The following is a 72,089-nucleotide window of genomic DNA, read 5'->3' as shown; positions in this document are numbered from 1 at the left end:
GTCCTATGGCCTCTGCAGATGATGGATACTATAGTAGCCCTCAGCAAACAGCACAGCCTGGACCACAAAACATGCTTTCATTAGAATGTGTAGCAACAAGTTTTCAGCCATTTCCTGGACAAAAAAAAATAGCATAGGAAAATGCTGCACCACTGAAATCCATTTGAGGGAAAGGGGGGCTACTAGGGGGCTCTGCAGTCTGCAATGGCACAGAGGTCCCAGTTGTACATCAGGACTGCATTTTGGGGTGAGGCAGACACAAAGTGCATCACGTCATGGTCATCTGCAAACTACCAGATGGATTTAGCAGATTTGTGGCAGCTGTTAGCTATTGCAGGGAGATGTACAGATCTGAAGGCTAAAGGATCAGATAAAAGCATTTAATATGAACTCCTGCAAGACACAGGGCACAGAAACACAAGTCCATAATTTCTGTCTGACCCCAGGCTTGTCTTTTAGAAAGATCTTCAATCTGGATTTGAAGATATCAAAGGATGGAAACTACCATCCCTAAGGACATTAGTAGGTAATCTTAACAAGGGAGTCACCCCATTTTACCTGTCTTCATCTTTCAGGCATTGTATATTATTATGCCTTTGTCCTCCAAATTAAACAGCTCTCTGCTCCCAGAAGTCTCATTCTTAAATAAGTATTTAGAGATGATGATCCAAGTCACCTCTTAACCTTTCCTTTGTTATGCTAAATTAGTTTAAACTTCCTTCATGGCTCCCTCCAGGGAAAGTTTTCCAGCCTCTGAACCTCCTTCTCTCCCAGGGCAGCCCCTGTCAGCCCCTCAGGCCAGCTTCCCCACCAAAGGAGCAGGCTTGATTGAGCAGGAAGCCAAGGCTGATTAAGCAAATCACTCTGGAAGGTAAGGAAACACGCTGTTGGTCACACCCATGGTGTCCAGAGGCTTTCACAAAACTTCCTTGTCCCAGACTGGACATGCTGATTCCTGACCATCATCCCTCCACAACTTCCCTGCCAATGGCACCCTGTCTGCTGCCCCTGCTGCTGCCATCACTCCTGGCTTTCCCAGCACCAAGGGCAGCAGGGGATGCTATGCACAACCAAATCTGCAAAACAATTAATTAGCAGTGACAATTAACCTCTTTCGATTACTTTTATGCCTTCCCAACAAAACTATGGGGTGCTTTTGTTTACTTGCTGTGTGACAACTGCTTGATGGATTTATATGAAGTAAATTAATAAATAGGCCGTACCCATGGCAAGAAATAATTGGAAGGTCTTAATGTCACTGATTAAATTACCCATTCAAAAAGCAAGCATTCTAGCAAAGCTTTTCTCTTGACTCCTATATCCGCACATCAGGAGCTCAGTGCCTGCCAGGCCACCTCTCCCTGCGCCACCGCATCTTTAAGGAGCTTAAAGCCCATCTCTGCCGCAGTGCTTCAAAGCCACGTGGCGGTGGCTGACAGCGAGGGTGACATTTGCCACGCTGACCTTTACCACCACATCATTACCCCTTACATCCTAACACCCGTCCTCTGCCCGCTCCTCCGTGACTGCCCCCAGCCCCGCGCTGCCACTTCCAGCTCCGCAGCGCGGGGGGACTGCTGGGTTCAGCTGGACAGTGCAGGTCACAGCCTTGATGCTCGCTGGTGCCCTCCCGCTCGCCCTGGCCGTGCCGGCCCTGGGGCCGGGGCTGTCCCCGGCGCGGGCGGCCCCAGCGCGGCAGAGCGGGCGGAGCGCGGAGCCCGCTCGGTGCTTGAGCCCCGAGCTCCACCTAGCGGGGCCGGGCCGAGCCCCGGGCAGCGGGACACCGCTGCTGCCGGGCTCTGACAGCCTTCGCTCAGAACTCTCCGCCGCCTGGCTGCCCACGGGGCCTGTGTCTATGCACAGGAGACTAGAGCTAGGCAGAGGGTTCGGGGGTTTAATCTCTAAGACGAGCCCATAATGACAGTCAAGAGAGCCCGTGCTGCCAAAAAAGCGAGCTGGGGGAACTTGGCAAAGGGCTGTCCCCACACACCCGGCCCCAGAAGCAATGGTCTCTAAAGGACCATCCACAAAGACTCACGTACCTTTGGGCAGATGCGCACGATGCACAGCGCAGCCCACAGGGCTTTGCAGGGCAGAGCAGGCATATGGGCTAGTGTGGGAAAGTGTGAGGAGACCAACCCAGAAGACATGATGCCCAGAAGGCCCAGATGCCTTGGGCAGAGCAAGCAAGTCCCAGGGTCAGTTTGGCCAAGGAATCCAATGGGGCAAGGAACGTGCACATATTCCCCTCTTTCCAAGCCCTAGTGCTTCAGTGGCATAAAGCCAGCACTGATACCAGCTGCAGGCTTTCTAAATCGCACTTTTCCTCTATTCTCTCTGGCTCTTACCTCTCCCTCAAAGATTCCGCACTAAAACACTGATGAAAAAGTTCACATGTTGCTTTTACGAGTTCATAAGTTACTTACAATCTGTTGGCTGTACAAGTATAGTTCCCTAGACTTCTTTAGATTTTATTTTCTCTGTAAACTTGGAGAAGGGATGCAGACAGACTCAAGGACCAGGTGACATTTTTAGACACTGCTCTGCTCCTGAAATCGCCCCATTCCCCATGGAGGATTAACATGTCCCTCCCACCACAGAGGGAAGGTTAGATAGTTACTGCTGGCATTATTCTTTGCCCAAAGACCACAGCATCTGGTGTTCCTATGGGGTCCTGAGTGTGCACTTGGCATGGTGTGAGAGGACCTGCTGCCCAAACCTAGTGCCCAGGTGGTGTTCTTAATGCCCATATTCCAGGTGGGAGGAAGGTGGATCAGGCATCCTTCTGATTGGGTCTTGTTCCCCTACCATCTTCAAAAAAAAAAAGGTTCCAACACAGAAAATCATTACATTTGCCTTAAAAATTTAAAGAAAGCAACAACTGTTGGGTTTACTTACTGTCTTCATTTGAGTTAATGGGGCAAGAGTTTAGTTTTTTCCTCTGCAGCACTGAGAGTAGCCACCTTTCTTCTTTTTAAGAAAGAGCAGAGTTTCTCACTGAGGCTTTAGGAAAAATTCAGTCGCTGGAAGAACTGGTAGTAGAGGCGCCTTGCTTCCTGCAGGATGGAGAAGAGCTGCAACCAGCCACTGTGTTTCTCCAGTTCTGTGCTGACATTTTTATTCTGCGTTGCTCCTTATCAGCTCAGGGCCAGCCTGGCCCACAGGCAGCTGATGACATTTCCAGTCATCGGCATTTTTCCAGTTGAGCTGAGATTAAGCCAGTGTCTTCTCATAAGGCCTTGCACATTAAAGAACTGAAAGAGCTCTAACAGCCTCATCGATGACCCAGGATTTCCCACAGTTTCGAGTGCAGTGTGTTTCAGGACCGATGCTACATGCTGCACGTGCACCTGGAAGGGTCCAGGGAGGGCTGATGGCCGAGCCAGCAGGGTGGTCTGCCAGCACACAGACCTCAGGCACTGCAGAGACCTTGACTGGCTGCTTCCACCTGGTGAATCAAATGAGTCCAGACATCACCCACCCACTCTGTGCACTTGTGTCAGGAAAGACAGAATAAATTGTAAATCAGGATCTGCAAAAGTGTCACCAGCAATACTCCAGCCTGCACCCTGGCTGCCCACCTGTTGCAGCAGGGTTGGTTCTCACCTTGTTTTATGGAGGCTGCATCATGAATCCCTCCACCTAAACCCCTCTCCTGGCCCAACCCCATGCCAGCTAAGTCACTCTCACTTGCCTTGCTTTTAAGAGAGTCTGACCCCTTCTACCCTTGTCTGTGTTGTCTGGGGTGTGAATTAAATGTACATTGACCCTCCCTATGAATAGCATCGAGCACTTGATTCCCAAATTTTTTTTGACACTGCAGGGCAGAAGTCCATGTAGAGAATGCCAAATGGTCTTAGTCAGCTTTTTTGCACCTGAAAACATCACCACTTTAAAGTCTTTTAGCTCTGACTTTCCCTGGATGTATCAAGAACTCGACTCAAACACACACAGCCTGTAGAGAAATGCATTTCTCCATATACTGAAGCTTGATTTTATGTGGTCTGGAAACTGCAGTATGGAGGAAAGAGCAAGATGGTTAAGAAATTACAGTCTGTCTTATGGATTCACACACACATACCCAACACACCTGGTTCAGTTCATGCTGAGGAATCCTGTGCCTCCACATTGGCACACTGGCAGGGGAGGCTGTGGCTTACTCACATATTTATCTATGGATTCATAGCTAACAAACTAGGTGATGGTGTTTAGGAAGGCAGAAAAAATGGCCTGTGTGTCTTGGCAGGTGTCCGTAATAACAAACAACAGTAATCATAATAATAACAAAAATTACAATAATCATAAGAAACAGTAATAAAGGACCTTGCATGCTGCCAGCTGGACTGAATTGCCTGTGCAGAGCAGCCCACTAGCTCTCCCCACTCTAAAAGCAAAGATGCCACATTATTAAACGGTTCCTTATCCGGAGAGAGCCAGTGAGTGTGGGCTGCTTCCCCTGGTCTCCTTACCCCCAGCAAATCTTCCACCATCAGTGAACAAATCACTAGCATCATAGGTATTAGCCAGAAATCAAAGCCCTGGCAAGTTATTATTGCCCTGACACTCTTCCCAAGAGGAGGCTAATGCTGAGCTCTTTATCCCTTCTGTGTTCCTGCTTTCCTGACACACTTTGATTTTTTTGCATTTGCAGGTAATTCAGCTCCATTTGATCACAGCTCATTCGCCTGTCTAATGACTTCACATCGTCCATCTGCCCTGTGGAGCAGCCGCCTCCACGGCAGCTCGTTCTGCGTGTCCCACCCTCATGCTCAACCTGGTATTTTCTCAGCAATTTGGCTTTGGAAACATGTTTCCTTCTTATCCAGCACAAGGGCCAAGATGCGAAGCTGTGAATGGCAGCCTTGCACGGCACTGCCCACAGCCAGACCATGGAGGAGATGACAGCCTCAGCCCTTTCTGAGAGGTGAGGAAACCAGGGCAGCAGAAGGAGGGCAGCTGGCATCTCATGGCCAAGCACAGGGCTGCTCTGCTCATGAAACATCGCCAGCTTCAGATGCAGGAGGAACTGCAGGCAGCTCTTCTGCTGTACCTCTAAGAGATGGAGGACAGAGGAGATCAAGGGTCAGTCAGCTGTTCCAGCAACTGAATGTTAGAACTAAAATTAGGATTTGCCATATGTTGTGCTCCAGGTGTCCCTGGGGCTTCTGGCTCCTGGCTGGGCAGCAGAGAGCCAAAGAGATAGGTCAGTGCCATGAGCCTCCGACTTGCCACCCACAAAGCAACCTGGCAGATGAGGTGCCTAAAACATCACTTTGGATTCTAAGAACAACATTTTATTTCCCTGGGAAGGCCCCATAGGTCCTCACCCCAGCATCCCCACAGGTAAGAGCTCGGGGCTGCCACAGGCAGGGCTGCAACAAGCTGCTGCCTTGGCCAGCTCTGCATCCCCCTCCCCACCCCACTGCTAAAGCTCCCCTCTCCTCGCTCCTTGAGGAAGCAGCTATTGTCACTGACTATCTCTGAGCAGCACAAGGGCCAGGGAACAAACTCCACCCATATTCCCCAGCATGAGGTCCCACTGGATAGGCTGTGAGGGTGTTGGAGCTGCCTGAGTTCCTGCTAGCCTGGGAGCATTATAGGAGAGCTCTGCCTGCTGACCAAGCTCCAGGACATGACAGAAAGCCGTGTGTGCTGACAGAGAGCACAGCAATGGCCTTCCTGTGTGCTGCTGGAATGGGGGTTTGGAGCTGTTATGTTTTCTGTATACAGTGAGATCAAAATATGATCTCTCAAAATGACTTGAGATTAGCTGGGAGGAAACAACAGAGAGGGGGAACACAGCACATCCCTGCTCAATTTAACTGCTTGCACGCCACACACACACTGCCCTTCTGCAAAGCCCAGGCCATATAGCCCTGGTGGGTTCCAGAAAATTGCACCCTTGGCTGAAGGCTTCTGGGTCCTCTTTATTAGTGGCCGAGGCTGTGCAGGGATCAGTGAGTGCCAAGCAGGTCCCCTGGACCTAAATCTTATCTTCCAGCTCTGGTACAGGGTCTCTGGTGCAGCATCTCAGCTCAGCTAGGGTACCCCAGTGTGAGGTCCAGGGTGAATCTTGAGTCCTCAGCAACAATCAGGTGTGCCCAAAGGAACCACAAAGAGCTGTCCTCAAAGCCACTGGAGGACAGGGGAAGAGCAGGAGAAGCTGTTTTGGCAGGGATCATCAGCATTGCATGCGCACTGCTGGACATGCTGAGGAGCCATCTCCACTATGCTGTGCACAGCCACACCAGCCTGCCTGCCTGCCAACCAACCGAGCAGCTCTGCAGAGCAAATTCCAGCTGTTTACATGCTTAAGATATGCAGATGCATGAGGCACAGGCCTCAGACACCAAAATACCTCATTGTACTTGCAAATGAAGCAGCTCAGTGCACAGAATTTAAGTGCACAGAATTTGCAGGTGCCATTAATTTTCCCCACAGTTTGGTGTCTGGTGTTAACTGGAGGCAAGAGAGTTGTCAACAGGAGAACACACCTGCGTTTTTGAGACTGCCTTAAAATCAGTGACAAAACAGCTACAAAACCAAGAACCAAACTAAGGCAAACTGGTGAAGCCTGCAGAAGAGCCACCACAGCAGGACAGGGCAGCTGTTGTCACTTGTGGAGCCAGGTAGGCACAGTTGCCGTGTCCCTAAATGAACCATGAGACCCACTTACCTGACAGCCTGTTAATGCTGCAGCTGCTGCCGGCCAGTCTGTTCTCTCTGCTGAAGGAGAGCCCACGTGATGAATACCCAACAGGAACTTTTTCATCACAAAAGTGGGAAAAAATAATCAGCAAGTGATACACTCATCTATACATTCTTTCCCATTGGACTGTCACGGGTAACTGCCAAAAAATGTTCAGAGTGGAAGATGAAAAGCTTAGAGAGGTTCATTACACCAAAAGATGAGATACATGTTCAGAGCAGCAGTTAGGAAGGGAGTAACATCAATATGAATCTGCAGGTCTCCAGCAAATAAATGCATCTTACCCAGCATCCCCAGCAAAGGGCTGGTTAAGGAAGGGGAAACTTTACCATAACACATGAAATTCTTGGTGGGGTATGGTGAAAGGGAAGAGCTGGGAGCTTTTTACTTCCCGAGGGAGGCTGTGGGGAGCCATGTGCTGCCATTCACCTGGGGTTGATGGAAACTGAAAACAAGGAGGATCACTCTGCTTGCAAGTGGGATTTCTGCAGCAAACAGATGACTGACTAGGTCAGGACAGCCTGTAGGAGGGGTGGGACGGATGGCAATCATGACTCTTGTACAGGTGAAGTGAAGCAGTTTTGAAGAAAAAATGGGCTCACTAAGGCCTGGGATTCAAATGCAAAATTCCCATTAAGTATAAATAATCCCTCGTGTTGGTATAGTGTTTTCATCTTAGGAACTGGTCTAGATTTCCATCTGTGCTGCCTCCTCCATAACATGGCATGGCAACACCTCAGTCACATGCTTTCTCTTCAAGATATTCCTGAGAGGTAGGAAGGTGCAATTAGCAACCTACAGCATCAAGAAGCATGTGCAAGAGCACAGGACATTTCTGGTTTACCCATGAGATGACCAGGTGTCTCAGTATGGGGCCACCCTCCTTCAAGATCTGAGCCTCCTAAGACAACCTCAGTGAACACCACAAAGCACTGGGAAAGAGCTGCTGAGTGAACCATCATAGTGAGGGCTGCGCTCTCCGCAAGATAATCTGTGGGTTTTCCCCTGAATAGGTTAAGTGACTCTCAGATTAGAAAGTGCTGAGGAGTGCTCCTTGTAGTTTATCTTTGCTACTGCTTCCTTTAAATCCTGCTCTAGACAATGAATGAGCACAGGGCAGGTAGCTACAAGCTCACCTCTGGAGATCCCGTGGGTCCGCAAAGCAACGCATTACCTTGTCAGAGAGGGGACAGTAAACCAGGTTTATTTTAAAACCTCAAGATCACTGTTGTAAATTGTGTGCTGACACCCAGTCTCCAGTGGCAGACATAAGAAAAGCCCCAAATAAGAGGTCCTCTCTAGGAAGGATAGGATATGATAGATGACAGAGAAGTGTCAAGGAAAAAAAGTGTTTGCAGAGATGCCAGAGCTTTGCCCAGTGAGGTCTGGAGCTGTTGAAATCCAGGTTGTCAGGATAATTGAAGAAAAGCAATTTCCTAAAGAGTAATGAGCTAAAGTGAAGGAAATGTATTTCCTCATCTCTGGAAACAGGATATGCTGAATTATCATGTAGTGGAAGAGCCTAGCGAGACATTTTGACATACGTCACTCAGGCACTGAAGAGCTGCAGCCTCTTTAGGAAATTAAGTAACGAGTGTGAATAGGAATAAAGGAAAGTGGCTGTTTGGAGCAGATGAAAGGACTCCAGATGTGTACATGGCTGTGACTGCTTCATATTGTTTGTGACTTTCAGTCATGAAAACAAAAGAGACAATCCCAATGAAATATGTAAGCCTTCACTTGAATGCTATAAAGACAGAATCAAACCTAATGTTAAAGCACATATACAGAAAGGAAACACAAAAGGAAATGAAAAGTGAAAAAGTATCTCCCCTTGAAAAAAGGAATGAAGATATTCCATCTCCCAGTGCTCTCCTCAGTGCTTATCTCACTTGAGGAGCATCGGTTCTACATGTATGAGTCTGTGCAGACTATACCACATACTTCAGGAAGTAATTTCTGAGTTTGGAACTGAAGGCCCTGTCCTTCTTGTCAGCATCCACAGCACAGAACAGGAAATACTTTGGGTCGATTATTAAAAACTCAGGCAATACTTATATTACAAAAACTTCTTACAAAGGTCTGCTGCTCCTTGCAGAGTCTGGGCAATGAAATGAAACCAGGAATGCAAAACCTAAGATGATGGATCAAGTAGGTCAAGTTCCCCTCTATAGCAAGCTGAAGCACCTTTGCCCAGCCCTTAGCCATCTGCCTGGGTTCTCACTGCTTGCTCCTGCACAGGACCTGACACCACATGCAGCAGTGCCCACACACTTGCTGGGGACCACCCTTCTGACTGAGGTCCCTTCAAACAGCTCTGTCAGATGGCACAGGTGCTGGTCTCGAGGACACAGCTCCATCTGCATGTAGTTTAGACACGGAGGGACAAAGAGGGAGAGCCATGTTGCACTGCCAGCAAAGTTCATTCAGCCTGAATCTCAAGCAAGAGAATACCACAGTCCTGCCTTACCAGCACCTGAATCTACAATGATGGTGCTCTTCCACCGTGGCACACTGGTGTGGGCACAAGCAGGCTGCTTCCACCTGGAGAGCAATTCCGCAGGCACCCATCCACCCTGTAGCTGGGGCAAACAGACCTTTGCAGACAACAGTGTTAAAACCAGCTAATGTTGTCTGACAAGACACTGGATCCCTGCTGACCACTGCATGCTGCAGGTATCCACCCCAGCAAGGCAGTTGGGGTGACTGAAGAGACTGCTGCCCTCCTCTCGCCATTCTTTCATTCTGCACTTCCATCCTGGGAATGGCATTTTTCTCCTGCACAGATCATGACAATAAGATTACTGGAAGTATACCAGGCACTCAGACCACTAGCAAGGAACAATCCCAAGGTAATTAGCAAATTACCTATTTGAAAACAGACGTAGAAAACTTAATTCTTGATTGTTAACAGTCTGGCATCTTTTACATAAAAATAACAGCTAAAAAGCAATTTCACAATGCAGGCCTTGCACAGTAATACTTTACAAAGCCATTTTCCCAGAGTAAACAAAAACCTCTAAGAATGCTTATCTTGGTATAAAACCTGGCAAGAAAAATAAACAATGATTTTCAAAATGAAAAATAAAATAGCATGTGTTGGTTTTACAGCACTGGGAAAGCCATAAAACTTAATATTCCAAGTGCAAGAGGTTGAAGCCATTTGCTGTCATCCAGGTACCCCTTCTATCAAACATCACCTTCCACTGCAAATCAAGTCCCAAACAGCTGGTGGAAAAGCAGGTGACAGAAGGAAAACAAGGCTGAATTGTGAAATATATGAAAGATTTGTTTTTAGGCATTAGAGGTGATCAAAGTAAAAAGAGGATCTTCTTTTATAGTTTTCATGCATTTAAGAATTTTGCACTACAGGCTGCATTTCAATTACAAGACCAGAGAGTAACAACAGATGGGACATGATGTTTAAAAACCCCCAGTTTTCCAGACAGGAAGGCTCATAGCAGGATGGCCAGCCATATAGGACAGGGTGAGCAATGCGGGCTGAGGGGTCTGATAAAAAAGCAAGAACATTAAAAATACCGTCTGTCATAGCTGCACAGGCTGCAAACTGGAGCTTTGGACAAGAGATAAAAGCAGACCAGACAGAGCTGTGAGCAAGAGGGGCAAGAGTTTGGATCCACTTGGGTAGATTAGGGTATAAGACAGCAAAATCTGCAGGGTGTCCACCAGAGACGGTCAGCAGGCAGCACACAAGACAAGTAGGCAGATGTGGAGCAGAGGGTGTACAAGGTGATGGTAAGGCCAGCTGTGCTCCCAGGTGCCACAGAGATGGTGAGGTGCATGGGACAGTGGAGAGCCTGTGAGATGGGGCTTCCCACCTGATGCATGCAGGCACCAGAACTAAAAGATGAGAAAAGCATCTTTTCGTGTCACCCACAGATTCTGAACAGGTTGAGTCACACTGAGTCACTTCCTCTTTTCTGCTCATATCCTCCATCATTTTCTGTACAGTTTAGATTACATTTAGAGGCACTAAAAGATCCATGCATTGTTTGTCTCTCACGGACAGCTTAGACCAGCCCAGTGTGGATTCTGGCATTGGTTAAGAGCACCAGTCATAAAATCCAGGAAGAAGCAGGAAGAGACAGAAGGCTTGTGGATAAATATCCCATGTTACTGGGGTGAAATTAAGGAAAGGAGTGCCTGCAAGTATTCAATTAATTGAGTGAGAGCTAAGCTGCCACCCAGCAGCCTTGTTCTCTGTCACCTGGCAAAGGCAGATAGCATCAGTGCTGCCTGTGGGCAAAGTCTGCCCAGAGCCAGGGACATACTCAGAGACACAGCACGATCTCTTTGAAACACTTTGCTCCCCATAGCACAGGACTGTGTGAAAGTAGCTGACATCACAGCAAACCAGAAACCCACACGAGCAGGACTGGTAGCTTTTAAAGCACTGCTAATGGGAAATGGTGTCTGATAAAGGCATCATATTTTTGGCATGTCATCAGAGAAAACTTGCTACAGGCAGCCAGCTTTGCGGGGCAAGCAAAATATCATAGAAGCTTTACTAAATTTGTCTGAGATTGTTTGTCAGGATTTTCATCTCCACCATCTTTAAAAGGGCTGACTGAGACCTTGACTGATTCTAATTTCATAATTAGGGATATTAGGATTAGCACTGCCAAGCAAGGTCTTGTACCTGGGCAGAGGTGGTATAGATAAAAGAGCTGAGTGAAGAGGATAAGGTTTGACAACGAACAATTCTGAGTTCCAGAAATCTAATTTTGCTTACCAGAATCTCTTCAGCAACAATTTTAGCTGCGGTCTGAGGGGAAAGGAGATGGAGAGGACAAGGCAAAAACATTGTATAGAATGGGCAAAATATTGGGGGGGGAAGGAATAAAAAAAAGAGGAGAAAAAAAACCAAAACAAAAGCTATATTAAACAGTAGGGCCCAAGGGAGAACACAAAAAAAATGGGATTAATAACTGAGGAAACTGTCTGGCTCCACTGAGCAAATGGTGGTTAACAGGAAAATTAAATTCTGCAGGATTAAACAAGACATTAAACTGGTTGGGGAAAAAAAACCCCAAACCAAACAAAACTCCATAATCACGTACTCTCAGGTATAAGTCAAGTCGTTTTACTAAGTTGAGCACTCAGCTGAACTAAAAAAGCTCTTTACCAAAGCAACCATAGTATATTGCTGAGACCTCAAATTATAGAAGACTACACATTTAAGGTGGTATCCTCTGCTGATGCTAATACTTGTCTCTTTATTCAGGCAGCAAGTTTAAATCTCTGCACCAACAGGCAATAGGAACGTGCACAGAAAAAAGCCCTGTGTCTTGGATTTCACCCATCCATATCCTTCTAGGCACTAAAGAATCACCCCTTAAACTTCTCTCCTCATCCCAGTTAGGTTCATCCTGTTTTTCACTAGCAAATGGAAAATAATATCCAACAAGGGCATTATTTTGAAGACCTGCCCAAAACTAGTTGAAAGAGCTTTAATGTCCCTGGATTCAGGCAGCTCTCCTAGCATTGGAAGGGGCCAGCACCACCATGGAGAGAGAAGGGAACTGTAACCAAGTACCACATGTACCATACGGAAATGGCAACAACGGTTACTTTGGGAGATATCTGTGAACAATTTCAGGATCTGGTTCTGCACCAATTCCACTGGCACAACCATGGACCAACTCTGCCAAAGTGGCAGTATTATAACTGAGAATCACAGCTTGAAATCAAATGTTGGCAGATACTGGCCCACATCTGACATTAATTAGCCTCTCTATTCTTGCCGATGCCTTGGCACAAGCTGGGTGAGGCAGAGTTGTTGCTACCCCTTCACCTTCAACTGAAGTTTGGGCCTAATGAATTCCTTCATGAGTGCTGCCACTCTCAACACATGCAAAGCTGTGGTTCAAAAAAGCCACAGTTTGAAGATAAATGCTCCAGCACACTTAAACCCCCCAAAAAACCAGGATTTTTTCCCATCTGTGATGTTCTATTTAGGATGAGCCATATGCTGCTATACTGTAGATGCTCTGAAGGACTAAATAGGTAGGGGAGGGTGCCATATCAAATGCCAGCTGTGCCCCACGTAAGCCTTACTGCCCTCCCTGGAGTCACAGCACAGGTTCACAGCACTACTGGGAAGACCCTCTCCCTTCTCTGTCACCACAGCACTTTCTCTTTGGCTGCAAAGGGCCATCACTACATCCAACACAGTTGTAATGGAGAAGCTAGAAGTGTCTGAGGTCCATGACACCCTCCCAGGAAACATGGGATTGCAGGACACAAGGGAGCTGTGAGAAAGTACTGGTCAATGTGAGAGCATTTTTGGCAACTAGTGCCAGCTGTCTGGCAGGCACCCCTGTAGGGCCCCACAAATCAGATTTGTAGGAGCGCCCTGGGACTGGTTCATTGTAAGAGTTTTTTTTTCACCAAGAATTGCACAGTATGAAAGTAAGCACTTTAAATTTTAAATTTAAACAGGCATGAACCTTGATCTGGTGCACAAGCTGAGCAGAAATATTCAAAGCCCGATTATGTTGCAGGACTCTCCTCCACACTGGTAGTTATGTCAGCCATTGCAAACAAGATGTGAGGAGTGAGCAAGAGATGAGTCTCTTGGTCCTAAGGCCATCTACCAAGGGAGGTACTGGATGCAGACATACAACTTCTGTACTGCTGTTCTCCTAAAGAAGCACAAGAATGTATCTGAATATCAACACTACTTTGCTTTCAAGGACATTTTTAAGACAACTTCAGTATTTTTTCCTAGATTCAGTGGTACTAAGACACTCCACTGGCACCTTCTACAAGTTATAAATTAGCAATAAAACAAGGCAGCCATTCCTGGGCTGAACCTCACACCTGCAAACATGACAATCACCTCTTAGTCCCTTAAGCATCCTGTATCTCTAGTTCAGACCTGACAGCTGCAAAGTAGCAGCCCTGTGCTTGGGGCATAGGCTTCAGGGGTGTGTGCAAGATAGTCCCCATTATTTCCTGCAGATGGGACAATTGCCTGTGACTATACTAGGAAAGAGAGGTGGTCTTCACCTCTGTAGTAAGCCAGCTCCCAAATTTAATAAAGGTTTCTCCTTCCAACTGCTTCACTAAATACAGCAGCAACACTTGCTCTTGTAACAAAATGTTACCTGCTTTTCAAGTACAAACTAAATGAGCTTTCCTGAGAAAATAATTGCCAACTATTAAAAGGCTACTGTTGGAGCTCGACTGTTAAAATACAAAGAAAAATGTACCACATTCTTCCTGAATTGATACTTCAAACAAAACCTATTTTTGTTTTGAAATGTGGCACTAGAACAACGACCGGTTGTTTTTGTTAAGTTTTGGACTGAGAGCCATGCAATCATTTCCTACGAGCAGCGTTTCTTTGCTGTTCATGGAAATACCGTGAAAGAAATCCCAGGTGAACCAGTCGGTCTCTACCTTAGTCAGCAGAGGAGTTTCAACTCATCTCTTGTCAAGTCCATGCTGGGGAATGCCCAGCTTGGGACCAGACCAGACACCTCTGCTTCTGTAAGAGAGTCATTCCCAGGGAAGAGCTCCCATTTTCCTAACTTCTGCCTTCTTAGTCCTCGTTATTACCTCACATTTTCTCCATAAGAATAAATTCCTGCTCTTGCCATTTTGAGTGCTATTTGAGAGGGAGCAGTTTGAAAGATCAGCTTTGTAATATCCATATGCACAGCCAGAATTGCATCTGTAACAGCCCAGAACTGCCTCACACTATTACCCCTAGTGTCCAAATGCCTCAGGCCCATAACCTTGAAAATTTTCCAGAAAGGACAAGCTCAGAGTAGATTTTCTCTAGCTGTATTGTGCTGAACTTAAACAAAAGGAGAGCACAGCAGTGTAAGTATCTCGTCTTTTCTGTCATTACTCTGTCTTGATAAACGTCTGGAAGCAACACTTTCAGTGTACTCCCATCTCCCAGGAACGCAAGGTATTAAAGCACAAACAGTTTCATCTTTGCCATGAAACCTTTGCAGCATGTGTTAGCATGGAAGACTGCATCATTCACTGACACCATTTACCCCTTGGCCTGAATTACAACCAGGCACTGTGCAATGCTGCCCTAATTACGCTGTCTAGAATAGCTGAGCCATGTTCATTAAAAGAGAAGTCAAATTACTGACTCTCTCTCTCATCAATCTCTGCTGGTTGCTATTCCAATGACCCGGTCAGCATTGAGACTGTTTACGAAAAACAGAACCTGAAGATGATTTTACCAAGGACACAACTGCTCCCTTGCAAGTCAACAACCTCAAACACGTTGGAGATGGAGACTAACAACGCAAACACGAGTGGAAGCACATCCCCTCATGTCAGAAAGCAGAGGCAAAGATTTCACAAAATAAATGGTGAGAGGGAGATCCCTCTACTTACTGTGAAGTGTCCAACACGTAGTTCTGTCTCAAGAGAGGATATCCTTCAAGCTACTGTGGAAAAGCCACTCTTGGAGACCGATCCAGGCACTGGAAGGTTAGTGCCAGCCGAGGCAGTCTTGCTTGCACCAGTCACAGCAAGGGGGCACAAATGGCAGCTTTTCCCCACCGTGCAGCGGTGTCTGAACAAGGCAGTGGTGATTCTCAGTGTCTGACCAATCCACATCACATGCATGCCCTGGCCTGGCAATCCTGCCCGAGAACTGACCAGAGCCCCACAGCACCTCAGCAACCATCATTTCTCATCCACATGCTAAACCTCAAAATAATGCCAAACTCCAACTTACCAGTTTCATTGATGAAGCAGATCTATATTTTTTAAATCTCAGAAAACGTAACAACATACATGACAAAATTCTGTTCTATACCCCTTGAATTATACTTCCTCAAACCAGAAAACAAAATGAAGAGGATCTGGTCTCCAGACCAGTGATCCAGAGCTAGAAAGTACTATAATTAGAATTAGGACAGAGACTGAAGACCCCAAGTTGATTGCAAAACTAATTAGCTAATGTTATTACAAAGTAACAGAGAATAAGCAAGAGCAGAATCAGACTCTACAGCAATCTAAGCAAAGGACAGTTTAATAACTGTACTTAGGATATGTTTTAAAGGAAAAAAGAAATCACTTTATGGATTATATTTCATCCTGGGCAATATCCATACATCTTAGACTTAGCAAAATGGCTTGGAGAAGAGGGTTTCATCATAGTAAACACAGCTACTTCACAGCAAGATTTATTAATACATCCAAAAGAAAGAAAGAAAATCATTTTGTCACACTATATACAGATAATACATACAGTGTTTTATACACATATTACATCAGTTTTTACACAAGAAAAATATACATAAAAATGTAAACTTTTGTATACAAAAACCCTTAAACAAATAAAAGAAGGACCAGATAACAAAAGGAGACCAATCTATCATCATTTAATTGATTTTTTTTTTAAATGGTAATACAGTACATTCATTGAGAAGTATGAGGAACATGTGAGCCAACCTTTCCTATTTAAAGGGAAAGTACAAACACGAGCTTTCCTACCCGCCCCTGGAATGCTGTCCGTGAGCCTCCAGCACTAGAAGCAGTAGTGCGAGTTGCCATCACTGCCAGGGACCCCGAAGGAAGGGACCCTTCTTCTTGGGCATCTCCATGCACAACACTCTCCAAAAGCGACACATCCGCAGCAGCCGCCTGGCCTGGGCTTTTTGTGCGTATTAGCTAGACCTCCAGCTAATACCATGAGACGGGCTGCGGCAATGCAAGTTTGTATGTTCCCTTTAAGCAGTCATTAAGTGGATTAGCTTTGCTGGAGTAAGTTGCTTATTTTTCCCAATGTACGGTATGCTGAACACGTGTCAGGGATGAGAGGGGAAAAAGGAAGGGGTGTAAGAGACTGCTAATCCTTGCTACCATGCAGTTACTTCAAAATCAGGTACATTTGCAAGCTACAATTCACTGGTTCAAAATACACTGCCTCACCTTTGCTTTCCCACTGCAACTTGTTTACATTTTAAACTCTAGTGACTGAACAACTGTATGAGGCTCTTTGTTACAAGGCTGTTTCTGATATCAAAGCATGATCAAGCTACCTTTAAAATGACACCAAACACAAACTTCTCGGAGACAGCCTTAAAAAGAATGAGCGTTCCCTCTAAGCACTTCAGATTGTCCATTTGCCACCTTCTTTTATTAATTCTAGGATAAATATATCTACCCTTAACTGCAAAAAGGGTATTGGTTGAGTTTCTGACATCTGTTTTGCTCCACTTGCAGATAAACATTTTTGGGAATTGAAGGGGAAAAAAACCCAAAAGACAAACCCACAACAATAAACCCAAATTCTAAAACCTCAGCCATCAAATAAGAAGGGAATTATTTAACATGTTGGTGAAAAAACTGTTGCAGAAACTTGTTGGAAACAAACAGACGATAGATTCCAATGAAGGCTCCTCACATTAAATAAGTTAGACTGGTTACAGACATCTTCAATAAAAACATCCATCCTCCACAAAGTATGTTAAAATGTAACACAATAGTGATGCACTGGCATTTCTCCTAAAAAGGACAGAAGGACATGAAATCTCCTTAGTGATATCAGTACTAGTGAATGTAGGAGGTGAACAATGATTTACGAAAGTAATGAGGGAAAAAGCTGTGTAAAAGAAACCATGAATCATTAATTATAATTGGACAAAAGGGGGATGGGGCAGAATGCAACTACAGTATGCCTCAGAAACACCTGAAGAAAATAAATACTTAAAAACTTGTGTTTTCATTTCTTTCTTAGGTCCATCTAAACAATGGTGGGAGTAAGGGCTTGTCTGCTTGCTTTTGGTTTTTTGTTTTCTCTTTTTTTTTTTTCTTTTTAAGACTAACAATGCTCCTAGTAAAAATTCAAAAGACAATTACAAATGGCTTTAGATAATTAAAAGTCTCCTTTTTAAAATAAAACTTTGATAACACATTTCTCCATATTTTCTATATAATGCAGCTTCAGTGAAAATAAGTCATAAGGGACAGCAATTTGCAAAAAAGTGTGGAAAAAAATTGCCAACCAAGGTTCATTACATATACATATGTATATGCAGGACATCTACACTCTATATACATATTTAATATACGTACGCATGAGTATATATCAGGAGATAACCAGCAGGTACATTCTCCACATACATAAACTGAAATAGCGTAATAGACGTGTGTGTATAAATATACATTATACACACCCAGTACACAGACATACCCATACACACGCCCCAACATATGTATTATAGAAATCATCATGTATGATTGCATGAAAGCTCAGATGAAACAGTACACCAGTTACCTTTTCCTAACAGAAATTCAAGGAAGACAAGATTCCACGGCTGAATTGTGGCCAAGAAAAACTGTTTCATAGCCATCCTGAAAACATGGAATCCGGTATGGCTCGATGACAGAACTGGAGCAGCATTCTCCATTGAAACTGAAGCCTAAGTTACACAGTGCTTAAATGTGACTGAGCAGGTTGCTGACAGCTGCTTTCTGCTAAAAGGATATAGAAGCTCCATTTAGCCAGAAAACAGAAAATAAAACACTTAAAACCACAATTTACTTGCCTAAGCAAGATCACCCAATACACAATTAGATGCAAAGTGCTAGCACGTTAATGGTCAACTCTGTATACCGTTTTAAAATCTCGTTTATGGTAAAGTGTAATAAGCTGTGTTTCTCTTGATGTCTGATGACAACCCCACTGCTCAGAGCACAGGGCTGCCTTCTGCGTACTGCCTGTGTTATGAGAAACACAAACCCAACTCCTTTTTTCTTCTTGGGGCTGAAAATTGGAAAAGATAATTTTTGGTGGGTAGAGTTTCCTCATTTAGACCATTTAAATATGATGCTGGGTTAACCTTTTAATATGCTAGGAAGCTTTGCATCAGGTTCTATGAAAAGTTTATATTCATCTGCAAATCAATCACAGTTGTACCGAAGCACAACTGAATAGCTGGGAAATTTTGCATAAATTCAAGCAGGTGCTCAGGGCCCAATTCAGCTGCCACTACAGTCACCAAGAAAATTTCCCTAATGCATAAGCAGAGTTGGATTGTGTCATTAAAGCTGATTGCTGCTAGCAAGAGAAACTGTAGAGATGCAGGGACAAGGAGCAGCTGGAATGGAGGGAATGGAGCAGAGAAGCAGAAGAGGTTGGCATTGCAAGAGGCCTAAACAAGTCTTAATATAAAACAGAGACATACCAAGGAAACTGCACTGTGAGGGCTGAGGTAACACAAAGCAGTGGTGACCAAGATCAGATCAGTCACTGAGTCATCCAGGTCCCTCAGAAGAATTAACAAAAACTCGTCTGGCACAAGGGCTTACCTGTTACACGTGTTACGTGGATAGTCCCTCTCTTTAGCTCACACACTGACCTCATGTTTCAACTAATGCACATGTGTGTGACACAATGTATATTCCATCTATACATCTGTATGCGCTTATATGTAGATTTAGACTGATTGCATTCATATGTATTTATTGTACATCATGAGGGCAAGTCCACATTTAGCAAAGTGCTACCATTGTCTCATATACAGATACATCTCTCTGTACAGGTATACACAAAAATGGGTCTATTCTTCCCCATAAAGACATAAAGATTTATGCTCCTAATTCGCATTACCACCAAAAAAACAGAAGGAAAGGCCTCTGACAACTTCCACCTCCCTGCCCTTTTGCCTGTAAGCATATGTGCCAGAAACAAATTGTGGAGAGAAGGAAAGGGGGAGGGATGCCTGGGGGGTATCAACATAATGATAGGGAGGGGTATATAAAAAAATTGAAAAAATTTCTAAATTTCTGTGCAATATTGGAAGCTCTGTTTTTCTAAACAGGTTTTAAAAGTCACCAGGATCATCATAATTAGAAGTGATATTGTATGAATAAATAACAATTAAGTTCCTTTCTCCAGCCTAAATAGAACAGTATGAAGAGTAAGCCAATCTGTAGGAATGTTTCTGATTTCTCACAATTTCAAGTGAGAACTCCCATAAGGAAATCTTCCTTCTCCAATTAGGAAAAAACAGGTAAGTGGCCACAATCAAATTCAGAATTTCACAGAACAAGTGAAACTCCCTGGATTTAATGCATATTTTGTTCTGTAATCCCACAACAGCAAAAAGAAGATCTTCATGAAAGAAAAATAATTTTGAAGACAAGACCCTTTTATGGAATGGAGACCACTCCACAAACAACTTACAACCTAATTGGAAAACACAAGTACGCTGATGGACAATATTTTCCGAGTCAGACCATAGGAGATTCAGGTATTAATTTGCAAAGATACAGCAATTTTCACACCTCCCCATCCCACCCATTGCAAACCTTCCCATTCAGTTTCTCCTGAAAAACTCATTTCTCCCATCACTTCTCCTCCCCACTTTGTTTTATTTAAAGGCTGTCTTTGGGAGCTTGGTATTTTCATGGCATTTTAAACAGGGCTCAATGCAACTCATTTGAAAAACAGAAAAATTGACATGATATCAGAGTTAGCCTTATAACAGCAGATTATATAGTAGAGAGTTTCAGTTATTTATACAACAGTAAGGACATAACAACCCCCTACTAAATAATCACATTTCTACAATACATTCCATCACCTCTCAACTACTTTTCTCTTTACAAAACTATGACCTACATACAATATACACATTCGTATCGCACATACATCCCCCCCCAATGCATATTTTTTTGTGTGTATATATAATACATACATGCACACAAGCAGTCTAATTCTATTTATAAGTCACAGTGGGAATTCCTTTGTGAGGAAAGGAGGGGAAAAATTCCTGAATAAGACACTGTAGATTCCTAATGTTCCAACTTTTTAAATTCCAACTCACAGAGCTAACTGGAAATAAATACATTAAAAAAAAAGAAAAGGTCTTACAAACTTGGTTCACAACTTCCAGCTACAGTAGTTGGATTTTTAAAATTTGATCTATTTACCCTGTAACTAAATTTCTAATCATAGGTACAAACCACGGATAAATTATTGCAGAATGTAACACTCAAATTTTAAAAAGAGTTATAGGAACAGTAATATAAGGGTTAAAAAGAGTTCTATACTTGTTGATACAGGATACCATTTTATTTTATTTATATATATATCTATATATAGATATAGATATCTGCAAGGTAGCAAAGAATAGCTGTACACCTTGACACGGCAAAGATCCAGTGTAAAAAGGTGCTTCACTAGTTTGTTTTTCCAAAAAAGCTTGTATATAATTTTATAGCTATTAAAAACACATATGCAACATAATTCATTACACTCAATACAGCTTTAGTATAAAACTTATAATTTATGAGGTGATGTTAATAGCATAAATTAATATACCATTTCTCTTAAAATCTACAATAAGTATTCTGAAAGCTCATTGGGGAAGGGTATCTTTAAATAAAAAGTTTAAAGCTGAGCGTGATGAAAAAGATTCTGTATGTTGAACTTGAGATGAGAGCCCCGAGAAGAGAAAGAGTCCTTAAGCCAGACATCGTTGACTATAAAACTGAACAAAGATTTCTCCTTCTTGCGCTCTCACTTAGGTGACGCTCTACCTTAAATTATTATTTACTTCTTAAAACTATTTATTTTTTTTTCTTTTTTTCTTTTTTTTTGTGTGTGTGTGTGTGTGGTTTTTTTTGTTTGTTTTTTTTTTTTTTTTGTTAACTGCCCTTATTTCCACAAGGAATCCCTGAGACATACCCAAAACTGTACAGTGAAGGTCATCACTGTTCAGAGAAACTGGTTCAACCCCTTCTGGTAGGATGTAGCTATTTTGCATGAGAATCAAAATGTCCATCACGTCAGAATTAATCTATTTGCACCAGAACCAACTACACTGTTTAAGACGCAGGTTAGAGAGTCATTTCAGGGTAAATCAGTCCACTCCAAGGTAGAAGCCAACGCCATCGCAGTTAGCTACATCAGAGCAATCTGCACCAAAGTTAAAGTTTTCCAGAAGGTATCTGGGAACGTTACCTATCCAGAGTTCATCTCCGTGGGCACCAGCTGACAACGACAGAAAGCAGGTTAAACATTAGCATTACTGGACCAAGTTCAACATGCCTATGCGGTCGACACGCGGGCACTCTGGACATCTCACTGTGTGTGTGTTTGGGGACTAGCAAGGGGAAGGGTATGAAGAATGCATTTTTCTACAGCAAGTAAGTACAGTTTTATGGTCAAAAGCCCAAGTTTCATCCTATTCACTTCCAAACCAAATTCTGTGACCTAGAGTAGACTGAAAAGGTGCCAACGCTTGTTTCAAGGAGACATATAAAGAAAGCCTTCTCCAACTATTTCTGTCAACATACAGCTGCACCTTCTTTCTCCTTTCATGCTTCCACTGCATTTAACTTATTCCACAGTAGCTGGAGAAGGAATATGTGAATGCAGAGTAAAACAGGGGAAAGCAAAGAACTCAACAACGAGAAGCACCAGAAGAGCAAAGGGAAAAGCTCCCCAAATAGTCACTACTGTGTTGTTTTTTAAAAAAAAGAGGCTGAAGACATGAGAGAGAAAATAGTTTTAAGATGCATCTTTTCTAACTTCTTCTCCTCCACCAAACTTTTCTTCCCAACAACAGTGTTTTTGTCTATTTTTAAAGACAAGACCAAAACTTTTCCTGATAAGAGCTAAGGTCTCTCATGACCAGATCTCTCCTAAAGTCCAACTTTAAGTTTAATAAACACAAATGTAGATTTTTTTCACCAACTCTCCTTACTTTTATTTGGGCTTGTGCGTATTAAGAAAGAATAATTTCAGTTTTTCTTTGTGACTTTCTACTGACACACTTCTCAAAAGAATAGGAACTTCTGAGAAGGTAAACTCTTGCTAAAAATACCTGTATATTTACTGCTAGAGTGTGCACTCCCGTGATCAATGTTGTATCCTCAGCATCTAGTTCATGACATATTAGCATGCTGTGAAACATCTCCTTACTCACTGATCTGAGAAATACTTTGATCTATTGCACTGTCATTCTAGCATCCAAAATGTATGTTATGAATTGCAGTGATCTCTCCTCCTTTTCATTTTACAGTCAGATTCACTTAGAGCTACGGAAGACTTACCAGTTGGCATTACTTACACTGGAGAAGTGTCTGAGAACGGGAAAATAGAACCAAGAATGATGAAGAATGTAGAGTGAAAGGAAATAAAGTAGGTACAAGAAGTAGCCCACAAATTCCCATTATTTAATATTACCAAAAGATCAGAAAGAACTTGTGTTCAGAAGATGAGAAAGACCTAAAGATCTGACCAGCACATTAGCCCAAAACTATTCCTTCAGTTCCTGTTTCTACCACCACTGGATCTTGCACAGGAAACTCCTTCACACGTGAAAACCACAAAAGCAAAAATACACCAGTTCCACCAGGTAAGCTGCCCAGACAGCCGCACAAACATCTCACTGCAGAAAATCACTGCAGGTAAGTTTTCGGTTGTTTGTCTGCTGAAAGCACCTCCTGCCACTGTCTCTGCGTCCCTCAAGTCTTGAAAGGTGCAATTTACAGGTAGCTGGATCTTCTAAAAATGCATCCCTCCTCTCTGCCCAAAGGCTCATCCTGTTGGAGAATTCACGAGTGGATTTAGCTCAGCGCAGCACAAAGAGAAGGAGAAATACCCTTGGAGGCCTGCCAATGGCTACAGGGAAATGCAGCAGCAAGGAGGCTGCAGGAGCTCAGGGAGCTGGTGTTCAGAAGCAGTGTGGGTAGCCATCACGGCCAGCTTCTCAGGGAAGACACCTATTCAGTGTTTATTGTACACTTTTGTAGGACTCTACTGGCAAGCAGATTCAATCCCAGACAGTATTTAGATGTGGTTGCAGCAAAACAAAGCTTCAAACTGAATTTGGCTACTGGTTTGCAGGTTCAATCCTAGGCCTTTTGTCTTGACACCTAAAGCCAGTGGCATCACACCGTCCCTAACTGCCTACAACAGAATTTCCCAGTTTTCAATAGTCATCTTCCTCTGAGAAAAGATAATTAAAAATTTAAAAGCCAATTCCCTTAGCTTTTCTTTGCTACTCTCCTTTGACAATTTTTTTTGATTTTTGCCTAGCAGGTGCTAAGCTTCTCATGGCTTTCCAATGCTTTCCAAATGAGAACTGCAAATCCCCATTTTCCGTGGGAAATCTAGCTCTTGCCATCTTTTCCACAGTGCCTGAGGCAGACCTGCAACTGTGCTACCTCCCAGCTTTATCAATTTAAAGCCTTTGTGCTCAACCATAGAGAGAAGCATGCTACTGTAATGAGAATGGATCTAAGCAAGAACCTGGAGGAACTGGAAGGCGGGAGGAAAAAATTATGCATCTTTTCCATCTTCTTGCATCACACATACATCTTTTTGTACCATAATAATTACAAGGGCAAAGAACAAATCAGCTTTGAGCTATCTAAGCACATAGGGCTCCCCTCAAAGTTGGTGTAAAGTCTTTCCAGGTGAAAGGAAACATCAAAGCCTATGGGTAAAGAATGCCTCAGACACCAGGCCAGCATGAAGCTGTTCCTGATAAGCCTCCATACACTGTAAAAATTCATCTTAAGTACTTTTGTACAAAGACTAATTGAGGTGCTATTACTGCCAAAAGTGATGTTACATATTCTATTCTATGTCTAATTTTTTTTCAGTTCTTTAAAACTCAAATCTTATGTAAAGAAATTAACCTTTAGGTTCAACTAGACTTGTTCCATTTGTTAATATGTAAAGGGTACAACAGGTATTAAGTGTTTCAAATTAATGAACTGAAATTGCTACACTGGCTCTTTGGTGAAAGGGTGATGAGAGTGCTAATTGCTGTAAGAGCTGATACTCAAAACCTTTGTGAGGGACCATGGATTCTACTTGGGAACCACATAAGTAACAGCCTTGAGGACTGCCTTAACCAGACGTGCAGTATTTCCCAGAGGAAGAGGTATGAAACATCTCTGACTGCACCTACCCCTCAATTGGATCTCTTGCATCCAATAGTAAGACACTGATGCACTGAAGTCAACAGGCTGTGTGGGTGTAGAAGCCCACCTGGAATGATCCACCTTGTAAAGCTAAGATCAGGACCCGTAACTGCTTGTTAGGCTGTAACCATGACATTGGTGGCAGTGAAAAAATGGGAGGTGAACCACGAAAAGGCAAGTGTGGTGGCCCATTTCAGAACACTGTGTCAAACAGGACAGAGGGATTCCTATTTCAAATGTATACAAACTGAAGTTTATTTTTAAAAGTGCAGATTTATTGCAAACTTAGTTTGCTCATTGAAAAATATTATGCAGTCACTTTTCTGGGAAGAGTCATCAAGGGATATATAGAAATGGAAATCTAAGTGGGGGAAGAGAGTTGATATCCTAGGCTACTTTAGAGAAATGCAGGTACAAAAAGCCATTGATTTCAAATGGGAATTACAGACCTGCATACCTCTGACAGCTTTTGAAATTCCCTTCTAGATCAACACAGAGATCAGGAGCTGGGTTCTGTTCTGAGTTAGATCAGTACAAACTCAAAATGACCCTAGATGAAAAAGCTCCTTTGTCATTTATACCAAGGAGACCAAGGAGAACTTTGCTCTCAGTTCCTCTCCTCTCCTTCCCCCCAGCATTTGCTAAGAAAGGGAAATGTGATGTGGGGCAAATATACTCTGCCCTAGTTTGACGGGCACAAGAACCATTTCAAGACCAAAGTCCTGAAACCAGTGTACAGAAATTAACACCCTCGAATGCACAAGAAGATTAAAGAATAAACTATTTGGTATACTAGTTCTCCACTCCTTTTCAGTCATCTGAACACACTGAAGAAGGTATATGGACACAACAAAAACCATTTGCAAATCAAACAGTTGTCTCCTCAACAAAGTATGGGTAACATAATACAAAAATAAATAAAAGCCTTGTTAGATTTGCCTCATTCACAATTCCTCAATCAGCAGGACAATCACAAGCAGGATTTCATAGGCTTCAATTAAACTTTTTATGTGATTTAAAAACATTTAAATGTTACAAACATATTTAAATCACCACTTAAAAATATTCGGCTTATATTATTAAGATCTATTTCACCTAAGTATGAAATAATGACTTTGTAACAACAGAAGCATGAAAATAATTTTTGTTTCCTCCACCCACATACACTTGCAATTTCAGATAAGGACATATGCATCATCCATGCTCTTTTATATTTAAAAAGGACAGATCTTTCATGAAAAGAGGGATAGTATGATTGCTACAATAGTAAGACACAAGACCTATCGCATTTAAATTCTGTTCCTTAGGAAGATGGAAGGAGAGGTTTGAGTCACAGATTTTGGTGTGTGCCTGACTGCAAAATGAATTTCTATAGCAACTAAACTTTGTTCAACGATCCTTTGCTCCAAAAACTTATTAGGTGTCCCTATTACATGTGCTTGGTTATCTATTAATTTCCTGAAATAGACTACAATACATGTAGGTAGGACTTCTTCCTGTAAGGTAGAATGAAATCCATCTTCTATAGTAAAAGACTGAAATGAAGAATATTGTATTTTCTCTCCTCTGCATCTCTCAGAAACAAATCAAGAAGAGTAGAGACTTGTTATATTAAATAAGAGCTACTTTTAAAGTCAGAGTACAGTAGCAAATTTGAGTCCTATAGAGTTACAAGCAAAGTCTTTTGTTTCCTTCTTGCTAAGAAGATGCAAGTAAACACCTCAGAATTTCTGCTGCTGCTATCTCTTGGTTTCAAAAAGGTAAAATTAAAAAACAAAAATAATTTAAAAAAATCTAAAACTTAGCTGACTCCTTTCTTTAGGAACTGAAATTACTACCAAAGAATCTGAATACTATCTTTAGCAGGTGATCAGTACAAACAAAACCATCCTGCAGACAGAAGGAATTCTTACCTATTTTGCTTTAGTGATTTCTCTTTTGGTTAGCCATGACTGCTGATAGATACCTGCTAGTTCCTTACATACATTCAGCTTCTCAAACAGAGGATCAAACCCTACACATGGCAAAAAACCTATATGGCTCTCAGGGGATTAGAAACTATCCAAGAAAGTCTCCCTAGCTTGACATATTTTGAGAAATGCATCCATTTGAAACTTGCAAAGGGTCTGACCTAGACTTGTGTGTATGGGCAGAATACCAACCAAATTCTTCCAGTTTCAGCTGGGAAATACCTGTTAGCCTGTCAGGCAAAGAATTCTGGACAAAGACACACTTGAAAAGGCAAACCATCAATGCTACAAGGCCACAGTAATTCAGCAAGGAAGGGAACTTCTGCACAGGAATCTTCACGAATCCATCGTCTATATCGATCCTGTTTCATTTTTTTTCCCTGGGCTAACTTCGTATCAGCCTTCAAACTGATGGGCAACCAGTCAACTGATCCCTTTGCTACTCAATGAATTACAAATCATGATAATAAAAAAACCCCAAAATCAGCATGCACTAAGAACAGTGACCAGTTCTGGAAGGGGACAACTCCCACTTCTTCACCAAAAGAAGAAAAGGAATTCTGCTCCCTGTGCCCCAAACATACACACGCACACAGAGGAGGTCAAGAGACTATTTTAAAAAACTGCCAAACTCATCCTTGAACCACGATCTTGATTTAGGACTTCAGCACACCATTCTCAAATCAATGTGTGCGGCCAAGTTTTCCATGCCAGATGCTACCTTTGGAAAAAAAGTAAATTAAAAATAAAATAAATAAATCGAGAGACTTCTGCCCACTGGAAAACTTTCTACCAGATGCTAATGGGATGGCAAGCACTGATCCGAACCCTAGGGAACAGTAACATGCATCAATGATCTGAGGTATCTTCCCATTTCTAGGTCTTACTGCTAAGATCGATTACATCCAGTAACTGTGCTGTATCCTTAAGGAATTATTGGGGAATGGTGAACCTGCCTGCAATAAATGAGCACCAGTGCATAACAAGCACATGTGAACGCTACAGCAAGGTTCACAAAGGGCTAACCCTGGTCAGTACTGAAGCAGGGGTTTTCTTCTCAACCCCCTCCTAAAAAACAGGGAAGGAAGAGAGGACAGAAAAATTAAAGAAAAAGGAAAAAAGAAAATATAGAAAATACAGGTCCCCCATCTACCTGCATGGAGCCAGGCAGACAAGCTCAGTTGGAGGTGGTGAAGGGCGCGGATGCGTTATTGGTACTGGTAGCGGTGGCACCGGTCACTGCGAAGCCCGTGGGAGGAGCTATGGAGCTGTGGCTGGGCTGCAGGTCCTTGGGAATGCCACTGTGGGAGCTCAGCTGGTGCCCAAAGGCTGCGCTGAACTGAGGGAGCTGTTGTTTAGGGGAGGTGGAGCCCATGAGTTCAGCAGAGGCAGGACCCATGCCACTAAAACTGGTCTGCGGTAACCCCGGAAGCACACTGGAGCTGTTGGGGGTCACAGTGGCGAAGGCAGGCTGTGTGGTCTCTGAGTGCGAGGTGGTAGGTGGTGTGGACAGGGAGGTGGACAGGAGGTGTCCATCTGCACCAAGAAGGTTGCTAAACGGAGAGGGGTCCCCAAGATTGACAGGAAGATTTCCCCAGTGAGTTCTGGGGTTGACCACCCCACTAAGTGGCACATCCAGCTGAGTTGGGAGCAAGTGCTGTGCCATCATGGGCATCTCTGCTGAGAAGGTAGCTGCCAAGTTATCACCAGAGAAGGATGTGGTGTGAGGGGATGTGATATGGTCACTGTAGGGAGACGGCACATGCTCACTATCGTAATGGCTTCCATGGGGTGAGGAGTGTGAATGGTCACTGCTGTATTGCTGTCGTGAGGTGATCAGGTCATCTGCCTTGCTCAGCAGCTGGGCAGGGTGGGGCCTCTGGGAGGCATGGCTGCCATCATGAAGTCCATGAAACTGTCCCGGGAAGGCTCTCTCCCCAAGGCCACTCTGGCTTATCAGAGCGGCAGAAGTAAGGCCAACGTTGGCTGGGGCTGAGAACTGCCCCTGGATCTGCCCTGCCAGGGGCGTAGGTGGGTTGGACAAGGTAGCAGAACGGAGCAAGTTCTCATCCAGCTCCAGACCGGAGAAATTATCGTGTACTATACGCCCATTCAACAGCTCCCCCAGATCCGTGTTAACCTCTCGACTCAAGGACTGCATTCCTGGAGCTCCAGCACCTGTAGAGAACACCCCTATCGCTCTATCTGACAGCTCCTGAACTGGCACACCATCTGTCTGTGTAAGTACTCCAATGGTACTCAGGCACTCAAGAGAAGTTACAGCCTGTAGGGCCCGTTCCAGTTCTTCAGCCTCTTCTGTAGTTGGAAGGAGATCTCCATTTTTACCTGTACAAACAGGGACACGATTAGTTAGCACTCACCTCTCAGGTGAGCCTGGCACTGGCACTCTAAGAATGCAGATGTATAGACAGTTCAGTACAGAGCTGCAGTGTATGATAACCTTCCAGCATTGCTTGCAGTACACAGAAAATATTATTCATCAGTCTTCACTAGGTAAGCAAGGTAAGAAAACCAAGAAATTATACCTTCCTCTTCAATGGAACTCCCCCTCTCCACCCTCCTTTTCCACATACTACAATGGGAGATGCCTCTTAAACTTACTTAAGCATTTTTACTTTAAGTCTAGTAAGATTTTCTTCAATGCTGCAATAACAGAAATGGTCCACAAATCCCTCTCTACTCACCAATATTACAGCCTGAACCTAAAATTTACACAGATAGTACAATTTAGGTTAATTTTGACTCAAACACAGTCTGATGTCATGTTATATCAGAAAATGACCAAAGAAATCACATACCCAACTCCAGGCTGTTCTAGTTTCTTTGTTGTATGTGATAGGTTCTGAGCTTTAGAATACAGAAATTCAGGCACAGTTCTGATCAAAAGCTAGTTTCAGTATTTAAAAATTTTATTCTCACTCTCTTCTCTTTTTATCAAAGGCCAATACTGACTGTGATTCCAGCCCCACTCAATGGCAGAAAGATGCCATTACTGTGAATACTCTTGATTAAACTGTAACACTGACAGGCAGTAAAACTGTAAAATGAATTATTAAAATACTAAACCAATTAGGATTTTCAAAGTAGCAATTATATGAGCAAGCAGAGAACTATACACAGCCTTCTTAAAGTCTGCTTTACTTCAGAGCTCACGAACAACAGACCAAATGCGCACTTCCTTCTCTAGAACTTATAATAAGAAAGGAAGCAACTCCCCAAAATGCAGTTTAGAAACACTCACTTCTTCAGTTCACTGACTGTGTTCATGCTAGCATAAAATAAAACGGTACCTTCAAAGAAATCAAAATCTTGCAAGTCATCGGGCAGCCGCGGCAGGACATCAGAGAAGTCCTCCTGATTCAATTCCAAGTCATGTGGAATGTCTGTGATTTCGTTGGCGATATCATCAGGCAGCTCATCAGCACTCAGCTCTGGTGTGGAGGGGCTCCTGAACAGAAAGTAACATCAGTCCCTGGTGTTCAACTCTGGTTCCTCCAAAGGACAACTATGAATGCATATCCATCTAGGACAGATGTTTCCCCACATTTTTTTACCCCATCATCTTGGCAAAAATGCATTTAGGAAGTTTTTTTAGGAAGCTTAGCCTATCACTAAATACGTAAGATGTGACATCAGGGTCAGAAGATTTTACCCATCAGACCCAATCATTGCTCAAATCCAAAATGACCTAAAGTTTTTTTTCAACAGTCACTGTAGATGCAATTTCTAACCCTGCTCCAGATGCTGATCAGCACAGCAAAATCACACCTTTCTCCGGTGCTCATTAACAACACTCAAAGCCACAGTGGGAAACTGGGGCAGGGCTACCACTGACCGTATGTGGGGTATCTCTACTGGCAGTGAGACACTGGGAGGCATGGTGAGGTTCCCTTGGGGCACTGCAGGAGGAATGGGTTTCTGGGGCCGGCGTGGGCCTCGTCTTCTCTTCTTCTTGTGTTTTTTGGTAAGTGCAGGTGGCTTCGTTTTTTTCCTGGGTTTCCTCTGCTGCTGGTGCTGAACTTTACGGGAGCTGTCTCCTCTCAAGAAATTATCCTTTGGGAGCAAAACAACAGCAAGGAGAGCATATTTATAACAGTTATTACTGGCCTTGTTTTTTTCACCCTGGCCATTCCACAGACATTCACATGTAATGTAAGAGAGACTGCTAACTTACACCCAGGCACAGCTATAAAACTTGATCTGCTTCCTTCCCCACTGATCCCAATGGCAAAAATAACGCAGACCAAATTTTGAGGTATGCTAAACACGAGATTTATCATACATGTAGTATCACTTTAAAAATTATCACAGCAAAACCTAACTAAACTAGTGCAAAACTGTAAGCCTTAGCAGCGCTCTTCAAAGTATTAAAGAAAAGACCAAACACTATTATGAGATGGTGTTAATGCAAATAGTCTGCAGCAGCGAAGCCAGGATCTTCAACTGTCCACTGCCATAACAGAGGGACAGCACTGAGGAAATGGATTTAATACTCTTGGACTCGGGTAAGGATGTGGGTAAACAACTATGGCCTTGTTGCTTCTGAACAGAAATCGCTGACCAATTGAAAAATAAATCAAACCATCATCAGTCTTCAGCTGCCATCATATTGGGAATGGCAGAGGATTGTATTTGCTACAGAAGTAATCCCTGAGACACTGAAGATGGCCTGGAAGAAGGGGAAAATCCCATACAAATCTGTGTAGCACAAACTCTCACATTTTAATCAAAAAAACTCCATAATTCACAACTATTGGAGAGGTTGGACAAAAGCAATAACAAAATCCTCACAATAACCAAACAACATAAGAAAAAAACCCTGACAAACAAACAAACAAACAAAAAAAGGCAGTTTTACACCTAATTGAAGTGAGACAAGACACCTTGAAGGAGGGGTAAGACAGAAGCAGGTTTGTGAATTATCCTTAAGGTTTTTCTCTGGAAGATAGGAGGCATAAAAGGAGAGCACAGGGCATCAACTTAATTTCTGTATTCTCTCAACTTGAGATAACATGATATGAGCTCTTAAGTTCATAAACTTGCTAGTTGTCAAGGAAGAGCACATAGAAAGACTGGAGTTAAAATTCCTGATCATCCCAATACACAAATAAATACAGTTTTGCCTTTGTACTTACCATTTTTTTGGCATGTTCTTCACACAGAGGTGTCTGATGTGTAATGTCAAAAACTGGCACAGAGCACTGTTGACCATCTGCAAACTTGGCTGTGCAACTTGAGAAGAGCTGCTGAGAACGGTTCAATAAGATATCTGTGCATTTCTGCATCAGGAATAACACGAGACAATGATGGAGGAACGCCCTTTGATTTATCAATCTGATAAAGATCAGAGCCTTCAACTCTATCTGTCCATAGATGCTATTTTTTATGAGTACCTTAACTTTGCTATTCAAGTTCAAAGCTAGGTAAGCCTCAAACCCAACTTTTAAAGTGAAAAAGTTGCATTCATGCAGAATCCCTAATGATTTTATTATATACTGAGATAGTTTTATAAAAGCAGCCATTTCACTAATGAGTTCTTAGCAAAAAGAAGCCTTTTCCTGGAGTCTTAATCAATAGATCAATAGTAGCAGTTGGAACAGTGTAGTCAACAGGACTATTTCCTTACAGACTAATGACAATCCATACTGAAACATTAAAGAAAGAGTATTTCTTAATTCAATCTTTTAAGGTACATTCTTGGCATTTATCTTTAGAGCACAGAAAAAGAAGTTTCAAGATCCTTCCTGCTCCTCTGAAAAAAAGATGTGCAATCAGACAGAAAGGTCAAATAAATCCAAACGTAAGTTTGCTGAGATTTTCTTCAGAAAAACCCCTTGCAGGAGTGAAAATGTTTCTAGACTTACAGCAAAATCAAACAGATAGCTCACTGTGCTTTTTTTTTCAAACAACATTAGAAGCACTCCTTCCATCTTGAACAGTTCTCAGACTTCAACATCACTATATATGTTCTTAAAATGTTAAAACACAAACCCAAAAAAACCAAAAAAAAGGACAAAGAAAATGAAAAACTTGCAGAACAGTCCAGATAACAGACTTGGACAGATGGATCAGAACCAAGAGCGTGTTCATTTTAGGAGAAACTGTTTCCACTGAGAAGAAAATGCAGAGAGAAAAAAATGGCATAAATTCAAAATCACTACCCTTGACTTCTCTGCTTTACACACATCAGTAAGCAAGATGACTTAAACAAAAAAATCAAACCATTCGAATCATGAGGCAAATCCCAAAGACAACTGCACACCATGGTGCTCTCTCATACAGAGATTTTGAACTGCTCTGCTGACCACTTTTAAGGGGCCTGAAAAAAGTCAACCAAGATAAACAAGGCATCAGCAAAACAAAAAGATTGAAAAGGTGCTGCAGTCTGATGGTAATTGGAACAGATCAGCACTAGTCACTTAAAATACCAAAACCAAAAGCTTCAACAAAAGAAGTCACTCCAAAAAAAGCACCAATAATTCTTCAGATAAAGCAAAAAAGACAAAGTCTGAAGAATTTTTAAGTATTACAGGTCATAAGTCTGCCTGTTTATAGTCTTCAGAACCAAATCTCACTTATAATGTGCTTTCTTCTTTCTGTGATCTTTATCCATAGACTCTTAACATCCTTTTCAAGCTTTGCTTGAAATTCCAAGCACTGGGAATCCTTCCTCATCTAGACTATGAGGTTGGTTCTGTGACCCCTTCTGAGGTTCTGTGACCCCTTCTATTCTGCTGCTTTGAACAATGCAAAGATTGATTTCCATCTTTCCAGTCAGTGTAAGCCATCTTTTTATACTATGTATAAAACTCTGTTCCAATAACACCATCATAGGAAGACAGTCTATTGGAACCTACCAAGAACTGCATGAAAACCAAGAATCTGAAAGCCACGTGGTTTGTACCAAGTCATCGTGAAAGATGATCATTTTTGTACAAGTTTCTTGCATCTACCAAACACAGCTTACAGAGTAAAATGATGTTACTATAAAAGATATCAGTGGTAAACTACTTAACTTCACTGTCAACAGACCCAAATCACCCAGACCAAGTTAAAAGCAAAGTAGTTAGTGACACGCTAACAAATAGGTATTTCTTTGTGAAAACTTATCTGTCAATGCAAAAGTCTAACAAACAAACAAACAAACAAAAAAGCCCTAAAACAGAACTTCCACGCCTGAACACAATTCCCCAGAAGATTTAAGAGGATACGCTGAAAACAGTGCCTGGTGAATGGAAGGGCCTTGTTAGTGCACTGCTCTCCCTTCAAAGTCCCACTACACGTTGTTGGTTCTGCATCTCTCTGCCTCACTTGGCTTGTGCTGAAAAGAAAACATAAAAGAGTTTAGAGACAAAGCCCTGGTCTTGGGTGGTTACTTAACACAATTACTGAGCTGAACGTGGCACAGTAGGATGAAAAATTATAACACACGTGTGTGTGTCATGATCCAGATGGGGTGCACGCTACTACCGGACTCTACACAGGGACACAGAATAGATGTCAATGACAGGTGAAGGTGTGACTGCAGTAACAGGATTCTGGTTTACTTCACAGGGTCTTAATTGTAATGAGAGGTGCTGTGTGCTGCTACCATGTAAATATTACAACACCCTGCAACAGAGCCAAGGGCAACAGTAGTTGAGTGTCAACACAGGTGACTCTCAAAACGAGGTCAATCTTAAGAATACAATGCATCGGGTATGCCTACACGGGCAGTCAAGTGCACTTCCAAGCCTGTTCATAAATCAAAACATGCCGAGCATCCCCAGAGCTTACATGCAAGCATGTGCTCAGACAAACTTAGACTGAGCTCTGGAGTGGCAGAGCCTGAGCGTGCTCAACATGGATAAAAGCTCTCCTTCATCAACGTGCTACAGCCCAATCCACCAGCAGGTGCCCAGAGCTGGGCACTCCCTCAGCACAGCCTCTATGTTTTGAGCCTGAGCTGCAAGCAGGCGACCAGGCAGCAGTGTGGACGAGCACCGCAAGCATTATGCAGCTCGCTCGGTGTTAGCCTGCACTCGAGGCATGTGTCACCTTCAGTGGAAAGCTGGCGATTCCAGGGCTGGCTTTCACCTCTGTACACGTTGTTTTCTAGGTTGACAAAAAGCTGTCTGTAGCCTGACTGTTTTCCTTCGGCCAGTTCTGTCATCAACTGCACTTTGACTGAGCAAAGTTTTAGTTAGCAGTATCATTCCTGAGAAAAATTTCATAACTGAAAAGACTCTGTGGTTACTTAAATCAACCAGAGCAGTGATGACAGGCACACCTGGTCTACCCAAAACAACAATTTTTTTTTTGCATAATAAAAGGCAAAAATAATGGGGGAAAAACCAGCAAGATCTTGTCAGCTCTGGCAAAGTTTTGCTGTAGTTTAAGTTTGGAAAAATTTCCACAACTTTGTAAACTAGTAATGGACTTCTACATTACATCTCTGAGCAGCTCTTCAGCACCACTTCACCTCCCCAATAATAAACCCTCCAACTGTCATGAACCACAGCCCGTTGTCCAGGAACAAAAGCATCCCATTAACCAAAATATACTCTCAGTAACTTGCTCCAGCCTGCATCTCATATTTTACCCACTACAGCCCACAGTCACACATCCTGTAAAGCTGAACTGCAACAGCAAAAGGATGCTGCTGATACCCCAGACATAACACCAGGGTTCAGACTTAGTCTGTTCCTGCACAAATATGAATCAACCAACTCTCCATATGCTGAGAGCTGGAGGGATGTTGACATTATCTAGAAAGAATTCCCACAGAAGGTAACCTTCAGAGTTGTTAGAAGATATTTATTTTGTTGCCAAGTTTCATTTAATGTTAGATTGAGTTAAATCTAACAAAAAGCATAACTTTAAATTTGATTTGCTGGGAAGATAATTAAGAGGAGGTACAGACTTTTCAAAAAAAGCTGTCTGAAAAACAAAATCTGAATTGAAGCAGTGAACTACAGACCACACTGCACACCTTCTAAAGAACTGGGCACAGTAAAGTACCAGGTATTTGAAGGAAGCCAAAATACATAGATTAATTAGTAAGAATAAATTTTAGCAGGTCACTAATTTCTTTTGTGACATTTAAGAAATTAGGCCCAGATACTGCCGGACAATCAATCCATATTTAAAACATAACGCTGGAGAAGGCCTGTCTTCATGGAAAACTCTGTATGCCATGTTTATTTTACTCCACTGACAGGCATTCACGTGTCATGGTTTTTTCTGCCTTGTGCACAACTACCTGTTTCAGCATTTCAGCTGCTGGATGCTCAGCCCACCTCCACCCTGTCCCAACCCCACGTTCTTTGCAGTCACAGGGGAGGGTCTAACCTGGTACAAGCACATGTAGCTCTTCGGAGCTCTTGTATGAGCTGCCCAGCACGCTCCGGCTCTCTGCTGGCCGCCTGCAGCAAGGCTTTCCGGAGCGTATGCCGGCATTTCTTCTGACGGGATTCTGCCCGCTCCAGGCGGCAGAGGTGCTTGTATTTCTGCTGAAAGTAAGTGCAAAGTCTGGTCACCCTGGAACTCCTGTCATCTGCATTGTCATCATCGGACCTGAAGGAAGGAAAATAAACACAAATGGGCTTTAAGTTACTTCTTTTTTGATGCAGAAGCTATTTTGTCACTTTAACAGAATTGTTAAGTTGGCACCCATCTTCCAGCCACACAAACATCCAAAGGCTGAAATCAGGCAGGAATGTTTGAGAAATAGTAAGAGCAGGATCCCTTTTAAATTCTAAAGGTACTTGCCCTTCTTAGTATGTCATTATTAGAGATTACATCAATTTATCATCAAGTCTGACACATTTAAATGTCTAGAGCCTGCTGTTAAAAAAAATCTATACTGTTAACCTTTATTTACTGTAAATGTCTTGGCAAATGAGACAAACGCTTAAATCAAAGTGGAATTAATGGAGAGGACAAGGGTGGGGAACTGTGTAGTGGAAATTTATTGAAGAAAGGTCATGCTGGAGAAGATGGTCAAATTCTAACAAGTACCAAAACTGCTGACTTTTTCCAATTCCTTTTACTCTGCCAGGCGGTGTATTCCTTTCTAAACCAAATTACACACTAACATGGCTAACAGCTGATATTGATTTCTCCTTGCTGCAGAGTTAAAGTTGAGTTACAGTAAGTAGTAGAGAAGAAATTCACATTTAACTCCAAAGGTGGCAAGGGAAAAATCAGACCAGGGCTAAGCAATGACCAGATGAAGGACTAATCCAATTCTTCGTTTGCTTTGAAAAGCTGCCTCCCATTTATCTTGGCCTTCTGAACATCCAGGCACATATCAACAAGACCATCAAACCATGTCAACACATTCAGTTAAATGAAGTAAAAGTCATGAAACAGAAAATCATCACTGGATGCTAAAACAGCAAGGTCCATGAAGTTTCTCAGAAGTCCTCCACGACAAGCTCTAGTTTGTAGAATGAGTTTTTGGTTCGCGGAGCAACAAAGTGCATGTGCTGAATCTAAGCAAAGTAGACTTTGTTCAGTTTTTCCTTCAAGTTTTTCCTATAGAAAAGAGAGACTTTTTGCAAACTTTCCTATCAGTAACACAAAGGAAGGATGGGGGAAAGTAGAGAAATCCAAGCAAATGAAGCAAATCAAAAGCTCACAAGGTTCAGACTGCAGAGCTTGGCAAGACTGAAGGAGCTGACACCCAAACCTGCGCACAGCAAAGCAGACCAGAACTAGCTGAAATGGGAGAGATGTGAAATACCAGCCACGATATTTAATAAATACAGTAAGAGCCAGAAATGCAGTCAGCAGACCTGTCCCTGAAAAGCCATATGACGAGGACCTACTTTCCTCTCTGGAAACTCTAACTCTATTTATATGCAGGCCAAATTTAAGAGACTGCAACCATCTCCACTACAACTGTCTGCAAACACTCTGCAGCAGCAAACAGTGCCTTGACACAAATGCATGTTTTTATCAAGTTTTATGTAAAGTAAACCATTCCATGTATTTTGTCTGTTAAAACAGGTTAAAGCTTATTTTCTAGAAGCGTAAATTACAAGTAATTAACCTATACAATTACATGCTTAGCAGCTAATACAACCTGTTAAAAATACTTAACATTTGTAATGTTTAAAATATTTTTACACTGAAAATTAAAAGAAAATACACTTTTAAGATCTCTTAGGAAAGAATGTTTACTGGGAAAAACTACCTGTTTAGAAAAAATTAACTGTGAGCTGTTTAATACAGATTTTCCTTCTTCCAATGTATTAATAAAAAACAGGAATACATGGATGGCATATATATTTATTGATAGGCTTAACACCTCTAGATATTTCATTACTGCTCTGGGCCAAGACTTTTAAACACAGTTGCAGATATACTGATTTAATTTTAAATATGGTTAAAAATTAGAAAATACTTTTTCCTTTAGGGGGGAAAAAAAGCGGAAAGAGTGTTTTTTTAATGTAAATTTCTATATATTTAAGACTTTTTACTTTCCTCACATTGAAAGAGTCAGGAAAAGTCACTGTACACTAAAATATTTTTGAACTGCAGTTTATGAGATCTTTATTAAAAAGTAGATGAAGAAAATATACCAAGGAAGTAGAAAGAAATCATGCCTGCAGTGGGCAAGGGCTTATTTTGAGCCAAATAGTTTCTAAAAACCTATTCAGAATTTTGTTTCCAGGCCAGCAAGATTAACCAAAATGGTCATATGTTCAGAGAAACCTAAAAATACCAAAGTAAAACCTATTTTTATTTTTTCAGTAGTCAAGTACTAAAAACAAAAGGTACTTTTATCACTGTCCTTTCATAAACAAGTTTAGCAACTTCTATTTAGTTTATTGTCTTAAGCTGCATATAGAGCTTCTGAAGTTCAACTTAACATGTGGCATTTAATTTTAAAGAAGATTTCTGAAAGTGCACGCAAGCCATTTGATAGTCCAAAATGCTTCTTCCCTTTCAGATTGTCATGTATGAACATCAGGGGAATTATTGCTGAGCATTCACGAAGAAAACAAAGACAGCACGAAGCAGCAGAAAGGAAGAGCAAAAGGGTAGCACGAGCAGTCAGGGACCACCAGGGAACAAGGAGAACATTCTCTCTATTCTGAGACACCCCAACAACAACAACTATACTTCAAATCCCTCCTTACAGAGAAGTTCTGAAGAACCTTCCCTTCTTTCTTTTAGTTATTCTAGCTAATGTGAGTTGTTAAATCCAACTTTGACAATACAGTACTGATATTTGCTCCTTTGAGTGGGGTGGTATGAGGAGGGACTCACACTGCTTTTTCAAACTTGCTACTTGCTACTTGAAACGCTTGCTTTATCTATATTTCAGTGTACAAACTGGAAAACCACTTTGTTATAACAAAGTCATTTGTTTTCCAGTACTTTCCAAGCTACCAAACCCAGAAATCAAATAATCTAGGGGAAAGCTTCACTAATCTGCAGCAGGGAACAGTTCCCTGCTCTCTCCAAACTGCTGCTCCCACAAGGGGAGCTGCTCTCCCATAAGGCTGCTTCCACCTCAGCAGCCTTTCTGCAAGCCACCCAGCCTGCACTGTGCTCACTACCAACTCCTGTGCTACTATTTGAACTCAAACATTTGTGCCTGCCTCAAAGCACTGCATCCCAGAATCCTAGGAGCACAGGAACACGATTTTTCAAAATTAAAGCCCAGAATAATAAAAGCAAACATTTGGCCTGCGTTTCCACAGGTGATTGCAGCAATATGAATTTTACAGATTAAAAGGCCAGAAGGCAAGTGAACAAAAAAAACATATTACTGCTGTCGTGGTTTAACCCCATTCAGCAGCTACGTACCAGGCAGCTGCATCTTCACTCTCCCTGCTCCCACCAGTGGGATGGGGAGGGGAATCAGAATAAAAAAACATCTTGTGGCTTGAGCTAAGAACAGTTTAATAATGGAAACAAAGTAAAATATAGTGCTTCCATTTATTGTAATGGGGGAAAAAAAAAAGAAAATAGAAAGAAAACCCAAGAAAAACAAGTGATGTCCTATACAACTGCTCATCACCCACTGAATGATGCTCCGCCCACCCCTGAGCAGCGCTCAGCTCCTCCCAGACTATTCCCCCAGGTTATATACTGGTCACAATGTTTAATGGTATGGAGCATCCCTCTGGCCAGCTGAGGTCAGCTGGCCTAGTTGTGCTCCCTCACTGTACCTCTGCACTCCCTCTAGTGCACCTCCTCTCTGGCAAAACATGGCAAACCGAAGTGTCCTTGACTTAGGGTAAGCACTGCTTAGCAACAACCAAACCATCAGGGTGTTATCAATGTTATTCTCATACTGAACCCAAATCACTGCACTGCATCAGCTAATAAGACAAAAATGAGCTCTATCCCAGTCAACACCAGGACACTGTTAGGACATTAGCTTTAAACCAATCTGGTGAATTTCTGAGAGTTTAAGAGCAGCTGGAGTGTCACACAAGAAATTCAACTGAAAGTTAGAGGATTCCCCCCACAATCACATAAGCAGAAATACTGAGAACCAGCTGTCCGGGAAAGCAGAAATTAACCGTCCTCTTTCTTTCAATAGTCTGTTCTGAAAAGCATCCTCTCCACTGTCTTCCATGAAGTTGAATGGAAAAGGACAGAATGAAGTTTGCTGGTGGGACCATAAACAGAGAAAAAACAGCTTTCATTTTACTGTAAAAAACAGCAAATAAATCCCGTAACGTAAGGGATGTGATTTCAGAAAGTAAAAGTTTTAAGAAACAATCTCCATTGGTTTTCTGGTGAAATAAGTCTCCAAAATTCAGAGCTGTAACAAGTCACTGGCTAACTAAGTTAGAAGCCACGAGTCTGCACTGCCAGATTAGCATGACAGAGTTATTTTGACAAATCAAATCTCCCCAGACATAGTTTGAACTAATTCACCACCTTCAGCAGCAGGCAGACCACATTGCAGAAGTGTCAAAGTGAAACATTTCAGGTAATAAAACCTTTACAGAAGCTTGCAGAATAGGAATTAAAGTTTTAGAAGGCTTACATCAAGTGAATGTTTATCTATAATCCAAATCAGTAAAGTTGTTGAAGAGCTAATACTGGGCAGACTGATGGAAGTACAAAAGCAGCCAGTAGCATACAAAATTTTATCCATTATGATTAGTTAAGACAGCATTTAACTGAGGTGCACAAAATGCTAGAATGGAACAGCAAATGTCAAGACAAGGTACTATTTTTCTCCCAGTATGTGAAAAAATTAGGAAGAATCCAAAGGAAGTTAAGACTAATAGAAGACAAAACACACAGAGAATGACCTTTATAAGCTGACAAAAAAATAGGGATATATGGAAGAATCAAATCAAATGTCAGAGAGAGAAGAGTGCAAGGGAAGTTATTTAATAGATATATCTGCTGTGAAAAAATATGTATGATTTAAAATTCTGAAGTCTGTTCATGTTTTCCCAAAACAGTTTATTTAAAAGGTGTCTTTTAAGCTAAAACTGTTTGTGAAAGCTTACTCTCTGACTGCTGATGCCCTAAAAAACAATGGCCATTCATAATAAAAAAACCCATAACCTTTTTATTTTATAAAAGAAAAACCCACACACTGTTTAGCAGCTTTGATTCACTGAAGACTCTTACTATTTAGCATCCTGAGGTGTGTCCTGATGACAGAGATACAGCTTTGTTGTTCACTTTGAGGACAATCTTTAGAGAAGGCAAGAGTTCTACTAAGTTTCAGAATTTCCATGTAACAACAAAATAAGATTTCATTAACACCATTATTCTAAGTATTATATTTAAAAATTAAACAAATGGGAGAAAGTTGTAATATCAAAAAGTCCAGTTGCATAGTGGATGAGAATCATGTTATAGAAATGACAATCGGATTCTACTGAGCCCCCAATTTCTTTGGTAAAAACATTCTTTGTTACAATACTATGCTCAAAAACATTCTTTGTTACAATACTATGCTCAGGATGCTTTGTTTTAACTTTGCACCCTAAAATTTACATTAATAGACATATCATATCCTGCTGTAAGTTCAGATTCATGGCTTAGCAGTACATAGAGAACATCATAAGCCTTTCTGCACCAGCAGCTAATACCCGCTCTGCTTATCCCTTTGATCACATCACTTCCTTTCAATGCTCACAAGTATGGACAGAGGTCTATTTAACAACTACCACGGCATTTAACAAATACATTAAAACAATAACCTGCATAAATACTATAAGGATTAATGAGTGAAATGTAGCAAGTTTACTAACAAAGTTATTAACAAACAGTAGGAAAGACAAGAAACCGTACCAACTCCATTTGGTTATAATTCAAGACCTCCACTCAGCAAGGCACAAAAGTTCATTAATAAATTCCACTGAACTCAATTAAATTTAGACAAACAAGCTTAAATCCTTTCCTGATGCATCCTTCTGATAGCAGACTGCACAAAGGTCTCTAAGTTAGTTGAAAACTGGGACAGAAGGCAACAAGCTGTTTCATAGCTCTTACAAACAAATGAGTTCAAACAATCCTTTGTTTCAGCAAAGCACTTGAACAAGTGCTTAGGTTCCACTGACTCCACTTGAAGTGAAACTCACATTTACATGATTTATTCCATCAAGGCCAGCATGAATACTAAAGAATGATACTCACTCAGGTCTCTCATAGCCGAGGCTTTCTCGGATGGACCATGCAACCTGGTAAGGGGAGGTTTGCTCTGAATCCTCCAACTCTTCTCCACTGTCTTCAGACCAATCCAGCCCTAAGGGAATTGAAAACATAAAAGCTGGATGAAAAGAGTATCCACCTTATATAAGCTTCTGAGCAACCTGTGGCCCAAGAGGTGAATGTGTAGTATAGTTAAAAACATAATTATGTTTGATTAAGTTATCTAATATTCTCAATTACACAGGAAAAGTTACAGTAGCGGCTCCATTGCAATGTGCAAATAGCATGAACTGATTTTTGTCATAAGCAAGAGTTTGGTTTTTTTAAATCCTTACTGGCTTCTTTATTCATTAACAGTGGAAGAAAAATCACCAGCTTTTTTACCCACAGAAAAATATTAGTTTTCATAACCACATAAGCACATGGGAACTTTAGAGACAAGGTAAGGGAGAAGTCCCTGTCACAAAGAACTGACTACCTGGTAAATTTTAATACTATATGATCTAAATAGGCTAACATTTCTGTTTATATTCTGACCCTTCACTGTGCCATAACACAGAGAAGAATATGAAAATCACAAGACACAGCATCAGGGACAGAGATAGATACACAGCTACACAGGGTGTTCCTCTGCTCAGTTCCTGTCACTGCCAGACAAATGCACATATTAGCACGAAGAGAGAGCTAAAGGGAGAAGCACAAACACTCCTGCACTTTTACCAAGCAGCACGTTTTCATTTAATGATGATGCAGTCTAACCAACTTATTGTGTGCACCAGCAGCCTCAGTTAGTCAATCCACAGACAACTGTTGAACATGACAACCAGAAAGAGGCCAGTAAGTTCTCAGGCAGAACATTTTGTCTGGAACTTCCTCTTTCACAGTTTTTCCTACTCCCTCTCCCACATCCAGTGAAATTCTTGCCACTTTCTTGCAGCAGTTGGAATAAAATCCCATTGCTGCCTTTGCAAGCCAGCATTTTTTCTTTTTCGCTTTCTTCTGTGCTCCTTGAAAATGGAGCAGCAGTTGGGATAAGAGTTAAGGAGCATTTTATTTTTGTTAAAAATAAACTAAACAACTACATCTGAGATGATTCTGAAGTCAGATGCTTTGAATTTGGGAAATGCATCAGTACTTGGACACCTACTTTCACAATTAGAGACACACACACCTATGCTTGGAATACCATCATTAGGAGCATCTTCATCATACAGAAGCAACACTTTACTATGAACCACAAATATCAGAAACCAAATTTTTCAGGAACTTCGGCATCCTTTTATTAAGACGTGCATTTGAACAAAATTAGGATATATTGAGACATTTAATGAAATGTCAGAATTATACTTTCAAGGTAAGTGGTTCTCTTTCCTCTTGCCCCTTTCATAAAGGAATGAAAAAACAACTTAATCATCATTCGATTAAGATGTCCACAACTGACAACTATGTAACAAATTGTTTACCCAAAGTCTAAAAACAAAATCAGAAGTTGTGTTGTTTTGCTTCTAATGGGCACTGCAGAAATGAAGGAATAAAATCTAATCCAGATTCAGCTATACTGACACCAAAGACTGCAGTTACATTAATACCCAATCACACAGCTCTGGTGTAGGTACACATAAAACTGGCTTAATCTTTTGAAAGATTCTGTGCAGTCATCTCTAGTGCTACTCTATCATAAAAAAGAAATCCTGAAATTCTCTGAACTGGCATAACTAGTCTTAAATATTAAGATATAAAATGAATAAAAAACAAATATATTTTTCACTCTCACGTAACTTATATGTGAATTCTTTTACTTTGCCAAATATAAACTGTTCTAAGTGCATACACATACAGTTATGCATCTGCATAACTGTACATGTATAGGTCTAATTGGTTTTTTTACTACACCTTTTTTAGTAAAATGTATTCTCTTCACTACTTGAGAATGTAAAACATTAAATACAGAAAACATCTTTCTACAGTCTTTCAAACACAGGTCACTTTCTAAGCTATTGGGGTCTGTAACACTCAGAAAAGCCTCTGGAGTTGCCATTCCTCTAAAGACCTGCATTATATATAGGACCATCAAAGCTGTTTTCTGAAGAACAACACCCTTTGGAGACATGCGATGGTATGTTAATTATCTTCTGAACAAATAGTCAAGCTATCCCATGAGTGCCAAAGGGCAGATCTTAACAGCAAATTAAGGAAAGGTTAATTGAAATAGCAAAAATTACAGATGTTTCCAATTAAATAAGACACTATATGAAGAATGTCTAGATTTATTTGAAGTCTCTTTTTTAAAAAAACTGAAAATACTGTTCCTGCTCTAGTATTACACACTGACTCACATTTCCATTTCCCTTTTAGTATTTTACTTGTTAGAAAAGTAAAATCTAAAACTAAGCCAAAAAGTAACTTTGGTGGGTAAGGAAGACAAATAGGGCAGATAGGTGTGCCTAGGTATGTATTCACCCTCAGACAAATAAATGACAAGGTCAGTTGACTTTTCAAAGCCTTATAGAGCACCACTACCATACCAGCAAGTTGGTTACACTTTCACAAGCAGCAATTATGGTTTCTTGATAATAATTAAGGGTAAGACTACTCCTGGACTGGTATGTGGACAAGATTCCACCCTCCAATTACCTTCTGCAACAGTGATGCTCTCCTGCAGTGGTCTTTCTTTTGTTCGTCCACTTTCTATAAACTAACAGGCCCAGTCAAGAAAAATTATCTTGTGCTATAATTTTCCAGTCAAGTCAGCTGGAAATTTGGATCTGCCGAGAACGACGGGTCGAATCTCCAAACTTTTACTTGCATTCATTTTGTAATGTGCACTTGTCAGACATCTAATATTTAATCTAACTTTGTCCACTCATGTCGGTACAGCTAGTGTCACCTTTACTACTTGAGTTGTAAATCTTCTATATGATGTCTCTATCATCCAAGCAATGTTTTCTACATCTCAATTTCACTTCTCAAATGGTTAACAGAACATTAAGAATAAAAACCAACCAAAATGCCATAAACCATTTATGATGGATGCAGGCATTCCCTTCATAGAGAACAGGGCTAAAGAAAATGTCACTAGATTACCTAGCTCAAGATTATTCTGTAAGGGCTGCACACAAATGCAGGACAGGGCTAGAAGACCTTCCCCTTTTTTGGTTTTAGGTTAAAAAATAAGGCTGCAGTGCATGTATTATCTGCTCACCTAAATGAGGAAACAGATCGGTGTCCAGCTGCTGTTTTCGAGTGCACAGTTTCACCAGTCTCTGTAGCCGGCTCATGCAGGACGAGTGCGGAGAGAAGGCTGTGGCTTTCATGAGGACCCGATCAGTCCTTGGTGGGTCTGTGACAGGAGCCCTGGCGGGTGGCAGGAGAGGCAGAGGTCTCTTGTTAGACAACTGCCGGGCTTGTGCTATAGTGTGTGTGGTGGGTGCCACTCCCTGCATTGGTAGGCTGGTGTTCAGAGGTTGAGGTGACTTGCAGACGATGCCCTGCGTTAGCCCTGTCGGCTTTAACGAAGCTGATGAAGGTGGCAGATGGGAGTGCTGCTGCTGCAGAGGCTGCTGCTGCAAAGGTGCAGGAATGGGGCTAAAGTGCTCTTGGCGAACTTTTAAAATCTCTGTCTCTCTCTGGCGCTGCCGGTTTTGAGCCAACTTGCTCTGCAACTTTTTCCTCACTGTTGCCCCTTTCTTTAGGTCATCATCCTCCTCGTTGAAAGCAAAGGGGTCTTCTAATTCTGCCTCCAGGTAGTGGAGAGGATGCCTTGCCCCTGGAGGGGAGAGGGACATCCCATCCAGTCCATTGGGCATCTTCAAGGCCAGGGTGGGCACTGTCAGACTGAAGGCCATAGCATCCATCTGATGCCTGACCTTCACTTCCTCTATGGGATCATTCTTTTTCTTCCTCTCCTTTTTCGGTATAAAGCCAAGTACCTGCAGGTGGCTGTTGCAGTACCTTTGAAAAATAAAAACAGTCAATTATTAACTAAACTCCTATAAGTAAAATATGAAGAAAAGTCATCACTTAAGGGAAACCCACACAAATATAAATCGAAACACAAGAGGTTTTGTAAGAAGTGTAGAGAACTGCTTTCAATAATACATGTAACTGTGGTGCTCCCAACATGTAACAGAAAACAAAAGGTTATATAAGTGACAATTTCTAATCTTAAGATATAAGTCTTCATTCATTATTCACAGGAGATTCACATATAATCCTTCAAAATCTTAACTCTCTAATAGGGTGAATACTCACAAAACAAAGTGAACAAAACAAATGGACTGTCTGATACATAAAACATTAAGAACTTGACCCATTAACTGATCATTTCAAAAGCTCCCAAGAAAAATTACATTAAAGACTACTTCCTTTCATTTGCCTGTTTGCTCAGTGGAAATAGTTAACATTTTCATTAATGCACACATTATTATTATGAATTCCACTGTAGTAGGGAGAGCAGTTTCTTATAAGGACAATCTCACTACATATCTGCTGCAAAGGGTCACTATTTGCAAATAAAAACCTAGTTATAAAAAGAAATTCTCTGCTGCTAGAAAATATTTACACAATGCCAAGAATATAAATATACATATATAATAATGGCCAGTCTTCGCGAACGAAGAACCGGGGAAGGTCTTTACACCTTCCAGCCTGCGCATTGGATTTTTTTAGGTGAGACACAGTGTGCGCGGAACTGAGCCCACCCTTTAATCCTGAGGTTCATCTGCCGGGGCCAAGCACGCTTGGACAGTGGCAGCGAGGTCCTCAGAACGTAGATGGATTGCCTTACAGGGCTAACGAGCTCCATCTGCCCAAGAATATGTATACATCCAATCCACAAACATGGATTTTAAGTTCTAATATGAAAAACTTTCAAAGCCATATTATTAAAAAAAGTTTTTGAGAATTTGTCATGAAAGTTTAAAAAAAAAATCACAATTTATGTCCACAGATAACATAATAAAAAGTAAAAAAATTAACCTTTGTCTGATTAAAACAAGCAGGTGATAGAAATGTAGGAATCATGATCTGATTCTTTTCCTGTTTCCCACAGGCAGGCACTCCTGCCTCTGTAGAATGCCACCAGCAATCAGAATTCTGCCCTTGCAGAATCCCATTTATAACCTGCAGCTTATTGATGGAAACAAAGATATAAGGAAAAAGTGATCCAAGTATTTATGAATAAGGAAATAGCCATGAAGGTATTCTTTAAAATCTGATCATTATAAACCTGAGAAAAGTAAGTTTTGTGGAACAAATAGGTTAAAATTAATTTATTCCCGGTATTTATGGAGGGAAAAAAAATGGCAGAAAAACCCAACCCAAACCTCACAAAAGGTTTAACACTTCAGCTTAGTGACTTTCAACCTGTTGGCCCATCTCTAAAGAAGCAATGTGTGAGCAGCTTCTAATGAGTCCTTAAAAGGTAAAAATGAGAAATCAAATTCATTTATGCTCTTTAATGATCTCCATATATACAGCCTCTTGAGGGATCCACACTCATAAGGATTCACAAATCAGAAAAGTCTGAAAAGTACTGCTACTTATTACTGTCTAAATAATTTCTTTATTATATTATGTTGTAAGTAATAAATAAAGCTAGATGAGGCAAGCTGAAAGCCAGCAATTTGTGGAGTCCTTATTAGAACACACTGGAATACTGTAAATTATTATTGAGAGATGCATTTCTAAAAATAAAATTATATAATGAAGGCTCAATAAAGCTTCCCTTAAAGTCAACAAGCTCTGCTTCCATGATTAAAGTTAAGCACTTGTTACATATTTTGTTTGAACAAGACTGGTATCAGTTACAACAGCACTTTTAGTATGACAGGAGAAAAAACAATAAACAGACAAAACAAACACAAGGGAATTCTTTTCCCTCTTATGCCAATAAAAACAGTGTTTTGCTCAATGTGAATGCTTCCCTTATATTGTTCAGAACTTAAATATTGTCATCTTGTGCTTGTGCTGATGTGAGGAGGTAAAACTGGATAGTTTGTTTTCATTGTACAAACAAGACAAAAATAGAAAAGGTGAATAAAGCTATGAAAAGGTAATAAGCTTGCTAACATTCTCTGAGGTTTAGGCTGTTAAGGGCTTTGGCTTGTTCATTTAACTCCAATACAATAATTTTTATATGGCAGAGAATAAATCTTTGGCTCTTACAACTGACCATATTGCACCACTGAGAGCCAACTGTATCCTCTGGACACAAACCCATAGATGTCAGGCCACAACATACAGATCCCAGGCACTTGCAGACTCCAGAACACAACGACTTTGCTCTGTGCTTTAAGGCTCTATCAACTCCCTGTCTTCCAGCATAATTGACGCTGTAACATCTTGAACTAACAGGAGCGGGAAGAAGCCAGGAAGAGCACTTCAATTTCCTCGGGGTAAAGAAGACTACACACAAGCAGTTTTGGCCAGGCTAGGCATAGTATATGAACACCAACTCAACCCTGACCTTGTCAGGCTCTAGCCGGTCCCACGCAGAGCCAGGAGGGCACGCACACCCACTTCCCCATCCTTCAGTTTCCAGAGTGGTTTTTTAGTTGGCCCTGGACCAAACTGGCTCTGACTTTATCCAGTGCTGCATTAGTAGTTCATGCTCCATGGAAGTCAGATTACTGGGGAGACTAGAATAGCACCTGCAAGTAGCATCATAATGCTTTTCACATAGCTCTGAGCTTGAAACCCATTAGAGTCAAGCTGGCCCTACAAGAGTCAATTCTGATATGCCTGTCTTAGTGGCTGAGTTTGTCACTTCTATAACCTGAGAGTTATTCTCAGCTGACAGTATCACATTGAGTATCTAATACAGTTTTTTTCACCTTCCCTACTCAGTGCCAAACGCATTTATTGTGTGCAGGTAAGATCAAATGAATTCCACACATACAGTAAGACCGATGGGTTGATATCCATTAAAATTATCAAATCATTAAGCACACAAAATGTGATGGGATCTGAAGGCTTCAGCTGGACAGTTTCCCTCATCCACTGGGAGGACAAGAATTTAGACAGTGAGGTTTTCTACCTACAATTGCGTTCTGCTTCTCAGTACATCCCAGACTGGTATTGATTTCCATCACTTACTTAAGATCCAATAAACTGGGGAACAGCTTGCATATTAACAAAATATTTAAAGATTCTCTTGAAAGAGGAGATTTAAAATGGTGCTTAACACAACTAAATTGTAATAACCGTATATTTAAAAATCAAGTTGAACTTAATTATGTTTGTCTGTATTTGGTTAAGAGAGAATTAGGAGATGTATTCAGAGAAAATACAGATACAAAACCTATGTCTGTATCATCTCATACATATATTCTTTAAAAAAACAAGACAGTGAAAAGAGAAACTGGACTTCAAATAAGGCAATGAAGTCACACACTATTAATGGATCTAATTTGTAGAACTTTAATGGTTAATAGGAAATCTAATAATATGATACCATATTAAACATATTTGTGGCTGGTAGCATCTCATTTATCAGGGTTAAGTGATAATTCTTTTTAATTATCTGTGGACAGACTATGAAGCTTTTGGCATATAATGCGTGCATCTTCCTAACTTTTTTTTTTATAATCTTTAAAAGTATAAAAAGAAGATAGCTGTCAGAGCATCATACAGCCTGCTTCTGATCATGTACGGTTACATGTGTAAAATTGTGAAAAAATGACCATCTGACAGTAATTTTGTGCACAAAAAATTAGAAGCTATGAGTGAAGAACTCAGTCACAGCAAACATCTTTATATTGAACGGAGTGTGAAGAAAGTCTCCTAAGAAACAGATACAGGTTTGCCTGCCAAAAAAAAAAAAGTTCAGAACAGCCACGGTCTTATCACTAGCATTCATTAAATTTTATTGTTAAAACTAAACTCTGCCCTGAGAAGCAGTCTTTTAAAATATTCTTTCAAACTATCACATCCTCTCATTTGAAATTAAAAGTTTATTTTCTCCTTCAGACACCTGCTGTCCTCTTCAAGTACTGTAATGTGACACTCGACATGCAATTGAATTATTCTAATATAACATACACCAGATGTCATGACCACACTTCACTTTAACTTGAGAAAAATCAAAAAGAACAAAGTGTGAACTCAATTCAAGGTGTAAAGAAAAATCTCAAATTCCATGGGAACATACGAGACCTAAAAATGTGTCATTAAGTACTATTACTTCTATTGTTTTTAAGTATGACCCCTGGTAAACAGCAACTCTGGCTCAGTCAGCTCTTGCATCTGAAATTACATCATACCATTTGTGCTGCCCATTTCCATGATCATTCCTGTGAGCTTATTTCCAAAGAGCCTCAATTGTACAGTAGCAAAGAAACACTCACCGACTGTCAAATTACAGCTTAAAGTTATTCATCTTGTGCCATTTGAGCATTTGCCCTACAGCTTTTGACAAACATTCATGTGTTTTTTTCTCACTTCATCAGTCTCCTCAACTGAAATGGCAGGTGAAGTGCAAGTTAATTTAGAGCACAGTCCAACTGTTGTTTCAGACAAGAGAGGGAGTTGTGAGCTGAGAAGGAAGTTATATGTAGGGCACAGTGGGAACACTGCTAATAATGCAAAAGGTTAGTGAATGGCAGCTAATAATGTGAAAGGTCAGTGAATAGTTGGTTTGATCTTTTTTGGCATATTTTGTTTATATTTTAGGTTTAGAAAGCATTTCTAGTAGAACAAGCCTCAGATAGTTAACATAGACATTAATTAAATACTGTGTTACTGGCAAACCCTGCAATGATAACTCCAAAAAAAATAGTCATATATAGCTGTCAGACAAGATTAGGCAAATTCTGCTATTTCAGCCCCAGCAGCACCAAAGAGAATGGTGTTCAGGAAGCCTTAAAGAGCAAGGAAGAATGTCCTTGTGGCTACAGTATGGGCTGCAATTCAGAAAATCTAGTTTGAATTCCAGCTCTCAACAACTTCAAGCACTATCTCTTGCAAGGCATTTAATACCTGGGCACCTTGGGCATCTTCATTTGGGCAAGGAAGGTGAGAGAAAGGTGGGAAGCAAAGAAGAAAGGGAGTGGACAGTACTTTCCCAGCTGGCTCATCTGTTATCAAGTAATATTTATTTTATTCCAGTAATACAACACTACAGATCAGTACCAAATCACAAACACTGAACTGTAATTCTGGATTTGTCTCTATGTGTCACTGTTCCCTGTTCCCAGAAGATATGCATTTTCAACTGTTTGTCCTGAAAAAGCAGATGGAAGTGTGCTTTTGGCACTGCTGTCTAAACAAGCAGGCCTTTTTTAGAGCATGTACTGTGAGTGACAAAGCAAATTAGTTAGAACGGCTGATATTGTGGTTTGATCCACAGTTTATGGTGAATTTGAGAAAAGCAATGAACTCTCCCATAAACTTCCTTGGGATTAAGTTACTGCCCCCCCTTCTGAGTTACTTGACTCTCGCAGAAAATAAAATAAAGTTTACTGGTCTTAAAACAAAATCCTCAAAGGAACATCCTGGAATACAATTCGCTCGAGCCAGTTCCACCCTCATCCTGAAACCAGGCAGCAACTTAAAAGAAAACTCGTGCCAACATCGCAGCCACTTCCCACTTTGCAGAGAGAGAACCACAACTCACCTACGGTCCTCAGATTTGGGGATGGGGTTGGTGCAGCGCTGGCTGTTATACTTGGCCACATATTCACATTGCTTGAAGGGGGCAGTCTTGTCCTCCAGAACGTGTCTGATACAGAAGGCGTAGCCGTTAAGTCGCCTCTGCTTGCACAGTTTGGGGCTATATGAGCACAAGGGCTTATTGTCAACCTCAGAGAAGTGTATGTGTTTGCCTTCATACATCACGTGACTCTATTCCTTGTGAACATCAGCTGAAAGAACCAAAACATTAAGACAAATCGCATAAGGAAAGAAGAAATGCATTCAGTTCTAGACTGCACGTTCCATTTTGGCAGGAAAGAAGGACCCAAAACAATACCTGATTTTAAATCTTCTGTACCATATCAATGTCAAGAGAGAGGCCCAAGGACACCACTATCCTGGAATGATGATGAACCAAGATGAAGCAGATTGTCTAAGGAAAATATCAAAAAGGTCAATGTCAGTCAGAGTAAAACACATATTACTAGTCCTCAGCAAGTAAGCAGGCAGATGTAGTCACCAAACCTGTGGTTCAACTAGCATCCAATAAGCCAAATCCGCTAGCCCAACAGTTTTCAATCAGTAGTCACAGATCTTTGGAAAACTGGAGGAAATTACTGGGGAAAAGAAAACTCTACTGCCACCACACTTAAACAAAACTTCACTCATCTACCAGAAAATGATTAGAAGCAACAAGTTGAAAAAGGTTAAGTGTCAGATTAGATCACTTGGCTTTCAGAAATCAAGTTGAAAAATTATTAACTCATTTGATTGCACATGTTTTACTTCAAGTATTTATACTTACAAAACCACCAGTGACTGTCTTTGCTCCACAAAATTATTTAATCAGTCAGTGCAACAAAGTCTTCTTTTTAAAAAAAGCTTTCTTTATCATATCTGATGATCACTCTCTAATTCTTGTAGCTGCTTACAGTTTCTGCAAGCATTAATATGCAGTCCTTCCTGAGGTCATCATGGTTCTTCAACGCTTGTCCTACCTCCCTGCACTTACTTTAGGGAAATGCAGGCATTAATATCAGAGGTAGTACTCCCATCAACACCAGGAGGGTAGAAACATCAATTCAACAAGAGGTTGGGGGTTTCCCCCCCTAAAATACACTTCAACAGTGCAAATCCATGCAATCATAAGGTACTTTTTCAGTTTATAACACCATGGAGGTCTTCAGTAATCATATTTTTTTAAAAAAAACAAACAAACAAAACACCCAAACCATCTCAAAGTAGCTCCAAATAAAATTAACATTACATATATTCTGTAATGCGGTGTATTCAGTACTCAGTTCAGTTTCATATGTGTTATACACCAAGGAAAGGAGTGTTCCTAGAGGGGATATTCAGGAAATACATAATAAATTAGAGGCATGTGACAAATGTACAGAATGAACATCAAATGTACATCAGTGAACTCACTTGTTCCCAAGGCCCAAAATGGCAAGAACATGATTGCAAGGAGGAAGCCTACACAGACTTTGTAAGAAAGATGCACTTTCCCCTTGTAAAGGTACAAGCCTTCACTTTCTGCTGTATAAAAGTGCCTTGAGGAAATGACAAGCACAATGGCTCTGGGGGATCTAGAAAAGCAACTTTAAGTCACTAGGGCAAAACAAAACACCCTATCACACATCTAAGAGTAAACTGCATAAAATTGGCCTCTCATAGAATCACAGAATTAACTGGGTTGGAAGAGACCTCCGAGATCATCAAGTCCAACCCTTTCATTAGCTTGTATCTAGCTGTAGAAGCAGACAGACACTTTAAGATTTAGAAACATGCTTAAAATTCTTAGAAGAGCTGTATACATACATGCAGCATACACAGCATAAAGAATGGAGACATGGGCTACAAAATTTAACTACCATAATTGACCTGATTAATCATTTGAGACAATAATAAGGATAACTTTTTATTTCCTCTTGAAACACATTTTCCCTTTCCACGCACACTTGCAAGCATGCACCCCAGCAGCAGGGGCCTTGCACTTTGTTTACACCAGGTAGCCACAAAACAAGCACAGACATCTAGTCCAGTCCCAACTACCTTTCCCAGCTTTTCTCAATGCATGGAAGCACATACTATACATATTTGAAACCGATCATTGGAATATGCCTTTCCACAACACATCAGTCTTAAGAACAAGAAAGCTCAGTGTTGACTATGCCCTTCAAAATACAGAATGGGAAAAGGGAACTCTCTCTTCTTTAGCATGTTAAAGACCAAATAATCCTTTCAGACACCTGTGCTCAGGCAGATACTGACATACACTTCAGTATTATTCAGCAACGCCATGAATGAAAAACATAAATCCTATGGGGACATGACCCATACAGGAGTTGTGGTCTGGGTCTGGATCCTGTATGATTGACACAGACCCCTTCATTACTATGGCAGCCAAAGTTATCAAATGAATCTTAACTAATTGCATCTCACACACGCAACAATGCTGACAGAAAGCCTTTTGCTCTGGAGTTTGCTTCTCTCAATATTTAACCAAAGCTTGTATTTGGTGGCATACTGGACAGGATGTAAAACTTGAAAGACCAAGTGCATCTTGCAGCTGGGGTGACTCACATGGTGCTCTCTATTTCTTTCTGGTTTACTTAGAACCTTCTTTCAAGCTACTACTATCATGCTCTGCAGTGTTTCTGACAGATCAATGACCTTCTCTCTTTCGTATAACCCAGCAATATTTCTTTTCTGAAGGTTATCAAGCACCAGACCAAAGGAAAAAAGTTCCTCAGGATGGTTACATAGTAAACAGCAAGAAATGCATAGCTTGTGTGCCTCTGTTAAGCTTCTGTAAAGAAACTGCTCCACAGTTCCCAGCCACTATAATCCTAGATTTATTCTTGTGGCTGCAGTCTTATTTTTGGATTTAACTCATAATTAAGTCTTATTTTTGTATTTAACTTGACTGTGTCAGGGCAGGCATGGTATTTCACTTCTTACTTGTCTGAAAGATGCAGGGCACAACTGCAATGCCATATAAAATGTTCTAGCAAAAATACTGAGAATAATCCCCAGGGAAACCAATGACCATGAACATAAATTTTTGGGTCTACATATACACTAAGAGAAGCTCATGCAAATATAACCATGTTAAAAATCCTGATAGGAAACAACTAGTGCAACTATGGTGCAATGAAAGCTAATACACCTAGAAGCCAATGTTACATTAAAAAGAATCCACAGCAACTTTCCCAAACTTGCAATTATATCTTTATTGGTAGGTCCCTTCAAAGACTCCCCAAAAGACATGTCACTATGCGGATACACTGCCAGGATCAGAGTCTGAAGTTTTACTTAATCTAAAAAGAGCTTTTTCTTTTTACTTCCATAGCATACCATATAAGTGTGTGTATATGTATATATAAGCACACACATATATAAAAATAACGAAGACATTTAAGTCTATTCAAAAGCACACACATATATAAAAATAACAAAGACATTTAAGTCTATTCATTCTGATTTAATCCGATGCAGTGTTTTATTTTTAACAATATACAGGAGTTCTTAACAGAGCTTTTTGCTGCTACATAAAAAGTAGCATGAACGTAGAATACGCACATGTCACTTAACTGAAGAGAACTGAAACTACACTTAGCTAAATAGTGGGTGGGGGAGAAATTATTTTTGTCCCACAGGATTCAGTAAGAGATGACGGAAACATGGACTTCCCCTGGAAAAATCAAATGCTTAGGCAGCTGTACTTTACTGTAAAAATATCAGGATACAAAACTTTCCGGGAGCTGTTTTGGGATCTGCACTTATACTCTACACCAAAGCTGTAGAAAGGTTCAACAGAAACATAAGTTATGCCCGCATGTGCTCAAACTAGCTTTAGCCACAGCTCATGAATGAGAAACCAGAGGCTGCTTCTTGAGGAACCAACTGCTTCTAAATAAAAGATTCTGAGCTAGAGGCAACAGGGCAAAGAACAGAAGAGAATCCAAAATTGTGCGCCCTTGCCAAATGATGACTGAGATTTAAAAAACCATGGTAGGAAATAAGGTGAATATAAAATGGTCATATACCATAGCACACAATATTAGAACTAGGGCTGCTTGATGAAGTTAACTCAAGAAATTGACTCAAAACATATTAAAGTAAACTGATGGAACTTGGTGTCAGAGGGGGTTACGGAAGCAGACAGCACCATCAGGTTCAAAAAGACAATAGGAAAGTTCATAGACAATGGGGACATAAGCAATGTACCTGCTAGCATGATCAATTTAACAAATATGGATGGCAGAGGAGTAAGAGAAGGAAACATTAAAAAGTGGCTGGGCTTTCATGCTCTTCCTAAACAGCATCACTTATTCCTACTGCCCAAGAGAGAACATTAGGTTGGATTCATCCCAGTCTGATCCAGCGGGGTATTTCTCATGTTCTTACGAGGTTACCACTAACACTTGTCACTTCAGAACACATTAATTTCTCCCCTTCTCCTATTTTTTATTCTTGAGCAGCTGACTGGAAGAAAATCTGCTCCCTCTGGCTAAAGTCCTATCTGGGCATGTGAATAGTAACAAACTTAGCACCCCCAGCAAGGACAGGCAGGACACAGAGCAAGGCCACACTCTGAGACATCAGCACTTAGAGCCAAGCTACTTGTCCTGCTGAGTGCAGCCACTGGTGGTCCATAAGACAACAGAGATGATTTGAAAAATGACTATAAAAAGAGAAATTAAAGACTTCAATATACACAGGTACACACCTGTGCAACTGCCAATACCTGCTATCACACACTGAAAGAAGCCAGCTCTCAACTGCTTTTAGTACCGGCAAGTAGGCATAATCAGCTTCCTCACAGTGCACATCAGCTCCAAGACAACAAAGTTGTAGCTCTGTACTCTACATACCCTTTTCCAAAACAGTTAAACAGTCCTTCAGAGAGCCTAGGAAACACTGTAGCAGAAAACTCTGAGGGGCAATCTTTGCTATACCATACCTGAGTACCAGTGTTATGTCATACAGAAGTCTGGTACCTGACATCATCTGTAGTCTACACAGAAGTTAATGGCTTAGTCACTACGAGAAAGCCCAAAGCATTATAGCCTCAAAACTCTAATCAGTCATTTTAAGCAAATGCTGCAATGAAAATATTAGAATATTTTAAATCATGTGGGTTGATACATTCTTAAACATATGCTCAGAACTTGACATTCAATGTACGTAAGACCCGTTTAGGCAATGGAATCCCCAAATGCATTGTAAATTGCAAGGCAATTATATGCTGGTGGTTAAAAGATGCATAATTAAGAGGACTGAGCTCAGAGCTTCACACACTGCGTCCAAACAAAAGGCACAACTACAGAGGTCTTAACTGTGTTGTTTTGTTTTTGCTAATATTAGCACAAATTTCATGTTAAATTTCTTAGTGTGTTCATGACATCTCATAGACAAGGTACAATCCTCTGCATAAGCTTCCAAAACCAGTAACCTGGGGCCAGAAGTGCAATGTGGATCTATAAGAACCTCAGCTTTTCCACAAACACAAATAGCATAAATAGTAGTTTTGTCAGTTCCTAAACTTGATTAAGAAAGGACAATTACTGGCATTGCCCCTGTCTGACCCTTTTGCTGAGACTAAGAAAATACACGGAGTGTAAGATGTTTGGCCACATGGAATCCACTCGGAGATGAACAGAGAACATAAAATTCATGATAAAAAGACATGCATTTAAAGTTTATAGCCAAACTTTTCCAATCAGTATTAATAAAAACTACATTTCTAAGAAGAAAACAGAAACATTAATTTTTTTCTGTTTCATAGCAACTAATACCTCTCTTTGAAGCGCTTTGTTCTGCACCACATCTAATTGTGATCAACATCAACACTACAAAGCTGTAACTTCTGTCCCTGTTCTGTGATCTAACCATAACTTTGGCTTAGTTGTAGTCTTTTAACAGCTCAGTTCTCAACGTCGCTCAATTACCAAACCAAGACTCCTGTAATTCTGGAAATAAGAGTCATTTTGTCAATAAAAGCATTCATATTGAGACAGAGAACACTGGGAAGCAACCAAAGCCAACTACAAGAGTTCACGTACAGAACACTTTTATTAACTACAGTACAATCCTTACTCAAGAAGATCTCTGAAGTGCAGGTATTGCAACATGCATGCAAGTAACCTGACAGATCAAGGCACTCAACATGTTAAGATCTTACTAGATATTTTTAGTTACCACCTGGAATTATATTTTGGACTACTTTGTTCATATGTTAAGATCTACCTAGGAAGATAGAAGCAACATTGCCCTCATTCTGCCTTTTTAGAAAGCTTATTATTTCAACTCTAGAAAAAAGCAGTTTATATTGCAGATATGCTAAGAGAAAAGCAGTAGAGTATTTCAGGCAACACTGGTAATACAGAATATGTTCCAGAATATAATGTAGTAAATACAGAATTAAAGTATTATTCATAATAGTAGAGAACTTAAGAGACTTGTACCTTGTTCGAAGCAACAGCAGAAAACATAACTAAGAGGTAGGAAAGTAACTTATTTTGTTACCAAACTGACCAGGTACTTCTTTTTGTTTTCCTACAACAAATGAACTTAAGCAGGGATTTTCATTTCAGCTGATTCACTCATGTGATAAATAGTATCTTATAGAAAACTTGACAAAGACATCCCAAAGCCTAAAACCAAATATTTAAGACTCCGGGAATTTTAGAAACTTCAAAGGATTTCTAGTAGGAAGATTGGTAACTATTGCCAAGAGCACATTCCTATAGGTTTCAAAAAATTTTCTAAACATTCGTATGCCTGATCTAAGGTTCAAGACAGGCTTCATATCTTGAAAGTCTTTTGAACAAGGACTTCTCTATTTGAGCAGAAGGTCTCAGGCCCCACTCCTGCAATCACATCCTCACAGACAGATGCTCATGCTTTTATAGAAGCACACTTTTTTCAACATAGTTTTAAACAGGCCCAGGTTAGTGTTAGGGTGAGTAGGCAGAGAGGTAGCCTTCAGATACAGCAAGAAATGGAATATTTAGGCCATTGCAACATGGGAGAAATGCACTTTAAAAATGTTATCTCAAAATATCTAAACCATGATTCTGAAAGAAAGCAGAGATTAAACATACTGCAACATCTCTTGCATCTGTACTTGAACAAAAAAAAAGTCTAAGTCTTTTATGCATTCAAATAACAGATAACCTGCCCTTGCATATGAGGTTACACAAAATACCTTAGTCTTATTTTTAGTCCCAATACTATGAAGGCAAACAAGCTTATTTTCACACAAAACAGAAACATTATTTTTGCTCCAGAAGGAATACTCAATAAATAAAGCAGTAGAGTTCCTCACAGAGCAGTCTTTCAGCAGTTATAAGCTATTGGAGTTTCAGTGTGGTATTACAATAAATTTGTACCTCCTGATGATTTACCATATTGTGAGAACAAGGTATATGCAGTTCTGTAGGACCAGGCCCTACGTACAAATTCATTTCACTCATCACAAAAATACTGAACATCAAAATAACTCTCAGTAAGTAAATTTTGGGTGGTGTTCTGTAGATAATTTAGCTTTACAATTAATAAAACTTTTCTGATCTTCATATATATTACAAACAATTCATGTAAAAGGCTGAACATCACCAGCTTGTAAGTGACAGCTTCATATGAAACACAAGTGCTCCAGTTCAGCAATCAGCAGTGGTGGGGATGGTCTTAGCACGAAACACTGCCAGTATAGTTGTGTCAGTAGGAGAGGGCACTCACCTACAGGGAAACCATGCACTGCCCTAATTTTGCCAATTTTATTTTTAAGTCTCCCAGTCCTCAAAAACTAAAAAGAGCCTTAAAATAAACCTTCATCATATGTTGTCGAGTAACGAAGTTAGAACTAACTATAGATCTATGTATTTTTTTTAATCAGATGGTATAAGGCTTTAAGGTGTTACTGTCATTTCCAAAACACATTTGAGGTTACTTGTACATTGCTATTAGCATTCTGACCTAAAAGACATATTAAGGAACATTTGACAGAAACGCACCACCTCTCGCATTAGAAACCGGAGCTGTTTCACCTGTGCGGGGTGAAGCGTGTTGGCGGGTCTTCCAGTGCACTCACTTCACAACTACCAGACGTTCTTTTCCCTGAAAAAAAGGATCCTTTCATTTTCAGTCCTGGGGGGCAGCAGCACCTCGCAGAGAAACCCCCCACACCAGCCCAGCGGGTCCCCGGCGCACCGGGACAGCCAGGGTGCCCCAGTGGGGACATGAGAGGGGCCGGGGCCCAGGTCCAGACACAGCCCTGGTTGTGCAGGGGCTGCTGAGGAGATCCCCTCCCCTGGCTGACGGGCCAGTGGGCTGCTGCCCGTGTCCCGATAACGCCAGCGGGTCCCGGGACAGTGCGGGTGCCTGAGGGACCACTACCCGGCCCCGGCGGGGCTCGGGCGGCCGCCGACCCCGCACGTGTCGGGGCGCGAAGATGCAGCCGGGACACCCCCCGCTCCTGCCCCTCGCCCCCGGCCCCGGGGGCCGGCCCGGAGCCACACGTGCCGGCAGCTTGAGGGTTGGGGGGGCACTGCGAGGGCATCTCCGCACCCCCACAACCACCCCCCGCTCCCTCCCAAAAAGTTGTGCAGCGAATCCGCCCACCGCGGGCCCGGCCGGAGGGGGTCACCGGGTGGGGGGACAGGGGGGCACGGGACGGGCGGGGGGGGGCCGCGGCCACATCCCGGGGTGCCCCCGCCCTGCCGGCACCGGCCCCGCAGCCGCAGGCGGGGGGTGGGCGGCGGCGGCGGCGGGGGATGGGGGGGAGCGAGGCACCCCAAAAACGCCGCGAAACTTTCCAGGCCGCGGCCGGCGCAGCCCCGCGGGACCGGCACCGCCTCCGCCACCGCGGCCCCGCATCGGGCTGGGGGAGGGTGCGCGCCCCCCCGCCGCTCATTAAAAGTCATTTCAGCAAATTAATGCCGCCCCCAGCCCCCCGTCCCGTAGTCCCCTCGCCCCGCGCGGGGGGCTGAGGTGGGGGGGGGGGGGAGCGGCCCCGGCCGCGGCGCCCCCGCCGCCTCCCCCCGGCCGTCGGCAACGGCGGGGCTCGGCCTGCTTTGGGCCCGGGGCCCGGCGCGGGGGGCCCGGCGGGGCGGGGAGCGGAGCGGCCGGGCCGCGCGGCGCCGAGGCCTAGCGCCCTCCCGCCCCCGTTCTCCCCCACCGCCCTTCACCTCCCGGGCAAAGGCGCCGCACCCCGACCCTCCCGCTGGGCCCCGGCGGCCGTCTCACCCCCCTCCGGCGCTCCTCCCGGCGCCCGAAACACTCAAAAACCCCCCTGGCTCCCCGCACCCCCCGCCGCGGCCTACGCCGCCCCGGCCGATCCCCGGCCTCGCGTAGCCCGCCTCCCCGCCCGCCCTGCACCCTCCGCACCGCCTGCCGCGCTACGCGAGCCCGGGGATGCAGGCCGGGCCTGGCTTACCTTTCCAGCTGCTTTTTTTTCCCTCCTCTCTCTCCTCTCCCCCCTTTCCCTCTGTTGGGCTGACAGATCAGAGTTTCCTCCCCAGCAGAGGGACTGGGAATGTGCTCGGGCTCTGTGCTGAGGAGCTGCTGCCCCCCTGTCTCTGAGAAGATCCTGCTTTTTGTGGGGAGAAAGCTTTGGGGGCTCTTTATTATTTTAAAACTACAAAGTGCTCAGAGGGTAGGTGATTATTAAGGGGAATCCCTGAATATATTCTCCAGCAAAGAAGGCAGGGCTGCTGGGGCTGCTCAAGAAGAGAGCCAGCAGCCTCCTACAGCACCACTACAGGCACCGAGAGGACATAACATCAGAGAGCGGCTCCTCTGCCCTCCAAAACAACAACTTTCCTACCATCTTGGAGGTAGTAGAGAGGGAGAGAGGGAGGGGGAAAAAAGTACAGAAGGTTTTTATAAAGTGTCAATTTGGAGGAGGGAGCCAAATGGCCAAAACAAAGTATTTTATCATTTACGTGACTTTTTATTTTAAATAAAAATAAAATACAAAGGCTTGTGGCTGAAGAAATAATTTTCTTTATAACCTGTTAAGATCAACTCTCTGGGAAAAAAAAATAAGGTATGGTAAAATATATATATTTTTAGTAACTTTTTGATTCTTTAAAAAATGTTGTTTTTTTTCTGTATGTATAAAGTTGATAACTTTTTTGTCATTGTGTGGTAATGTTAAAAATTGATGTGTAATTGTGAAAGTTCATGTAACTTTTTTTGTTACTCATACTGTCAGTAGAACAGCTGGGATTGATGTGGAATAGTTTGGTGTAATTGTACCATTGCGTCTTTCTCTCTTTCAAGCCATTGTAAATAAAGCTGAATGTACAGGTAGGAAAGAAGTACTATTTTTTTTATTTTTACTTTTTGAATTTTTCTAGAGTAGGCTGTGTAGAGAACCTATGGAGGATTTAATGCAAGTGAGGGAAACCTGTGATATATATATCTGAGAAATTGTGCTGTCATAAATTTAGCATTGTCTGCCCTTCAGGATGGGATGTGCAAAAACAGAACTCATAGCAAGAAATTTAGGGGCAATAGCTGAGTTTTGTTTTTAATGTTTTCAAAGCACTTTGCAGCCTTCTAAAAATGCGGTTTGGTTCTTTTTAAGTTATTGTTTTGATCTGGGGGCTTTGTTCCTGATATTTATGAATATTATTCTGGACTTATTTACAGAGTTGAGAAATGCTGTAAGTTTATATTACAGTGTCTTGTAATATAAGTTAATAGTGGGGTGGTGTTTTGTTGCAGATGCTTTTATTAGATTGTAAAAGATATATTAAATGCTGTCAAAACAATGTGAGATGCTACGGTGTATCTAGAGGTGAAGATACTGATCTCTGTATTCAGCAGACCTATGATAATGCTTCTTGCAGTAGTATTATGCACAGAGATGAACTGCAAAGATGCCATTTTATTTGTCCCGAAGGAAGGGGAAATAATTAGGAAACTAATGAGCTATACAATAATTTATGTTTTTTCCCTTGGAAGAATTATTCAGGTGGTATAGGCTAGTTGAACTGCAGTCAGACTAAGGTCATGTGAATGAAGGTACTGAATTACTTAGCATGTTATCAACTTCTACCCTGTCAAGTCTGAAATATGTTGGTTTAGTTCCGTTCCTTTAATCTTAAAAAAAAAAATTCCTGTATTTAGATACATCCACGTTTCAAAACATACCTTGAGTTTGCCCAGCCCATTATGGTAAGTATAGTTTGTGTTGATGGTGGGTTTTTCACTTAGATGTACAAATTTGAATTAAAGTATAATTAAAGGTCAGCTGGTCTGTGTGTCAAACTTTATTTTTTGATCGGCAGGAAATTTTCAAATTACGATTAGTCTACCTTGCACATGTTAATAATCCAGAGTGTTGCGTTCTATTGAGTTATTGCATAGGAGGTATCAGATTATTAATCTGTTAATTCTGCATTATTCTGCTCTGACATTAGAAAACCAAGAAAAGAAAAATCAATTATGTTGCTGCTTTATTTTATTTCAAAAGATTTTGTATAGGAGTAATGCAATAATTAGGGTACTTCATAATTTTACCAGTCGTCGTCATGTGCTTTGGAGCATGAAGTATGATGATTCTTTTTGTAAGCTATTTCAACTGAAACTACTTTTAAATTCTATACTTAAAGTTCATTATGGGAATGGCAGGGATTAAAAATGTTGGACAGGTATTGGATTGTTAAGGAACTCCAAACATTTTGAAATATTACAAATAAATTATCTCAATAAATTAAGGAATTCAACAAATGCAACATAATCTAATTTCCTTTTATTCTAAATAAAGGGCCAAATTCTCAGACCCCATGTTTTGCAAGTGCTTGCAGGCCTGATTAATAATTCAGAAGTGCCTGAAGGATCCCTCTATACTTCATTGCATAAGACTCTTACCAAGTCAGTAGGATTTGCTAGAATACAAAATTCAGATTTGTGCACAAAGTAATTTCTTGCATCTACCATTGTGTTAAACAAGAGAATTGCTACTTTTAACTGTAATTCAGTTTAATTCAACTATAATTCAAGTTCTCTTCATTGGACTATTATGATATTTTTTATGTTTTAGGAAAAGAGCCACACTGTGAACAAGTAGTCTATGCTGCATCTCTCCGTGGTACTCTTGGGAATATCTGTACAACACACTTAGTATCTTAGGACTGTATTTTTTTAATGGGCTGCAGATGATACAATATTTTAGAGAAGTGGCTATGAATGCACTTGAGAACCTGAACACAGAAACAATATTGAACCTTTTTTTTGGCTCATGTGCTTGACTTCTCAGATACTGGCTTTAATCGGATTACTTGCATGCCTAAATTTAAACATGCATTATAGTAGCATTACACATTTTGGTGACATCCTGAGATCTGTTTGATGTGTGTTAATTGTGAAGCGAGAAGCTTAATGCTAAGCAAAAGGAGAAATGTTTTGAATCTAGTTTGGAATAGGAAAACTTGAAATGGGATATTTTTTAGTATCTTGTACTGAAAAAAAAGAAGACAAAGTAAAGAGGAAACATTCAGTAGATCTTAGTTACATATACCATGTGTAATCATTCAATAGAGAAACAAAAAATTATACTCAATGGAGGAATTCATTTAACAAAATTTTTCTTTATTTATCTGAGAGTAATTTGCTTTTCATTAACTTACTAGAAATGCAAATACTGTTTTATTTGTTTTGCTGTAATAAAATGTTACACAAGAATAATCTAAAGAAGCAGAGTCTGCTAGCTCTAGTAATGCAGAATTAAAAGATTTAGAAGAAGATTTACTTATCTTTATGGTCAAGACTCTTAAGTTGGGAGATGCAGTATTCTGATTGAGTAGAGCAGTGCTCTGAAATTACACTGGAGAACAAATAGGACTGTGAGACTCCTGTACAAGGACAGTGTGTGAACCCAAAGCAAGAAGCATTCTCTGTACATCATGTGGAATTGTATTCTGGAAATTCCATTACTTCATAACAGAATAGGTCTGTCTGCCTTAACTTTAAAGCAGCCACATCCCTGGATCAACCACTCCAACCCGGAAACTTATTGTACGCTTGAGCACAGAGTGGTCGGAGAACATGAATGTTGTGTAAATCACTGGTTCCTGGCTAATGAGGCATACTGTGCTGATGTGTCTCACTTGTACTAATAGTGAGAGAGAGGGCAGGGACGGAGTGAATAAGCTTTGTGAGTCTAATAAAAGCAATGAAATAGATGCTCTAGGTTCTGTACCAGTTACTGGAACCTTGACACTCTGACAAGGTCATACTAACCCCAAATGCAGACCTCAAGAATTTCTGGAGCATGACTTAAACTCTGTGCATGTGGTGAAGAGTCTGGGGTTTTCCACAAATAGTGTTATAATGTCAGCATCTTGGTATTATTCCTTGAAAGACACATACAGTCTGAGGAAACAGTTCCAATGTCTTCAAATGCCTGAGATCAGCAATTTTTTTAAAATGCAGGTGAATGTTGGGAAGGGGAGGAACAACTCATACGTGTATAGAGGTTAATTAGAGACTTTCATGTATAGAGAGCCACATTTGTATAGAGATCTTGTCTTTAGGCATTTAAAGACTGAAAAGGGTGACAAATTAAATAAAAAACGAAGTTATGATCTAATACATTCTTCTAAGCAATGTCTTGAGCAGCTGTTATGTGGTATTGGTTTATTTAGTAGTGGCAAGTTCTGGGGTCAAGGTAACCATTAAAGCCCAGCATACTGATAGTATTGAAAAATGCTTATTCTTATTTTTCAGCAATTCTTTAACATGGAAATGGTATAGGAGTGGTTGTCTCTAGCATATCTGGATTTCAGTTACTCTGTCTGCTGCAGTTGTATGTATTTGATAAACCAGCATGCTTTTTGCCACTTTTCCAAACATCAGAGTTCTTACGTTAAAAACAATGTCTACAGTCTGAGGATTTTTCTCTAGGAAATACACCCAAGATATGGCATAAATATGGCTTCCTAATTCATCTGCTAAACTCCTGCAAACTCATGTTTTAGTGCACTTCTGCATGGCAGGTAGCACAGCTGAAAGTGTAGGATAAACCATATGCACAACAGAGTAACTTTGCTTTACTTCATTTAAAGTCATGGATGCTAGCAAAGCAACACAAAGTACAGATGACTGGCCTTGTTTTCCTGAGTCTTAAAGGCTTCACTAAAGATTTTTTTGAGCAATAGGAATTTCACTGTGGATTTCAGTAGGAGTATAGTTGCAGAAGTATTTAACCAATTGGGAGCAAGACATATGCTAGCTATTACATGATAATATAATTAATTGATAGTGAACTGCACTGAAAATAGTAATTAAATAAGACTTCACTAATCTGTTCTTCATTATCAATATGTATTTTAATCTGCATTAAATAAATGGTATTGTCTTCCTAAATATCAGCAAAGGCAAAATAGTAAGACTGTTAATTGTGGGAGGGTTGTCCAGAGTACATTGGGCATCTGTGGAGACTTCTATAAATAGATAGATGAATGGAATAAACTGTCCCAACAGGATGCTCTAATACCATCCCATTTTACTGGGAAGCCCACTGTTAATTCAAAGTATATAATTGTATTTTTACTATCTGCTTCTGTCTATTGATATTTCATTAACTGTAATTGCAGTGGTTAAGAAGCTACACACTTTATCACCAGTCCTTTTTTCTACTATTAGTCCAGTTGTTCATTTACATTCAGTATACAGTGGGTTTTGGTCACCACTGCAAATTGGAAAGATGAGAATTTCTACTCTGGACCAAATCAGCAGTCTCTTAGTCTTCTGAGAGTAGCTTCCCCCAAAGGTGTGGAATATCCTGTGATGGATAATTGAGAAAATAGTTGGAGGTGAGCTAACATCAAAGCATAAGGCTTAATTAATGTCTAGGGTCATGAGATTCCGGTGGATTCTGAAAGTTACTTGTTATACATAAAGCTTTTTGCTCTTAGTATTACTACTCATCTCTGATCCATTTCAGACATAAACACAGGTGTACAGAAGGTGACAATAAGAAATAAAACTTTTTTAGAAGTTAAATTAGTTAAGCATATTCAGAATTCAGCATTAACAAGTGAGGAGATGTATATTAGCTATTATGCTTCTAACTCTCAGTAGGCTTCTCAGCATTAGGCTCTATGAATAGATTCTTGCATGTAGCTGGAGGAAAACAATTATTTGCAGTGTTTAGCATAGCAGGCTTTGCTGATTATGGAATCACTCATATTGTTTGAATCACAAGGTTTTATATATGTTGCTTAGGATTCTCTCTGCCATTTTTCTGTTGTGCTCACCTGTGGAGAGTTGGGGTTACCTGGGTACTGTGGGACATGTTACTGACATCATTCCATCAGCTAATACGTGTTACTGCAAAGTGTCTTTTGGATAAAACCTTACACAAGGGAGGGGGCCATGACTTGTGTAAGCCTATGCACAGAGTGAAGGATTTGGCATACATTTCTGAACAAAGTTTTCCTTATGACTCTCTCTAAATTTAAGTGTTTTGTTCCCAAAGGTACTTGGGCCCATTTAGCATTTTATGAATAATAATAATAATAATAATATGCTAACATCTATTAATAATAGCATGTTTTGTTTGGCTTTGTGTTTGTTTTTTCTTGTTGGTTTTAAATAGGAATTTAAAAACTTCTTGAGCAATGTAACTTATCAGGTAACCCTGGGAGAACTTACATGCTTTGACATTTTGTGGGGTTCTTCTACTCCTGATAAAAAGGTTATTTCAGTAGTCAGTGAAGTCCTTAACTTTTAGCTGCTCTCCAGAATTCCCCATTTACTTATTCTTACCTTGTTTCCATGTGGGTATTCACCATGAAGTCCTCTTCTGTTGGTTTGCTTGTTAGCACTCTCTGTTTGTCCTGTCAGTGCCTGGAAAGAGTCAGTCTTTCAACCCTTCATCGCCAAAGGTGATTTCATCTAATTGAATATTTGAAGAACAACACAACAAATCATTATTAAGAGACTGTCCTGTTTTGGGAGAGGATGTTTTGGCTTCACCATTGTTTGGAGTATTTTATGAGGAGCAGGGGTGTAGGATCAGGGATGGAGGTAAAGCTGATGCCAGTCTGCCTTCCCTTTAGAGCTGTGACCCTGAGCTGCTTTTCTGTTGCTTTCAATAGAAAAATACATCACATCCCCCACCCACCATGTAGCAGACAGTCTTGCAAGAATCTGTCAGCCTCAGAAGAGGCACTGATCCCAAATCTTTAACTTCCTGGGGAAATGCTATAGACACTTCCTTTTCTGCCTTTAGCTATGCTTCAAAGTACATTAAAATTAGTTAGAACTATTTTTATGACTGGCCTAATTTTGTTGGATGTTTCAGAGTATTGCTAAGAACATACCTGTTTGATTTGACTTCTGTTTGGGATCGCATTCTTTTTATTTCTTTTTGTTGAAGAAGCTCACTGCATTGCCCAGGGTTTAAATCAGTCTTCCTTTGGAACTATTGGGATGCACCTCTGGGATGCTGGTGCTTTCAGTAAGGTGGCTCTCAAACAGGGTTGCGGTGTTTTTAATTTTGTTTGTTTTAAAATCACAGCTTCAGGCTTAGATGCTTAAATGTGCCTGCAGTTTGTTTCTCCTTGATCTGACTGCAGCTGGCCTAAACTTGCTTGAAAGTGCAAGTGCTTAGGGTTTTACCTTAAATTAACACACTCTTTTCTTTCTTCACTTCTCACAACCACCTGCTGAAGACAAGACTGCAGAAGGGGCAGGTTTAACCTGTGTCGTGTTTGGGGTTAATTGCTTGCACGCTCGAGCTGTTATTACACGGTGCTGCGTTCGGAGGATACGTAATGCCCGACCGCATCCCTCTGTGCCCACACATACCTGTTCTCTGTCAGGCTGGCTGTGCGGGCAGGAGCGACGGGACCGGGCGAGATAAGAGCTGACGATGAACCCGCTGAGACGTTTTGCCGGTTGGCCACCGGGTGGCACTAGGGCTGCACTCGGGAAATGGCATCTCGGCCGGATCCGGGCTCAGCTTTAAACCAAAGCGTAACAAAGCCCCCGCCCACCTCCAGCACTGACCGCTCCGGCAGTGCATTACCCAGCCGATCAGCCCTTCAATAGTCAAGAACAATACCTGAAACGTGTTTTATCTCCCGTCATCCCAGCTCTTCATCGCTGCTTTCTCATAGTTCTCTAATCTCAGGTAGCAGCTTCAGGACTAGCAAGTAGTAGCACTAACTGTAAACGGTTTCTTTTAAATAAGCAGAGTTAAGTTGCATGAATAGCCCTGTTTCTGTAATTTTTGTTCCAGTAGTTTTCCCGGCCTATGTCACTTCCTTTCCTTTGCAGACCCCTGCTATCCTTTCATTGCTACCTGGACAGAGGTCCACATGTGCACTGACTGTCCAGGCAGCAGAGCAAACAGAAGAGATAAGGGAAGGGCTACACTGTAAACTCAGTAGATAAGAATGCTAATCTAGATTTCTCTTTACTGTCTTGTTTCTAATAGTCAAATCTGTACAGAGCCTTGTTGCTGTTACCAAGTTTGGCTGAAAAATTCTGTACTTGGTGACTAGTTAGGTGGGAAAGAGGGTAGAAAGAGGACAGGCAGCTTATCTTTTTTGCCTTTCAAGATAAGGGCTGGACACTTTTTGAATCTTTTATACATAGTAACTGAAGGATGTAGAGCTTTCAAAAACCCCAAAAAGTGTGCCAGAGCTCCCAGAGTTAAATAATGCTGTAACATTTAAAGAAAAAAATATCTAAAGCCTTTGGACCTTTATGAATTCTGAAGTAGTAACTGACTTGTTGCACAGCTGAACTTACTTTTTGTGTTTGTACAACATGGATTTTCAGGGGGAAAAAAAAAGTTTTCATCCCAGCAACCTGAGAACCAAATGTTTTGCTGAATATAGGATTCAGCTACGCCCTTTCTTCTTAAAGCATTTGGGATATGTAACATATTTCTATTTCTGTATGCCAACAAACCCCTCTTCCTCCTAAAGAAGTAACATTCCACAAGGACAGCATGAAGGTTTTAGGCTATACTTGGTCACATGCACACACTCACAGGGTCCTGTGAACTGCCACATTAAAAACAGATTGCAGTATCTCTCAATGTCTCACTAACAGGCATAGTGGTATCTTTGAATAGAGTGAATAGTTGCCTTTTTTTCTTGTACCACAACAACAAAACAATACCCAACATTTAAGACTTAGCTCATGTAAGCACTGTGATATACCAGGATGACCAGGAAGAGTTTTCCTGGGCAGAAAGAAAATTTCTAAAAAATTATTTGTTACTGAAAAATTTCAAGTATGGAAGAAAAAAGAAATTTATAAAGCTAAGGCTTCTACAGCAGCCCTCCCATGCACTCATGATTATACTACACTGAAAAATGTAGCTTTTCCTCATGCAAAATTAACACTTTCTTTTTTAAATAATAAAGTAGAAGTGATGGGTTTATGATACGGTTTCCATTTGCATGATTCCTGGAAGAATTACTCTAAGTCTTGCTGAAGAGGAAGTTATCCTTCCAAACTTACATTAACCACTAGTAGAAAGTCACTGAATTCATTCTAAAGCTTAAAAAAAAAATTCAACCAACCAACCAAAAAATGTCAAACACAACCCCTTCCCCCACTTTGCTATAAAAAGATCAGTGCACAGTGAAACTATTCTGAGATCTTTTCTGTGTTTGAACTGGTGTAAAGGGCTTTCATCTGTTTGCTGATTTTCAAAGCGTGCGGAAGCTGTGTGAAGACTGCTATTCTTTTTCACACCAAAATTATTTCCTCCCTGAGTGGTTTCTCAACTGAAACATAATGGAGAAACATACAGATATCTAGAGGAGTCATAGGTCTGAACACTGACATAAACCAGGGATGAGGGATAACTTGCTTTGAAAGCACATTACAAAAACAGCGTGCTCACATTCTAACCAGGGCTTAAAATAAAGATACCTGGATACTCTGGAAGAAAGTTACAATCTAGTATTTTTGTCATGTAGACTTGTTCCTAGCAAATCAAGATTTGCTGAGTCCAAGTTGCTTACTGAATTCTTTTCATGGAAGAAACATGAGCTCCATGAATTACACAGATAAGGGATTGTTTGGTATTATAATTTATTTGTATACAATCGTGATGTACCCTGCCTCTGGGTACAGTAAGTTGAGTGCTGCATGTTCTCTCAGACACAACAACAGTCCTGTAATATTATGGGACTCTTTGAAGTGATGAAACTGTGAATGAAGAAAAAAAAAATACAACAGCCTATCAAATAGATTTTGAAAAGAAATGTATCAGTCACAGCAGTTAACTGCAAGAAATAGTTGGATGAGGTGGTAGCACTCTGATTAGTCTCTAGCAGATGGATGGCTCTTCTACTGCATGAGCACCTTCAACAACAGCTTTCACACACTTGGCCATTGTCTGGGATGCTCTACTGATGGAATCTGAAAAAAAAAATCCAAACATGTCAGTGTGTTGTAACTGTTACATTAAAAATTGTATGCAGGGACAATATAAAAGAAATTCAGTACAAGACTGGATACAAAGAGGATAAATAAAGTTGCTTAGCTGAAAATACAGTCTGTGCTTTATGTAAATTCTAAGTAATTTTACTGAAAAATTTTGTTTCTTCAAAAGACTCAAAAGTCAAAAGACTTCCACTCTTAGTGGAAAACTTTAAATGCCTCATTAAGAATCTTACTGTAAAGCTAAATAAAATGTATTGCTGATTTCAGAATGGAAAGGCCACACTATACATACCTGTCATATAAAAGTCTTTTATTGTGAGCTGAGGTGGAACGAGAGGATCAGCAAGAAGCTGTTGTTTCACTAACTGCATGGGAAGGGAAAAGAAAGAAAGTCACCTTTATAATAGGAACTCATTACCAAAGCATTTGTTTAGGGAATTCTGCATTCAGTGTAGGTCAAAGAATGCTTGTCGTACTACGTATGAAGAAGGCCCATTTTAAAAAAGGCATCCAGCTATAAAACCAGCACTAAATCATGCCAAGATGCTTCTGTTTTGGTTACCTTTGACAATTCATTTGCCTGGTTGAAGTAGTTAGCCTCTTCCACATCATCGTATCGAACCAGATTAGGTGATACTTCTTCTAAACGCTTCCGTATTTGATCGAGGTTCTCATAAGGCAAGGTCTTACCAGCCAACTAAGAGATTCACAGAAAGAAATGCCATCAAGTCTAGGGATTTAATTCATAGGGG

At 41.2% G+C, this 72,089-nt stretch overlaps 2 protein-coding genes across 7 annotated transcripts in view; both read right to left on the bottom strand.

Annotated features, from left to right (window-relative positions):
• Nucleotides 1-15,854: 15,854 nt before the first annotated feature.
• Nucleotides 15,855-61,782, bottom strand: INO80D (INO80 complex subunit D). Of its 6 annotated transcripts, none has more exons than XM_027880181.1 (13): nucleotides 61,349-61,782; nucleotides 59,961-60,030; nucleotides 52,238-52,333; nucleotides 51,884-52,130; nucleotides 45,473-46,221; nucleotides 42,256-42,364; nucleotides 35,977-36,201; nucleotides 33,858-33,967; nucleotides 31,782-31,915; nucleotides 30,482-30,699; nucleotides 29,937-30,094; nucleotides 27,779-28,971; nucleotides 15,855-17,215 (listed from the first exon to the last, which is right to left on the bottom strand). In XM_027880181.1, exons 4-12 carry the CDS (start codon nucleotides 52,099-52,101, stop codon nucleotides 27,803-27,805), a joined length of 3,090 nt encoding a protein of 1,029 aa, XP_027735982.1. In that variant the 5' UTR covers nucleotides 52,102-52,130; nucleotides 52,238-52,333; nucleotides 59,961-60,030; nucleotides 61,349-61,782; the 3' UTR covers nucleotides 15,855-17,215; nucleotides 27,779-27,802. The 6 variants fall into 6 exon arrangements, with proteins under 6 accessions (XP_027735982.1, XP_027735986.1, XP_027735981.1 ...); XM_027880185.1 differs by lacking the exon at nucleotides 15,855-17,215 and adding an exon at nucleotides 20,069-21,710 and having other exon boundaries at nucleotides 59,928-60,030; XM_027880180.1 differs by lacking the exon at nucleotides 15,855-17,215 and adding an exon at nucleotides 20,069-21,710.
• Nucleotides 61,783-70,964: 9,182 nt separating this feature from the next.
• Nucleotides 70,965-72,089, bottom strand: part of NDUFS1 (NADH:ubiquinone oxidoreductase core subunit S1) — an 18,161-nt gene continuing 17,036 nt past the window's right edge. Inside the window, exons 17-19 of the mRNA XM_027880178.1 lie at nucleotides 71,900-72,034; nucleotides 71,630-71,702; nucleotides 70,965-71,313 (exon numbers count right to left, since the gene is read on the bottom strand). Of these exons, the coding sequence (XP_027735979.1) occupies nucleotides 71,222-71,313; nucleotides 71,630-71,702; nucleotides 71,900-72,034 (300 nt within the window). The 3' untranslated portion in view covers nucleotides 70,965-71,221. The remainder of the gene's footprint in view (nucleotides 71,314-71,629; nucleotides 71,703-71,899; nucleotides 72,035-72,089) is intronic.

Source organism: Empidonax traillii, unplaced genomic scaffold, assembly GCF_003031625.1.
Source record: "Empidonax traillii isolate 1590-97213 ecotype Southwest subspecies unplaced genomic scaffold, ASM303162v1 scaffold65:size4453928, whole genome shotgun sequence".
Classification (NCBI taxonomy): Eukaryota; Metazoa; Chordata; class Aves; order Passeriformes; family Tyrannidae; genus Empidonax; species Empidonax traillii.
The sequence above is the reverse complement of the archived record's forward strand: the minus strand, read 5'-3'. Positions and strand labels throughout refer to the sequence as shown.

Excerpts from the sequence above, each read along its gene's own strand:
- INO80D (XM_027880181.1), bottom strand. The coding sequence starts at position 52,101 with ATGTATGAAGGCAAACACATACACTTCTCTGAGGTTGACAATAAGCCC. Across the intron at positions 36,202-42,255 it reads CTCGGCTATGAGAGACCTGA|GTCCGATGATGACAATGCAG; the intron begins GTGAGTATCATT and ends TCCTTCCTTCAG. Across the intron at positions 28,972-29,936 it reads AGATTTTGATTTCTTTGAAG|GTAAAAATGGAGATCTCCTT; the intron begins GTACCGTTTTAT and ends CTGTTTGTACAG.